Raw genomic sequence first — 72,089 nt, 5'->3', positions numbered from 1 at the left:
CCACTATTTTAAAAATATCTCAAACTATGTATCATCTGGGGAACTGGTTAAGGTAACACACTAAATATAAAGTCTTGCTGGTACCACCAAGGGTTCTATTAAACACGACCCAGTTAACCTTCCCTGCATGCACTACAGAAACTAAAATTAAACCATAAAATTCCACATAGAATATAATATGATGAATAGTCTAAATAATTAAGGGACGTTAAAGGGGTAAAGAAAAAAGAATAACATGCTAAAAATAATCACGGACGTTAATTTGATTGCATTTAAAATATTTTTTGCTGTTGTATATTTTGTACCTTAGGATATTGCCTTGAGATGTTAGAAAATAATTGGGAATAAATAAAAAAAAAAAATTGAGAACAAAGGAAGCGATAGAAGAAATGAACACAGCTGGACAACCTAATTGAATCAAGGGCATTTATGGTTTAATATAGTGTGTGGGGTAAAAAGAGGTTTTAGACATTAGTATATCCAAACTGTATTTGTTATTTTTCAAAAAAGAAATGCTGTACAAGGTACTTGATTTACTGAACACGTGACTTGGTGGAGTTAGCCTGTTTCCAATCATAAAGTATCACTCAACAAAGCTGCACAGCTAAAGTCTCATCGAATTAAGCACGAAGCAAGAGGAATCTTTCAGAGCAATTATTTCAGAGAATTGGGAGAAAGAATCAATTTAGTATAAATTATTTTCAGCTGTAAGAAAACACACACCACTAACATGTAAAGGTAGTAAAATGGTATAGTTTATTGTAGTAATAGAACAGAAACACAACAGCTAACTCCATTCTCAGTAGGATTTTATTGTGCCTGAAAAACACAAGCCAAATTAGTACAAACAACTGGGGCAACCTTGACCCCCACCGCTTTTACAGTTGGGCCTATTTGCTTGGTGTTGGCCAAGGTTGCCCCAGTTGTTTCTTTTAAGTTAGACTGTGTTTTTTATACAAGTTAGAAGAAACAATTGGCCCCCATTGGTTTTACAGTTGTGCCTATTTGTTTTGTGCTGGGCAGGGTTGACCCAATGGTTTCATGAAACTGTGCTTGTGTTTTTGATATCTCCACTTTAAATGGCTGGGATTTTTTGATAACTTGCCGTTTTATTACATTTCCAGTGTGTTTTGGTTTCAGATATCACTTCTTTTTTCACTCAATGAATATGTATATAGTGAGGGGGGTGGGGGTGGTGGGGGGCAGTTATTACTATCAATGTGTGGACAAAATCTGAGAAATTGTCCCCACAAAGACAGTAACTCCTGAAAAAAAACATGTTTTGGAGATGTCCCCACATTGTAAAACACAGTTTTAAGAACTAAATACGCCTTTAAAAAAAATAAAAGTGGAAAATATTTGGTTTGTTGTCGACTTTCACCCTATGTGGAGTTTTGTCTGACTGGAGTTAGAAATAATAAAAACAAATACAATGAGAGTCAATGAGAAGTCCCCAAAAATATAGGAATGCAAACAAATGTGTGTGTGTGTGTGTGTGTGCAAATGGGTAGTAAAAAAGCACTGACATGTACTGAAGTCTTTATTGCTAGTTACTGATTTTTACTTTGGTACTAAAGTATAAAAGCACAGCAATAGTACATTTCCAAATGTTTTCAACATTCTACTAATTTGTACTTGGTTACAAACTTACATATGCATATGAACACTAAAGTGAATTACACGAACATATTAATCATAGAAATTATTATTTTGCCTCCTAATCTTGTGATTTGATCAACTTAATCCAATGTAGTCCAATTTTAAAGCATTACATCTGTTCATAAAAGGCCATGTACATGTTCTTTGATTTTCTTGACTTCAGTAAGTGTGTTATTTGCATGCACCCACTTTGTAGTGCCAGGAACTGAGAGGAAGTGTCCTGAAGCAACATCTCCTTTGTGTGTAATAGTGGAAGATAATTTGTAATTGCAGTTGTCCACATTAATTGTACTCTTGTGCACACCAGTAAACTTCACATCTTATCGCTTTGTATTCCAATTTTGGTTTGGTTTGCCGAAGAAGAAAAAGAAGAAATAATAATATATAATTGAAAAACCTCTAGGAGCTTTGGTTTGTTTCAACAGAATAATGATTAATCATTTCCCAGACCCTTTTACCAAAGCGACTTATACTGTACAGGTTAGGGTGGGTGAACGATGCATCAACAACTGCTGCTGCAGAGTCACTTACAATAGGACCTGGGTTTTACATTTCATCTGAAGGACGGAGCACAAGGAGGTTAAGAGACTTGCTCATCAGGAACACACACTGTGAGTTAGTGGCTGAGTGTGGATTTGAACAGGGCTCCTGTCCCTCAGTGATACAGTATGTTTAATGACATGTTGTATAACATGACATTGCAATACCAGATTGGAATGCAGCAAAGTAAAGATGTATAATTATTTGTTCTTACTGTATGACTGGCCCAATTGGTTCAGAGGGCCATTTCTTCTTTACAGTATAATCGTAAATCTCGAAAAACTACTCACTTCTAAATCTTTTGTAGTCATTTTTGTATTACTTTAGTATAAATACATGTTAATTTGGATTCATATGTTGTTTTTTTCTGACTTTATGTGAACGAAAAGACACACATTTGCCCATTTTCCCATTGGAAATAGTGATATTTTGAAATATCACTGTCCTGGTCACAAAAGCAAAGTTTGTGGGGAATAATAACCATTTTCTATACTTTTGAGGCATAAGCAATTAGGAAATAATACTTACTACCCAGGAACAAATTATTATAATTTTTTTTTTTGTTACACAGTGTAATACCTGGCTCTGCACAACAATGTGCATCATGCAGGTAAACCACAAGGTTAAGTTCCGACAAATCTTTAATAGAGAAACAAAACAACACACAAAAATGTTATAACTGTACTCCTTCACTAGTCCTTTCATAACCATAACAAAGGAACAGATTGCTTTGCCACATTTCCCGATATACCCTCAGTCACAGTCTTTTGGTAGCAAGTGCAATCACGTATCCTCCAATTCATGTTTGTGAATCCCTTAGGATTTCACATATTTCAAACCTAAAATGTTATTATATCTTAATCTAAGTCTTAATAATAGACAAAGATAACCTGATTGAACAAATGACACATAAACATGATACTTACATTTATTTATCCACATGATTCAACATTCAATATCCATGTGTGAAAAAGTATATGAACCTTTAGATTCAGTAACTGGTGGAACCCCCTTGAGCAGCAATGACCTCAACTAAACATCTCCTGTAACTGTTGGTCAGTCTCTCACATCGGTTTTAAGGAATTTTGGCCCATTCCTCCTTACAGAACTGCTTCAACTCGATGACATTTGAAGGCTTCCTTGCATGGACAGCTTGTCACAACATTTCGATGGGGTTTAGGTCTGGACTTTGATGAGGTAATTCTAAAATGTGGAATTTCTTCTTCTGCAGCCATTCTTTTGTAGATCTGCTTGTATGCTTAGATTAATTGTCTTGCTGCATGATCCACTTTTGGTTCAGCTTCAGCTCACGGACGGGTGGCCTGACATTCTCCTCTAGAATCTTCTGATACAATCCAGAGTCCATGATACAATCCAGGTCCTGAGGCAGCAAAGCAGCCCCAAACCATCACACTCCCACCACAATGCTTGACAGTTGGGATGAGGTTCTTCTGTTCAAAAACAGTGTTTGGTTTTCGCCAAACATGACGTTTCTCATTGAGGCCAAAAAGTTCTACCTTTGACTCGTTTGTCCAGAGAACATTGTTCCAGAATTCTTATGGATCATCTATATGCTACTTAAAAAACTTCAGATGGGCAGCAATGTTCTTTTTAGAGAACAGTGGTTTCCTCCTGGCTATCCTTCCATGAACACCATTCTTGTTCAGTCTTTTTCTGATAGTTGAGTCATGAACACTCATATTAGCCAAGGCGAGAGTGACTGTGGTCTTGAACTTTCTCCATTAGACTATCTGTCTGACAGTGGATTGGTGCAGCCCCAAACCCATAGAAATGGTTTTGTAACCCTTTCTAGATTGATGAATAGCTGTTATTCTGAGCTCCTCAGAGATTTCTTTTGATTGTGGCATGACATGTTTCCACACACCTGTATGGTGAAGCCCAAACTCACAAAGTTTCTGATCTTTATATAGGGTGGGGCCTTCTAAACTGACCCCTGATGATCTACCTAATTATTTAAACACCTGATTCTAATTATCCCCTTAATTGAACAGATAAAACCAGGGCTTCACTTGCTTTTTCACATACCCGGAGTCTTAATTACTCATTGTTTGTCTAATTCATGTTTTAAAAGACATGGCATTGGTTAATATAAACCCTATTGGATATTTAAAAAAAAGATTCAAGAAGGCTATGGAACTAATGAATTTCCATAATTATCACTGGGGCTCTGTGGCAAAGTGCACCGCCCCTGTGTGTATTTTGTGTTGTATGTTGTGTGTTAATGTTGATGTATAGTCATTGGTACACGGGATATAAACGGGTCTGTGTAACACGAGTGCTGAAAATGTATATTTGTATTTAGGCACGAGGATTGCACAGCACTTCACGTGCAAGTAAAATGTAATAATATGTGAGCACGGGGAATTGCACTTTATTAATTCACGTGCAGTTGTACCACAATTCCAATTGAATGATTGAAATTGAGTCTCGGTACAGCTGCATAAAAGCAGCATGTTTTCACTCACTCGTGGTTGTGTGTTCGGTGAGTGGAGAACGGGTGTGAAGAAGGAGAAAGAAAAACGATAACTAAACGTTTAGTTAGTGCACTGTGCACTGTTGGTTTAAGTGTTAGTCAGTTTTGTTTGTCTATTTATTTTGGCGTCAAGTGCGCGTGTCCTGGTTTTTGTACTGTTTTATTTTATAATAATAAACCGCGCAGCAGTGCGTCCATTTATCATTTCATCTCGCAGTACTGTGTGTTTTTTCTGATCTGATTCCCCCACTACAGCCGTCTTTGTCACAGGCTCACAAACTTTTTCTCGGCACTGTATATATATATATATATATATATATATATATATATATATATATATATATATATATATATATATATATATATATATGTCTTTTACTTTATGAGGCTACACACTGCCACTGTCCTCCCGCTCTACAGTGAAAAAAGTTTTAAGAAAGTGTCACGCACAGCCATGCCACATCAAAAAACAAACCTCCTGATTTTCAAAAGTTAGAATAAGTGGCTCTCAAAAAGATAATATACCGTGAGAATGAAAAACAAGACAACATGGCTCCAGTTGTTTTCGTAACTTAAGTTTTCGCTGGTGTTATGTCAGATTTTGTGAAATTCTATCTCTGCTTATCTCATGCCCTTGACAGTAAACCCAGAATCGACACTGTCAAAACTTCACTAACTCCTGACACACAAGAATAAGGTAAGACAGAAATTGATACAAAAATCCTACACGGTTATGGATTTTTTATAAACCCTTTATTGTGCAGTATATGATAACCACCCCAGAAGTGGTATATATCATCGGAACTGCACAGCCCAAAGTGATTTATACCTCTTATAACATGGCTACCTGTCATTTCTGGGAAGAAAAATAATTAAAATAATTAAGACACATTTAAATTAAGACAAAACCAGAAACTTTTATTGTGTATACATCCACAGTGTAATATATAATTTTATTTAATTGTTTGCTTATTAAAAATAAATTGCACGCGTTAGTTTATTGTGAATTTATGCATTAAAAGTGCCATTCACTAGAAACTAGAGGACTGAATACAAGCCATGATGATGGGCGGAGTTTCAAATGACACCAAGGAAGTAAGGGGAGCAACTGTGATGGAGATTGATGCCGCATCTTGTGAACTCGTTATATGCAAGTGTGGCAAAGTGGCTAGTGGAGGGGAACAGGTATAGCGGTGATGCGATGCAGGAGTGACAGGCAGAAAACAGTTTCCAGTGAAAAGGTGCTTTTATTTATAATCCAGGTCTGGTGACCGTTAAATAATAAATCCCCGGCTATACACAACAATGTGTAAAGCACGGGGATAGCAATAATAGGGCACAGTCCTGAACAAAACGAACACACGGTCACCAGTCCTGGGTGAGTGCAGACGTGCTTGTGGTGGGTGAAGACACTGTATTTTGTGACGGTTCCATGCAGTGGTGATCCGGATTGTGCTGACCCTGGTCGACAGCTCCGGATAGGTGAGTTAACTGTCTGGTGGTGCAAAACGCAGAAAATTACAAAACAAACACAACACGCAATTCCTCTTTACAACGAGAGCTCCTCTCTCGATCCTTCTCTCTCCAAGCGTTTAACCCAAACGAAGGGACCAGCGTTACCCTGGCCCCTATATGTAATCCCGCATGATATCGAGATAAACGGTTGCAGCTGCCTTATTACTTGCAGCTGCCTCTCGTTTACCTCTCAAATCAATACGGTCTTACAACAGAGTCGCGCTTCCCTCCAGGCTGACCCACTTCCCTGACCCGGAAACGAACTGTCAGGCCAGCCCTTCCAGATACTTCTCCTCTCGTTCTTTAGCGCCCTCACAGGTTGGGAGGAAGATTCATCACCAGAACTCATCTTTCCGTCACAGCAAGGCACACATATTCTAATAGATTTTCATCCTTTTGGATCTCAAAATATGTTGTCAGACACCCTCGCGTCCAAGTCTTGCCAGATTAAGTTGACGATCGAACCAGACATTATGCACCAATCCGACTACGGTGTCAGGGGACAGTACCTCAGTGTCCCACAGATGCTTAAAATCCAGGCCAGTAATTCAGGGGGTCATGTCTGGCCTTGTCGTTACCTGCTTTTCTAAGAGTTTTCATGACTGACAGGAATACATTATTGCTGGTTTTAAACTCGCTGTCAGCAGAGGTGTTAAAACTTCTACTGTTAAAATATGTATTTAGTCCACCTCAGCGTTATAAAACTAAAGACTGAATACTGGTCCTCTGTTGAACTTCTTGCACTGGTATAAATTCCCTTATGTTGTTGATATTTTTTGGACTTATTTCCATAAAATGAATTTTTTCTTTAACCTTTTGCAGTCCATTTATTCAGCGCTTGTCAGGCACGTAAGGTCCAATTTATTTTCACAAGCGCTGTTTATTTTACACATGCCGTTTTTTCAGAGTAAAACAGGTTTAAAAAGCATTGAATCACAAAAGGACACTCAGTACTGTATCTACAGCCAAGCCCCACCCCTTGTTTGCAGTATTTTTCACATACCTCTTTATAGAAGTGCATACTGATAAATCCTTTCCTGATCACTTGTTTTATCACCAAACTCCTCAATAATGCTTTGAGGGCTGGATGCAGAAGCAGCTACCTTCTTTGTTATGTCCATGTTAACTCCGTAGTGGATGAGTCTGACATACTCCCTTTTGTTTAGGTTTCATTCAGCTCCTATCGATCTCACTCGGCCATTGAAAGGTTTTCTGGGCTAGAGACCTGTGCTTTTTGATGATGTCAAACAGGGTCTGACATCGGACTTGAAAGGGAAAATTGTGATGTTGGACCGCAAAGGGTTACGTACATTAATCAGCCCATGATGTCTGTTTTTTTTTTTTAAATTTGTTTGTGTTTTTTTTCAATCTTTGTTTTCTTCTATTTCATTTAGCTGTTCCTCATCTACTGCTATGTGTCTACTCTTGCTGGTGCACTTATTTTATTTATTTATTTTTTTCAGATGGACTGTTGTCTTCACTCTGAAAGTTGGTATTGTACCAGTTATGTGGAGTTTCATCCCCCAAATATATTAAAGGAAATAGATGAAATGCTACTCATTTTTGGCAGTGGTTTTGTAACTAATAACAAATAAAATGGCAGTTTGTCATGGAATTTAGAATGTAGTGGTGTGTAGTGATTTATTCGGTGTGAAGCAGCTCATTAGTATGCAAGCCGTGCTATACGCTATATACGCATGGTCATGTGATGCTGTTTAACCAGTCCGTGTTATAGCTTAAGCTTATAGTTTTACCAAACTATTTACTAAATACTAACAGAGTGTTAATAAATTGTTGTTTATACAAACTCCAAATGAGCGGTTTATTCAAAAACACCACACCACAAGTTATCTTAATTTCATCTCACTACTCCTATAACAATGCAGTATATTGATTTATGAAGCAGCCCTTGAAATATTGCTTCATAATTGGGATGTCAGTGCAATAGGTTTTAATTGATTATATGCCAGTGTTATTTAGTTAAAGTTATTTGACTGTGTATTACATTCATTCTAGTGACATGTCATGTAACATTTATTGTAATCAATTAACTGTCCCAAGCAAAAGGGTTAAGGTTAGGGTTAGGGTTAGTAGTAATAAGGATGGTATAGGGCTTGTAGGATATTTTCTGTGTATTCTACTATTATAGCAGAACTCCTGGCGAGGACACAAGCCAAAAGATCTGCTTCTGTATGTAAGCAAACACACAGAAAATAACTCAATACAACTGTAATATTGTGCTGCCTAAGTCAGAAAAGATAATTGAATTTTCACCTTCACCTGGTGTGAGATGTAGCAGCACAATCTCAAGCAAATATTTAATGAAATATTTATCTCAGAAAAAGCTATTAAGCAGGAATTACTCATTTAATTGATTTGAACAGGCTAATGCATTGCAGTTCTTAAATAGATAACAGATTGTACAAAAATAAATAAATAAGAAGTGTTGTATTTGAAAAAGTTGCTTAAACTTTGCACACCAGGAAACCACAAAGTTGGCACCTATTAGAAACATACATTTAATCAGACTACCGTGACTCTTAATCTTGAAATTAAAATATTTTACAATATAATGCATGTCATAATTCAGAGGTGGCCAACCCTGGTCCTGGAAAGCCACAGTCCAGCAGGTTTTATAGGTAGCCCTCAATCATCGATTTCTGAAGAATGCAAGTTACTGATCAATTTAGCAAGTTAATTTGTTCAGTTAAGTCAGGAGGGGTGTGGCAGGCTGGCGAGTGGATAGAGGCCCAGAGACAGACTGCAGTTCAAAAAAATAACTATTTTATTATAAATAAACAAAAATAAAGTGCACAAGGGCAAAATAACAGATACTCAAACATAAATAAAGCAAAAACAAAACTCACAAAAATAAAGTTTCCAGGCTGGGCAATGCCTTCACTGGATTTAGAAAATTCAAAAACCACAAAACAAACACCAACCTGCTTCCTCAGCTCCCTCTCCCCAAATGAGAAGCAGAGGCCTCCTTTTATATCAGGTGGCTGGGCGCTGATTGATCGTTAATCAACCTAATCAACTAATCAACCCCAGCCACCTGAACATAATAAACCCAGGCAGGTAGGGGAAGTTAACCCCATCCCTGCCAATTTCTAAAGAGCAGAGCTTTGCTCTGCCACAAGGGGTCAACTCTGGTCCATGAAAGTTGCAAGGTGTTCAGGTTTGTGTTCCAATTTATCTCTAAATTACTTAATTGAACAAATTACCTTCTTAACTAGTCAAAATTAAATTGTTTCAAGTCTTTAGAAATTGTTGATTAAGGGTTACCTATAAAACCTGTTCGATTGCTGCTCTCCAGGACTAGGGTTGGCCACCCATGTCATTGTTCAAACCAAAGATGTGACTGGGGCCATCTTGTGTGTAAGTAAAGAATGAGATCAGACTGCAGGAAATATATAAGCAAAAGATAATATCATTAAATAGAAGTACTTTTAAGTATTTATCGCAGGACCCCAAAGCAAAACACAAAACAAACAAAAAAGGTTTAACTATATAATGGCAAGTATTGTCCTATTATTTTCAATAGGCTATGTGATGTCATTTTGTTAGTTGTTTTTAGTTTCAAATGACCTCATAGCCATTATATAATCTCATTCACTGGACAGGAGCACTGTCTGTTTGGGAACAGGTTTATGCTTGTGCACTGATTCTTACTTATTTGATCAAAGCTCCCTGTCTGGTTTGCTGAGAACTGCAGTCGAGGAGGTGAGGCCAATGCTGCAGGGCCTCCAAGACTGGGAAGCAATCTTTGATTGCCCCCAAAGAACACTCTCCCATCTATGCCACAAATGCAAATATTTTTTATTTGATAATTATTGTAATTATCAGTGAAGTGGAATGACCCCTCTTGGGATCAGAGAGATATTGCCCACTCCAGAAATACTAGCACTCCTGCCCTAGAAACAAGATACATTTTTTTTGTGATGACTGAGTGGCTGGAGCTGATGGACAGTGAGTCTGAGGATTGCACCAGAAGAGGCAGGGAGTCAGTTGACTGCATCAGCACAAACTGGATGAATTGATTTGTTTCAGGTATGTTCCCACAGGGAGTGTGCTGCTTTTTCTTAATTTACATTTCGCTGCAGATCATTTACAATCTGAACATAAAAAACGAACCTGCAAACCCATCTAGCAGATACAACACAGAGCAAATTCAAGCACACGGAAAGATGACTGGTTGTTGAAAGATGGTGAAAGATGGTGTTAACACTAGAACAACCGGATTTTTGAACTACCTAGAATCGCCAGGTGGGTCATTTGACCCATACATTTTTAAAACTTTGTTATGAAAATGAAAGACATACTATTGGCTACAACTCAAAAGTTTTAGTCATGAACATAATATCTAACATTCACAATGCAAAAACACTGTATTTAAATGGAAAATTAAACTTAAAAGGCTTTATATTCAAAATGAGCGCACATACAGCATGATTACAAACAGTGAAAAAATATACATTTCAAAAGAAACGGGTATGTACATATACCTGTGTACAGGTGTAAACGGGTATATGTACACACAAAACTATAAAAACAAAATCATTGTTTCTAATACTCTATCAAAATAAAATATAAAACTACTTCCGATATGATGGCTGCACTGTACTCTATGGAGGAGCGTACGCATCTGCCAGCTGACTGCCTACATCCAGGAGCTGTGCTGTAAACACAGACGCAGTTCCATTCAACACTATTGTGTAAACACATGTAAACTGGTACATACAAACCTGTAAAACTGATTTTTTTTTCTACAAGTAATATTAAAAAAGAATATATAAAATACGTTTCATATTAGGCACATAAGTTGTTATCCTACTTGTCCTTTCAGTTTGCTGTATGCATCTGAGTGCAACTTGCCGTATTCCAATCAAAATGACTACTTTCAAGATTAAATATTTCCTTCTGATATACTCCCAGTTGTATTTCTGGAACAAAATAAAGGATTGATGTCTCCCAGGTACACAGAGATATAAAGCAATGCTGTTCCCCAGGCTTTCACTGAGTTGGCATCTTGGTGCATTTGAGAAATCCACAGTCATAGCAATCTCTGTCTCGTAGTCAGTCTACAAACAAAGAAAGGCTTGAAATAAAAAGTGTGCTAGGAGAAGGCGTGTCTTGTTTGCTGCATTTAGAAAAATAATAGAATAGCTTACATTATATTAAAAAAGACATGTGTTGTACACATGTCACATTGACCCATGTGGCGGTTTTCGGTAGAGCTGTTTATTAACTTTATTGCAGCACTGATCTGGCTATCAAACGCCGTCAGGATATTTAATTCATATATTTAGGAAAAGTCAAAAATGGACTCACACATACGATTTACAACGGAAGGGTAATTAACATTTTAAATCCAAAACGGGCCAAATTGACCTCCACGGCGGTTCTAGTGTTAAGGGGTTAAGGGGCAAGTAGCATGTTGACCTGTATAAATATTAATACTATTGTTTTGTATTTTTGGAGAAGCCCTGCAGTACCTGTATGTGAATTTTGATGAAGTAATTTATTTGCTGTAGTAACTGAGTTTTACATTGTACAGTATGTGGCTGTTAATTTAAAAGATTTGAGTAGGAGGAAAAATAAAGTGAACCTGATTCACAAGGATAGAACAAAGTAAATAGTATGGTCAGTGTTTTTAAAATTGGTGCTAAACTGTTTTGAAAATTTAGCACCAGAGAGCCTACTGGTACTAAATTATCAAACCCACCCTATTCAAGTTCCCAACCCCTGCAATCATTTTTTAGTGTTTGTGTTACTGTAAATATTTAACAAAATGCACTCCATATCTAACCACATCCATATTTGTAATCTTGTAATGAAGAAATTAAGCTGACCAATGGTTTTAGATTCAAAAACACTTTATATACATGAAAGGTATACCTCCAATACAATCATCTTGAATACTGTGTTCAGTTCTGGTCACCTTGCTATAAAAAAGATATTGCTGCTCTAGAAAGAGTGCAAAGAAGAGCGAACAGAATTATTCCAGGTTTAAAGGGCATGTCATATGCAGACAGGCTAAAACAATTGAATCTGTTCAGTCTTGAACAAAAAAGACTACGTGGCGACCTAATTCAAGCATTCAAAATTCTAAAAGGTATTAACAATGTCGACCCACGGGACTTTTTCAACCTGAAAAAAGAAACAAGGACCAGGGGTCACAAATGGAGATTAGACAAAGGGGCATTCAGAACAAAAATAGGAGGCACTATTTTACAAGGAGAATCGTGAGGGTCTGGAATCAACTCCTCAGTAATGTTGTCGAAGCTGACACCCTGGGATCCTTTAAGTAGCTGCTTGATGAGATTCTGGGATCAATAAGCTACTAACAACCAAACGAGCAAGATGGGCCGAATGGCCTCCTCTCATTTGTAAACTTTCTTATGTTCTTATATCAGCACAAGATTTAAACTAACTTTGGACAAGGCCTCAGTACAGCTCAGTGCATACGTTTGTATCAGAAAGCATGGATACCCATGGAGTCAATTGGAAAGAGAAGAAAAGACTGACAAAACTTTATAAGATTTGAAATCTACACCTTTGTAAACAATTGTTGACTCCCCTTCAAGCTGACTGGTTTTTGTCCAGTAATCGAGGTTGTTGTTATCTCATCACACCCAGAGAGCCGCCCACATACTTCATCTGTGGGAAAGGGGGTGATGCTCTCTGACCTTATGATCTGCCACGTGCTACTTTGAGCAGGGAGCATCCATTTTTTGTCCTTTAATGCACCCCCCGTCCCATCCCATCTCAGGGTCAGCCACGTGTAATGTGAGAATTTTAAGTTTGGACAATACTGCATTAAAATGTAATAAAAAAGCATATTAAAGCAACTGAATTAGTAACACATTAAAATTACTATAAACAACACATTCATACACAATTTAAACATAATGATTAAAAACAACTTAACTATAAAAGGTACACACATACACATAATGCAAAACTTATAATTAATAACATAATTAACACCTCATGCAGAAAGCCATCACTACAGTAATGTTTACCTGCTTAATATTTTGTAAAAAGGAAATTCTGCCACATACCTTTCATCCATGGCAAGACTTCTTATTCACCCATAGCAGCTTCTAGATTTATGTTATTTGAAAACCGTAAAATGCATTTATCGTTTCCTTCTCTCCTGTGCATGTGGATGACTGTGGGTGGGTCATGAGGGTAGGCCAGAAACAATGATAAATTATCATCATCTATGGTTGCTAAGGAATAAACATTTTTACTGGTGTCAGAATTGAATGTTGCTGGCACTGAATGAGGTACCCTGGTGCTAGAATCTAGAATTTGCACCACTACCATTCCTGGGATATCCAATTTTAAAATATATAAAAGAATATAGATCAAAAATAAATATATATATATATATATATATATATATATATATATATATATATAATACTGGTTACTTAGAATCAACAAGGAAAATGTTGTATTTCAAATGAATACAATAAAATAGTATATTGTGTTAATTAAACTATGAATAGAAAAAAAAAATGTAAATAAATAAAACTGCTTGTTTTAACACATGAATGAAAATTGTTCCACAGCAGGGGTTCTCAAACTTTGTCATATACCGCTAACGTTGGAAGCCATTTAGCAAATCATTTAAACTAGGTACTGGGGAGGAGATTTAAAGAGGACAGCCCTGTGCTGAATGGTAAAAAAATGTAATTAAAATATCTGCACTGGCAGTATTTATTGTCTTTTAACAGACCCTGTGGTGTCTACAAGAAGTCTATCCCTTCAGATGATAAGCACGACCAATGTGTGTGGTGTCTTGGGGTTGAGCATGCTCAGCAGGCGTTCCAGGGTCACTCCTTTTGTGAGGCCAGTGCATTGCTCACCAGGCGTTTGGTCAAGCGCAGGCACAAGCATTTTGCAGAACCAGTCCCGTCCCATCCCCTGTCCCTTCCCCAAGGTGTAGGAAGTCTACCAGTGAATGAACTTTTGCTGACCTCCCAGAAGTTGCACAAATCAACAAAAGAGCTGGTTCGCTTGCTGCCCAAAAAGGCACCTCAAGCCAAGAAGCAAACAGTGCCATACACAGAGGGGGCACTGCCGTCAATATCGCCGACCGCTTTACATACAAAAAACAACTACAAAACCACCAATTGCTCAGCAGCAGCCATAGGGCTTTGCTGCCACAGGTCCAGGGCCCTTGTTCAAGGAGCCAACTAGATTAATGGCGATCAAGCACCACAGACATCTGCGTGCTCACCACAGTACAGCTGAGGTAATCGATCCAGTTCAAACAGGGCCTTTCTCTAGCCCCTCACACCTTTTTAAAGTGCATGGAGGCTATCCTGGCCCCTCTAAGGCTGCAAGGCATCAGAGTGCTCAACTACCTGGATGACTGGCTCATATGTGCCGAGTCTCCAGTGAAGGCAGTAGAGCACTTGAAATTGGTGACCGCTCACCTAGACAGAATTGGCCTGATGGTGAACTTGTCAAAAAGCCAGCTGGTACCATCCCAGAAAAACATCTACCTGGGATCCTGCTTGAACTCAAGCAGCTACTCACAAAACCACCCTTTGAACCTCTGAAGGCAGAGTTTTTACTTGCCATCACCTCTGCTAGACGCACGAGTGAGATGCAGGTATTTTCAGTGGCAAAAGCTTGTTTGTTTTTTTATGGAGTCCAAAACAAAAGTCATACTCACAGGAATCCAACCTTTGTGCCCAAATGCCTATCGACCTTCCATCTCAATCAGTCGGTGGAATTGGAAGTCTTTCATCCTCCACCATTCCTGTCAGACAAGGCGCGTCAGCTCTGTATGCTTTGTCCGGTTAAGGCATTAGCACATTACGTTGACAGGACAAGAATTTGCCGGCAATCCGAGCAAATGTTTATATTTCAATTTTAGTAATGAGAGTAAGAGTAACTGCCCAGCAAACACAACACCGCAGGGGGATCTGCCTCGGCTGGCCGTGCAGGAGTTGTACCAGGGTCGAAAACCAGGTCCTTTGGGGCCACCGAGGAGCTACTAGAAGCACCGTAGCTTTCTCTACCCTGACCTTCCCTAGGAAGGCGGGGAGCAGCGGTATCGGTGGGAAGGCATATAGGAGACAAGCCGACCACTCATGGGCCAGTGCTTCGACTCCTAAGGGACTGTCAAGGTCTCCCATCGAGAACCATAGAGGGCAGTGCATAGACTCCCGTGAGGCGAAGATATCTACACCTGCTCTGCCAAACCACTCCCAGATGCGCTCCACCGCCCTGGGGTGGAGACGTCAGTCCGAGGCCAGGGGATCTCCTCTGGAGAGGAAATCCGCGGCGTGGTTGAGTCGGCTCAGTAAGTGATCTGCTCGAAGAGAAGCCAGGCGGGGCTGCAACCACAGTAAGAGCCGAACCTCCATGCGGTGAAGGCTTGGAGATCTCCGGCCTCCCTGGCAGTTGATATATGCCACGACAGTGGTGTTGTCTGACCACACCAGCACATTTGTTCCGGCCCACTAGAAGAAAGTGCTGTAGGGCGAGATCTACTGCCCTGAGCTCCAGGGCATTGATGTGGGCTGAGGCCCAAGGCCCCGTCCAAGCTCCCTGAGTCCCCACACCGTTCTAGACTGCGTCCCAGCTGTGGTTGGAGGCGTCTGTGGTGATTACTTCCCTTTGGAAGATGGGACCCATGGTTGTCCCTTGACAAAGGTTGGAGGGGATCCTCCACCAGCGCTGGGTTCTCCAGCAGGACTGGGATATCACCAGCCTGCGATGTCTGTCTCGTTGCGGGTGACGTGCAAACGAGTTGAACCAGGCCTGGAAAGGCCTTTGGTGGAGAAGGCCCAAAGGAAGGGCCTGCGAGGCAGCAGCCATCAACCCCAGCATGCGCTGACACAGCACCATTCTTACTGTCTCTCTCAACCTGAATAGGGAAAGGCAAGACTCTATTGCGGTAACTCTCTGAGTTGTTAATGTGGCCTTCATAGACATCAAGTCTAGGTGGAGGCCCAGAAAATATGATTGCTGGCTTGGCCTGAGGCAACACTTCTGCAGGTTCATCCTGAGACCGAGCCGCTGGAGGTGGTCTGTGACCAACGTTGTATGTGCTAGGGCTTGCTCTTCTGACTGAGCATGGACGAGCCAATCGTCTAGATAATTCATCAGTCGAATGCCCTGAACCCGCAGTGGGGTCAATGCACTTTGAGAAGGTGCGAGTAGCAAGGGACAGGCCGAAGGAGAGAGCCCAGTACTCGTAGAACCTGCCCTGAAATGCGAAGTGAAGGTATTTCCAGTGCGTGGGCCTGATGGGTATGTGAAAGTACGCATTCTTCAGGTGGTAAACCAATCACCCGGCCAAATGGCCTAGACGACATGGCGGTGCATGAGTATCTTGAAACGTAACAGCCGAAGGTGTTTGTTCAGAAGACTCAGATCCAAGATGGGGCAGAACACGTTGTCCTTCTTGGGCACTAGGAAGTACTTTGAACAGAACCCCTCCCTGCAAGAGGAGGGGTCTACTTCGCGATTGGCACGCTTCAAGAGAAGCACCAGGATTTCTGTGTTGAGAGCCGCATGTTGGAGCGGGTCCTTCACTGCAGTTATGATCACCCCCCGAAAGGGGGATGGTTTTAACTGGAACTGAAGGCTGTAACCAGCCTGCATAGTCTTGAGCGCCCAACTGTTGTTGATGCTGGTTTGCCAGTATACTAACTGGGAGACAGGGGTTGAAGGCTGCTGCGGCCCTTCAAGGATGCTGAGCTTTAGGCCAATGCTAGGGGCACAATCGCGGGACCCTTGGGTCGCTGGCGATTGCCGCCCCCCTAGGGCGCCAGTTGCCCCTCTTTTCAGGCCAACCGCATTGCAGGGCAAGTGCTGCCTGGCGTGCCATAGGAGCAGTAGCGAGCAGGCTGTCGCCCCCACAGGGGGAAGCCCTAGCTGGCAAGGCGGGCTTCCGTGGACGCAGCTGGGCATACTGCCTTAATGCCTCAGTGGTCTTCAGAGTTGCCATCTGGTGACCACCAGCGATGCAAGGCATCGGCCCTCTGCTCTGGCCGTGAGTTGGGCCAGTCTGGTGACTGCCTCAGAGACCTGGTTCAGCTCTTGTCTCTGAGCCGCCATGACTATATCAGACTATATATAAGGAAGGCCTGATAGACAGAGAGCATGCTCGACACATTGGAAAGCCGGGTAGCTTGGGAGCAAGCGGCATAGGCCTTCTTGAGGTGCGCCTCTGTTGTCCGACACTGTCTGTTCGGACATTGTAGGTCCTTGGCCGGTCCAATGCCCGGTGCCTGTACGAGGGCTGCAATGGCAGTCCACCGGGAGAAAGGCTGCCAAGCTGACACCCTCTGCTCCCTGCATGGAAGAAAAAACCCGAGCTGCAGCCACTGTGCTAGGTGCTGATGCTGGGTTGGACCAGGAAGACTGGACCTCCCTGACAAAGTCGTAGAAAGTGGGCAGTGTCCTGTAATGTACTTGTTTAACCGAGGGGAACCAAGAGCCCTGGGGCTCCTTGTCTCTGGGCCATTCCACCCGTAGACTTTGAGCCGCTCGCTCAACCAAAGCCTCAAACGCTGGCGCTTGAGATACCTTCGGTTCCTGCTGCAGCTCATCCACCGAGTTGCAAGAAAGCCCCTCCTGCACAGGGTGCACGGGTATGGGTGTGCGCGGGCACGGGTGTGCGTGGGCACGGGTGTGCACGGCTGTGCATGGGCACGGATGTGCATGGCATGGGTGTGCATGGAGCACGAGCACGGGTGTGCAGGAGGTGCACGGGTACGGAAGTGCATAGGTATGAATGGGGTGCACGAGCACGGATATGCACAGGCATGGATATGCACAGGCACGGGTGTGCACGGGGTGCACGGAGCACAGGTGTGCACGGGGTGCACGGATGTGCCTTGTATGAATGGGGTGCATGGGCATGGATGTGTACGGGTATGGGTTTGCACGGGGAACCGTTGGAACTCCTCAGACTTCTCCACCACCTCTGCAGTGAATAAGTGTCTATAGAATTTCTGATGTCTCCCACAGTTCTAGTCCCTCTGGGGTTTTTAAACAGTGCATTCCTTTACTTTGGGCAGCCTTCTTCTCCAGGCTAAAAAAACACTGTCAGTGTCGGTGCATCCATCTCATTTATACTTTGGTAACGTGACCTTATTAGAGTGTCCTGTACTTTTGTGTCCAACAGATCTGACAACTTCCTCTTTCTAAATTTAAACTTTTCAATGACCTCATCACGTTTGGTTGATTCAATAGCTTGCTGCAATTCTACAATTTCTGCTTCCAGCCCCCTCATTGACTCAACCATTCTCCTGATAGCATCCCTAGTGTACTGCTGACACAGAGACCTGTAACTTACCCATATCCCACCACTGCCTTAGAGAGGAGTACACATCTTTCTGTGCTCTCCACCTTTTCCAGAAAAAAAACCTTCATTACTGATTAAGCGAGTATTAAAATGCCAGTGGGAATTCTGTGCTTTATTTAATGGATACATTTCACGGCAGGATACTAAACTGTGGTCTGAGAATCTAATAGGGGTGTGTGATGAGTCTAAGGGGTTTCGGTCTGCAATTCAGCCTCCCAACAGTAGAAGGCATCAAACCAACTCGGGACTTCCCTTACCAAGGTCTTGTGACCATGACAAAAGTCATCTTTTTGAGGGGCGGCACCTTGGTGAGGGGCGGAAGTACGAGTATGTAAATTCCAGCCACTGGAGTCAAGTGAAATTAAGGATACCTGTCAGTTTGGGATTGGTGATCCACTGACTACCGGGGCGGGGTTTGCATACTAAAGGGAACGTGCTACTGTGTTCGGGGTTGGTCCTAAGGAATAGAGGCGGGGGAAAAAAGGCTGGAGGGAAGTACGTGGGAGTTTTGGACTGTGTCACGAACGGAGGCCTTACTAACTTGGCTCTTTTCTGTTTTTATTCCTTTTTGTTTTATTTTTGGATTTAAGCAGAGCGCGAAGAGGACTAAGAGGCTTCCGTTCCTTTATTTTTGATTACTCCAGCACTCCCTCCCTCACATCCTTCTTGATTATTTTTCTTTTTTTTTAATTTTAATTTTTTTAAATTTTTTAATTTTTTAAATTTTAATTTTTACACGTAAATCACTGTCTGGAAAATCCATTTTTACTCACACGCCTCACAGTGCAGTTAAAATCTCCAGCTAAAAACAACACCTCTTCATATTTACTTTCCTTGTTCCTTTGGTCTGATGAAGAAAACTCTTTACACTTTCTATACTGTATCCACCCCTTATTACAGACGAGTCGATTATCCACAAAGAGCTGAGATTCAGGGAAATTTATTGGAAGTCTGTCTTGTTGATAGTATCTGATCCGATACAGATCCTAATGGAAAGGGGGCTAAGATGGCGAGACAGTACTATACTGTGGTAAAATGATTTGTGCATTCTGCAATTCTTTTTGTATTCCTTTCAATGTAAAATGACTGATCAAAAATAAACCCAGCAATCTTTTATTGCCTATGGTTAAATACTGTTTTCAAACAATGCTGGGAGATGTGTGCAGACAATGAAACACAGGCCATGTTACCAGATGTAAAACAAAATAACAAAAACGTTAACCTATTTTTAAAAGTGTGAAAAATCATTTTTTTTGGACACTGGTGTACACATGTACCACGTAACATATTAAATTATTATCAACTTGCTTTTTTTGTTTAAGCAATACAATCTATTGTGGAACAACACAACATTGAAAAGGCAATCAAATATGTAATGAGTAGATCTGCATCTTTAAATTTAGTGCTGTGGAATGATAGGAACATTTTATATCGATATTGTGCATGTAATTTGATACAATAATATTGTGGTGCTTTGCTTCATAAATCTCCATGGAGAAAAAACAAGGTCTTGTTATATTTTTTTTTACAATTCCATCAACATCCACCTCAAAACCATAATATTTCTATAGTACAGTTTGAGGTTGTTCATTTTCCAGCCATTCTGGAAGTAATAAAATCTTCAGCTGCTCTGCGTATAAATGCTGACTCACGACACCTCTAAAAGTATTACATACGATGTCATGCAGAATTTTGCATTATTTTGAGATGTGTTTTGAAGTTTTTATACTATTTTTATGTCTTAAAAGTACATCTTGTTTATAATACCGAACGTCTACATTTAAACCACGTTGTCACATGGCCAAAATTCATGAGCATATCTTGAAATAATGTACTATTTGGCACGACACCAGCATCACTTTACAGACAACCAATAGTGCCAAACTTAATGCAGCATTGAAATAGCGTTTGGTACCTAAACGCCAGTCAATGGAATAAAATGGTTAAATAATACTTGTGTATGGTGTTTATTTGCCTACTTGTGACAATGATTGATATGTACAGGGTTTAGTGTATCTTAATATAAAATAAACTTGATTATTCAGTGTTTGTATTTTTAGCAGTATTAGCGAGCATATGATAATTTTATTATTTTTAATCCTTCGTTATTGTGATATGGAAATTATTATTGATAGCGAACAATATCGATATTGGTGCCTATTGCTAGTTTAAATATAAAAATACCTTGTTGTCCGGTTTCAACATAAAATTAGAGGACATTAACTTGGTAGTACCTTCCCATAGCAGTCGGATGATAATTCCATCAAATCAATTAACTTTTACTACAGTATATCAAATATAGTTTACACTTACTTTTATTATTTCTTGGTAACGGAACCCAGTCATGAATTATCTTCTAGATTCTTCTTTTTCTTCTGAAATATAAAGTGAAGCTAAAAACATATCCATCTCAGAAGGCAGTGTGGTCCAGTGGTTGAAGCATACTTGCCAATATTTGGAAACTGTTGATCAAGACACCTGTCTCTGGGGGGTTGGGGGGTCATACGCAAAAAAATAATAATAGATGTATCCCCTCAACTCAACACCACACGACCAGCATGACAGTAAACCCAGATACAATGATGCGTCTATATATTCTGCAAGGTACAGTTAGTGATCAGCAGATGTCTCAGCCGCACGAAGAGCACAGCGCGTGGTTTTCACTAATTCTACCTTGCTGAATAGATAGAATTTTTTTCTATGTGTAAATATCAAGACTTTCATCTTATGCATCGGGACATTTGCTAAGAAATTGGGACTGTCTCGACCACATAAGGACTGTTGACATGTATGGTTAAAGTCCAGGGCTTGTAACCAGAAGGTCACCAGTTCAAATCCCACCTCTGCCATTGACTCACACACTGTGTGACCCTGAGCAAGTCACTTAACCTCCTTGTGCTCCATCCTGTGGATGAGACATTAAATCAGTGTCCTATTGTAAGTGACTCTGCAAATAATGCACAGTTCACAGCCTACCTCTGTAAAGCGATTTGTGATGGTGGTCCACTATGAAAGGCACTATATAAAAATAAAGATATTATTATTATTTGAATGACAAGCTGAAAATGTGTTGAAAGTTTATTCTTCAGTGCGTTTGTACTTCCTTGTGTACTCATGTCTAACATATGCATTTATAAAAATGTGTAAAGCAGTCAGACATATTATAAGGAAATGTAGCTACAGTAATCACATTCGGGTATTACAATTATTATGGGACAATGTAAAAGGGACAATGTTTGTAACCCTACACACTCATCATCACTGTCACATGTCTAAAATAGTCACAGAGGTGGGTACCAAAGAAATCGCAGGGCTTTTGTTTTGAGCTTCAGTTTATTTATTTTTTTAAAACAAACTTGTATACGCTCTCACACATATCATGTTATTTGCTTTCTTATGATACATACACGATACAATGATGATACACCCAAAATCCAAATTATAAAAAACAGGGTTTTAAACAGGTAGTATTCGTTTTGTTTCATTCTCTCTGTTCAGACATGTGTTACCACGAGAGGTACTCAATAATAACGGATTTCCGCCATCATATATAAAATACATAAATCATAATAATAATAATAATAATAATATAATAATAATAATAATAATAATAATAATAATAATAATAATAAACACATATAAAATAACACAAATACACATGGGCGGGGTGTACCCTGTCACATTGCTATGTACTGTATATAGAGATGTTTGATTTGTTTTATGGTTTCACTGAAGAAAATGTGTGCTTAGCATTTGCGTTGAGTCTTGCCCCCACATCAAAATTTGTAGAAAACTGAAGGAGCAATAAATAAAAGAAGTAGTAACACTGTACTCCATTGTAGGTTAATATTCAGTGTAAATGCATTATTTTCAAAGTGTTAAATACTTTTTTTTTTTTTTTTTTTTTAAAGAGCAAATTATGAAACAGTTAATTAAAGGCTGGAGTAAAATGCTTGAAAGTAATGTTTTGTGTATCAAAGTAGGCTTAAAAAGACAGGTGATGGACCACTGCCATAGATACAGACTATATATAGATATTTGGAGCACACAGTTGTTGACAACTCTAAATTCATTCATTCTGTAAACTAAATGATGTTTGTGCTTGAAACTTTTCAGGAGACACATCCAAATTCAAGCTTTATAGATTTTTCTTGTTTGTATGCTGCTGTCCAAGGTCTCTCAACCGTGTTATTTGATCGCTGACCCTCAACACTGGAACTGAAGAAAAGGCCAGAGAGCAAATAAGAATTACATCATGTCAGTTCAGTCATAGAAAATTAATGTATCTGTCTTTCTTCTACTTTGTTCTGTTACTTAAGAAGACTTTACCTTTGAAATTAATTACCATGTGTATACCAGTTACACTTACCATGGTTCATCAATTAGCTCAGCTTCGGTTTTGTTATTTATGTTCAAGATTCTTAGAATCAAGGAGCGAGATGAGCAAGGACGGCACCCCAACAAGCAACTTCAGAATTAGCCCAGTACTCACAAAACGAGCCTTTATTTATACAGACGTCACATTTGCCGAAGTAATGCCATCAGATACCAGGGCAATGTTTTTGCGCCACACAATGAACTTGACCTCACCCTGTAACTGCAGACAAAAACAACTTATTATACATTTGTCTAAAAAATAAGAGGAATTTGTTTTGAGGCAAACGCTACTGTTAGCAGATATCAAACTGTCAGCTTGTTCCATGAGCCTGAGGGCAGGTGAACGATCACAGTATATTAACCCTGTATTGTCCCAATAAAGTTCCCATCAGAAGGAAGTTTGACTGAATCTGAAAAAAATTACTCCAGTCACAAACACTGAGGACACTTTTGTCTCATTAAAAAGATTCAGAATACTGGCCATCCCTATAAAAATGCTAACTGCCGAACTCTTGGAAAAGATGGGGGTTCTATGAGAGAAAAACCAGCTAAGCACTAGAATGCTAAAGGCTCTGGATTAGATAACAGTGTTGAAGGCAAAGAAATCAGCCAAAGAAGCATGTTTTTCATTCTGGGCACAAGGTTAAAAAATATTGCATCGCCATTTCTTCACATCTAATGTAATGCAGTTTTTACACAAACAGCATTTTGTCAAGCTGACCCCTTAAAATACAAAAAAGATGACATGCCATGTGTCTTGCATGAATAAAGGTCCTTGAATATTTGCAAAGTTCCTTTACATTTTGATAAATCTTATTCTAAAAAGCAATTACAATTTCTTACCTGTCTAATGACTTTGTTTTAATTCATCTGACAAGTTAGAATAAAGGGATCAAATGAAAAGGGGTATGTTTAAAGCTGCATTTTCATATAATGTATTTAGTGCTAACTAACTGAGCTGAATGCATAGATTTTTTTTAAGTATGAATTAGAAAACAAAAATGACAAATAAATCCTGAACAAGGCTAGGGAGAAACCTGTACTATGTATATGCGAATGTAAGCGACCCCTTTTGTCATTGTGATTAATCTGAATGGTTCTGAACATGTGCAAAAAAAATAGAGAAATAATCTTACAACAGTCTCTGTTGGTCAGTTTAACTGGCTGCCGTCTTGCTTGCAGGTCTGTGTAGTTTTGCCATTATATTTTCATCTTAGTTCTTGAATAGTCGAGTTATATTGTGACTCCACCTGCTTATGAAAGTATTGGAATGCAGTTTTTCTTTGAAAGAATATTGTGAATTCAGGGGAACTGTACATCCCTAAAAACAAAGGCTTTCTTTTACAACCAATTTTGGTGTCTATAGCATTGTTAAATACTTTTACGGTCAGACATGCCTGCTTTTAAAATAATTTTTAAAATAAGAGCTGAACTGTTTACCAGCGGGACAAGATGATAAGCAATGTTATGTACAGAGTCTTATTTGCAAATACACCCAATAAAAGATACCAAACTAGAAATAAAGAACTAAGGGGTAAATGTACTAAAGTATTGCACCTGTCGCAATAGTCTCAAACAAGTTGGAAGTCTAGGGTGAAATGTACGTAACATGCACAATGTTGTTAGTGCCTTTTTAGGGATTGCATTTTGACAGCAATTTTTCTTTGCAGTTCAGTCTTAGATGAATATGTAATTATGGGTGTTCCTGCATAAATTCCCAAAAAGGGAGCAGAGATAGTGCAAATGAGGGTTCACAAATATTATAATGAGATGTACTAAAGCTGCAGACAATTGCGACACTTACAATTGCATCAATTTGTTAAGAACTTTTGAAAGTATGTTTTAAACAGTCACAACTCTTGCTGGCATTTCCCATTTTTCTCGTGTGTTGACAATTGTGCTCAGTGCATTTTTGAGTACCTGATTTTCACTAAAGTCAGGGTGTACTTACAAGTCTTGAAAACAAATTTCAGTATTTTTCAAATACATATATCAGTATTAAAATAGGTAAAATGAAGACAGAACAGAATGCACTGTGTATACATTTAACAAAAACTATGTTATTTTGATTCTTGCACTCTTGCATGTATAGACTTTGTCCTTCGGGCACCCTCTGCTGCAGCAAACCACAACTCAACTCCTGCTATTTATTTGAACAATGTTGCATGACTTATTCAATGTATGCTCAAGATCACGCTAAGAACACCCAATAAATATTCAAATTAGTATATTGCGGCTCTTTTCAGTAACATATTTTCTCTTAGTACATACGACAAAATGTATACTTTGCGAATTGTCACAATGAAAGTGCGAGAGTTTGAATGAAATATTGTTTATTGTTTGTTTTAAACCTTTAATTGGTATTTTTCCCATAAAGAGAACTGTGTTAAGGACAATTTGGATAAATAGCTTTGATAATGTAGCCCAAATGAGTCTGAAGGAGCAGCTAGGGATACCCCACAGCTGAGGTGAGACTTTACAAAGAACTGTGTAACCTTGTGGTATCTGCTTTGTTCTAAACCGCTTGTAGGTAACCTATGTACTCCAAGACAGAGAAAGCATTGATAGCAGCCAGACAGTGAATAGGGCCCACAACAAATGCAAATTCATCCCTGTCCTTTGAATTATAAAGTGCTCTCTCAGTTCTTACTCGCAGCATGGCTAACCCAGTTCTACAATGATTACATCATGGTCTTACTATCAAAGCGTTTTGCTTTAAATTGTCATTATCACATTTTAAAGGAAAAAAATGTACTCAATAAAGTTATCAAACCAAAAATTAAACAACTTGCCACTATTTTTGTTTATATTTGTATTGTAAGGGTCTCGGTCAAAATGTCTGAAGTACACAGATAAATATCTGTAAATGTTTATTTTTTTCATATATAGTGTATGATGTTTCAGTTTAAGAAGTACTGTAAAAAAATGCCCTGATGCATATTTCATCCCAAAAGCTGCACTTAAATACTCAAATACAAAGCTCTAAAAAAAACCTTAGGCCCCAATTAAAATGGAAGTTACAGAACGAATGTTCATATTTCTAACTTATTTTGACTTAGCTAATTTGTTCTTCAAAGGGTCATATAGCATATTAGTAACATTTGTTTTTCATTTGCCATTAGTGTGATCCAGTGATTTTTCTGATCTTAACACACAATACTATATGGGGAAAAAGTTTTGAAAACGGGCAATACTGTGCTGTTTTAGTTGGTCAAGTAGGATTATAATGAGAATGTCCTGTCAATTCAATCAAGAAATCTCAACAGGAGTATCTTATCACACCTTTGTATAACAAACAAGAATACAAATGTAAAAGCGAAGATATTTTAATACTGTATATTTTAAAACTGTGTTTATTTGTTTTTTCCACATGTAACAAATTCCAAAAATATAACAAAATAAGTACTGTAGTAAATAATAATAAAACAATTATTGAAATATAAATGTGTTGATCAATATATAGGAAAACAAAGCAAATTGGAACAGACTGAGAACAAACAATCTAAAAAGTTAAAGGAGGCAGGAGGGTTGAATTGGTTGATGTGGTACATATATTTTTTGTTTTATTTTTTGTATATGTTTTTATTATGTAACTGTGTGGAAGTTAGAGTCTAGCAATTGAGAATCAGATTTAAGAAGCGAGGATCAGGAATTTTTTAAAAAAGAGATACAATATATTTTCAGTATCACAGATTGATTATTTTACCGCATTTGTGCTGATTATAAATGTACATGAAATAGAATAAGAGTTATTTATCAAGAGTTATTTGTTTTCTGCTTTCATTTTCCCCCCACTTGAAGACATAAGCTGACTCCAGAGTGCATTCAATTATACTGTAATGATTATAATAGGAGCGCCTTTCAAAATGTTAATGCTGTGAAGGCACTGATCACAATGTTGCATACGCCATTGTTTTACACTGTTACAACACTTTTACCTGAACATGTATGTTAGCAGCATGGTTCAAAGGCTGTGTGCTTCCTTCATAAATGTTTAGCTTGGTGATTATTATCATAGCCTCTGTGTCAATGTACAGGTGTTTGTATTGTGACACAGCTCCTGTGTCAACTACAGGTGATTATATATTGATAGAGCCGCTGTGTCAACGAGTACAGGTGATTCATTTGTGAGACGGCCTGTGTGACAACAAGTACAGGTGATTATATGGTAACACAGCGAACGCTGTGTCGCAATCACAGTACATAATCACCTGTACTTGTTGACACTGTTGCTGTGTCAGTATATAATCACCTGTACTTGTTGACCAATAGGCTCTATGAGAATATAATTACATGTACAGTAGATGCCGATTATTAGCAACCCTGATAAAGACAACTTTCGTTATTAACAACATTTTCACGGGAACCCATCCCACAGACTTTAATGTTAATAGATTTCGGATATTAACAACTGGTTTTTTACAATTTCTATGGCTACAGCGCGCACACGAATACATCATGTATATGCATCACAGCGTCTATTCATGTATCAGTTTTCATAACGCAGCTGTACATTTATTGAGTCTGATTGTCGACTGTCATCATGGTTTCAGAACGTGTAGACCTTTCTATAGCCGATAAAGTTCGGATTCTGAGCCTCTACGTGAACCCAGTGCTAAACAAGTACAGGTAGCAGAAACGTTTGGCATCTCAGAATCTGTTGTATCCCGCACTTTGAAATTGACTACGCTGCACACAAAATTGGAGGTGGCGAATCGTAAAAAAACAAACATTGGACAACTACTTCTTTTAAATGATGCTTCTGTATTAAATGTAAGTCCTGTATACCAAGTTTGTTTACTGTTTTTAAGGATATTGATAGTACGTTGATGTAGTGGCATGTGTACAGTACAGTACTGTGTATACTTGTTTTACACATTCGTGTAGTATTAGTAAACAGTTGTTTGTTCTGATATTTGGTGTTTTTCGTGTTTATTTTTTAACACTGTAATGAACGAAGTTGTGTATTTCAGTGTGCTGTTTCTACAACTATAGTATACGTAACTATAGTATCGTTTTTTCCATATACATACACTTGAAAATGTGTTTTTTTCGCTTAATAACAGTATCCGGTTAATAGTAGCTTTTTGCTGTGAAGCGAGAGGTTGCCGATAAGTGGCATCTACTGTATCTGTTTATAACCAGTTGTCACAGAGACGGCCGAAGTAGGCGGCGTCAGAAGCAGGAAATGAATACACAAAACAGAACGGATGAAATGAAATGATGGGGATGCCTGCTGGCGTCGGTTTATTGAAAAATAAAAAGGTTTAACAAACAAACAGAAAACAACAGGACACGGCACTCTATGCCAAAATAAAAAGACAAACAAAAACGGACTAATACTAAACAAAACGATGCACGGACAGACATACTGACAAACATGGTGAGTTTTGAACACACAAGTATTGTGCTGGTCCAACCAGCACGTAATAGCAATTGTAAATTATTTCTCCTCCTCTCTCTCCCATTCTCCACTCACGGAACACCCCAACCGCGAGTATGTGAAAACATGCATCTATATATACTGTTGTGCTGGGATTCAATTACTAATTAATTATTCACTTGAATCCCAGCACGTGAATTAATTATGTGCAACCTCGTGCTCACATTTTAACTATTTTAAATGTACGTGAAGTGATGTACAATCCCGTGCCTAAATACAAATATACATTTTAAACACTCGTGTTACAGACCCGTTTATATCCCGTGTCCCAATGACTATACACCAACATTTAACAAACCATACGCAACATAACAGATAAAATACACAGGGGCGGGCACTTTGTCACACCAGTATATAATTAGTTATCACCTTTACGTGTTGACACAGAAGCTGTGTCACAATATAAACACCTGTACTATTAGTTTCCTTAGAAATGCACCATCTCTGCAGTCAGTTGTGGCTGTAGTCCTGGGCAAGATGTAAAACAAAAATACAAATCCCAGTTTCCACAATGGTAGTTTGTTAGGTAAGGAAAAATCTCAAATCAGTTGTATTTTCTAGTTTTGTAACATTTTCATTGCCAGTCAGCTTTTAAAACACTAAATGCAGAGGTTAATTGCCATGGATTGGAATTCAGTTATGAAGCGGGGAAGCATACTAAGGGGCTGATGTAAGGATACATGCAAAGTGATTTGCGGCTGCAAAACGCCCATATTGCGGCCCAAATTTGTGTTTGCATGCTCAAACCATGTTTAGCAGCTGTGAAGTGGGACTTTAGCGGCCACAAAGTGGTACTTCAGATACCACTAAAAATGCGGCATATGTAAAGAATGATTTTCACATGCCGCTCTGCACCGACTATGAAATTAGCACAATGCCATCATGTGACAGGATGACAACACAGTCCAGGCTGGTGAATATCAGGAAGAGACTCAGAAAAGCAAGTTTAAATGCGCTATTGCGCTTTTTAATCAAATAAATTAACTAAACAAAATAGTACAAACACTAACTAAAACATACTGGTCAAAATAAAAGGCACAAGGGCCAAAACAAAAGGACTATACAAAACACTCACAAAACGTAAACAAACAGGACATGGACACATCAACACGAAACATTTCCACCAACACTAAATCCAACTCTAACCAAACTAAACCCAGTGATCACCTTATTTATACACCTGTGGCTGCAGCCTTAATTAATTAAACATTTATTCAATTGATGGCTCCAGCCACATTCCCACGATGTTTTTTGCTCGGGGGACATTAACTCCCTCCCTGCCACCTCTATATTCCCCATACATACACACACCCTGTGCACCAATACATGTGTACCCCGCCACACATCATTAATCCATTTAAATGATATTGAAATACATTCAAATGAAGAAAAGAGCTAGGAATTGGGCAGGGATCTGGAACCCTAAGTGGGTGCAAACATTATAATGAGATGTAAGGGATGAGATTTTGTTTTGCACTTGGGCAATTGCTGACCCTCTATAAACTATTGTAGAAGCTAGTAAGTAAGAGCTGTATAAAAGCACACACCTGTAGAGACCTGTCATTGGCTTCAGGATGGCCGCTGTGGTACACTTCCTTATGCAGCGACACTTAGCTCTTGCTGAAGATGGGCAGGAAAACCTTTGGCGGAGAAAGGCAAGACAGAGAAGACCCTACATAGTCAAACCCAGGGTCTCAGGTGTTTGGGATGCAGGAGGTTGAGGTGGTAAGGCGTCATTGTTTCACTCCGCAGGTCATCCTAGACATAATAGTTGAATTTCACCTTTTCATCACCTGGTTGACTGCCCTCCTGGTAACACAGACGTTCTCCACTGTAGAGGACCATATGGCCTCTTGGTAGCATTATGTTGGCTGAGGCTTCAGTGGCTTCAGTGACTTCAGCCATAAGGACTCTCAGCTTCTCCTCAGAAAACATTTATTTTCTTTTCCATGTGCCAAGACGACTTTGCTGCCTTCCTCTGACATATTTTTTTGGTCTGATTTTCATGCTGCCCAAATCTCATACAGCACCTACTGCTCTCTGTACTCCTAAGTCACCTCACCTCTGGGCTGCATGTTTGGCCGCTAAACAAACACCCAGATGCACAGAGGCGCTCCTTGCACTCTCATTATCATGATTGCATCTCATTATTTGTGGGTGTTGAGTAATTTGCATTGTCGTAAGCTTACATAGGGTGCAGTGAAAAATTGTCTGACCGCTAGGCAATTTGGATTTTGCAGTCGTAATTGTTTGCACTGTGCCTATCCTTACATCAGCCTCTAAAATAGCAAACTAGAGAATTCCCCCAAAAACAGGTAAGAAAGATGAATGTGGGGGTATAGGTCCTGTTTGCATCAAGGTGTGATTAAAGTTAGGTAAATATTGGTCAATCTGACTGATATGTGGGTGCAGTGCCAAACTTTGTATTGAGTTTGCCTATGTCACACACAGGCACGGGTATATTGAGTTTGAGACAGAATGGCTTCCCATTTATCCTAAGTAAGATCCAAGCATATGTCTTGTTCCCACACTATTTTCCATGCAAACACCGAAAGACAGTGCAAAGACAAACTGTTATATTTAGATTTTAGAAGCCCCCTACAGCTGGCTTTAGATTTGAATATAAAATCAATATGAAACTCAATCACTGGTATAGTTGTGAATATTTAACATCTATCAGACTTATTTAATAAGTGAGATATATGGTATTATGAAATATTATGATGTATGCTGATACCTAAAATAGAATACTTTATGTCTTCTCCCCTATTTAAAATAATACAGGTATGCAAATCAGCAAGTGTGGATATATGGAGCATGTGATGGGCTGTCATTTGTTATAAGCATTACCAGAGAGTGTAGACATTTTAATGGAATCAAGTATTCATAAAGTTAGCATTCCTAAGTATTCCCAATAGTCCTACATAGTTTATTTTTGTTTGTTTTTAATTATCATCATTGTTGACAGTAATTAAACATGTGGAAAACTGATTGAGATCCAGCTATATTAAACTATATGACAGAACCTTTATACTGTCCATGATGGTGGTTGTCATCACTTCTACTGTATCTCACTTGCATTTGGGACATTTACTACAATACAAGAGCTAGTACTGGATTTTCAGATTTGAGGTACACTTCTATACAATTCAGGGTACAGCTGTGACGTAACATTCATGTATTCAGACCCTGAACACTCTGTTAAAACAGGGTACAATGGTTTAGGTCTGAAAGTTTTGTATTACAAAAAAAAACAACTGTGTTTTATACATATTTTACAATAATGATATCACTGCAAAAATACTGACAAACATGGTCATGATAATGTACTGTACTTGCACAATAATACTAATGTAAAAAAAGCATTGTCTTTTCAACTTTACAGATGGAAAAACATGATTGAAAACAGTTGTTAGACGTTTCTTGTACTGAAAGCTTTTATGCATTTTTGGCATTTTCTTCACGATTCACTATTGGTCAGACTGAATCCACCTTCACTTGATTGTTGTTGGTCATTAAAGGAGATGGCTTGCTTTTAATTCTTTCAGCTGCATCACTGAAACTGGCAGGAAAGAAAATCCTTGCTGTGCACACTGAGACAATTATTCTTTTGTACTCTCTTCTGAAATTCTGGTTCAACAGTCCATAGACAATAGCATTAAGGCAGCTGTTGAAATAAGCCATGAAATAACTGGCAACAAAAAGCCACTCTGGAATTCTGGGTATCACAGTCTCTGGATTTAGTGCAACTGCAAGGCCTATGAAATTTAGCGGCGCCCAGCAAACTGCAAAAAGGACAAACACCACAAACATGGTGACAAAATTCCTAACGTCATGGGGAGTCAGCTTGGGTCTGGCATCAGGCTTCACCCGTCTTCGCACTTGGATAACCAAAATCCATATTCTCAAATAGCAGTAGGTGACAATCATTATGGGAAGTAAGAAGTGGAAGAAAACCACAGCAATAGTATAGGCTGAGTTGACTGACTGCACAAATGTGCAAGAGTACACTCTGGGGTCATACTGCAGCGATCCCACAAACAAGTTGGGCACAATGGCTATGAAGGTCAGAATCCAAATCATAATAACACAGCAGAGCGAGTTTTTGTCACTATATAACTTATCATATTTTAGACTGTGACAGATGTAGCAGTAACGGTTTATTGCAATGCCTGTTATGTTAAAGATAGATCCAATTACGCTGAGTCCCATTAGAAATCCACTGATTTGGCAGTTCATATATCCGAGATTCCACCCATTGTGAAAAATTGACGTAAGGACTAAAGGATAAGGATAGATTGCCACCACAAGGTCTGCTACAGCCAGACTAACAACAAATAGGTTTCCTGTAAAGAAAAAAGAAAATAAACTCATTTAATCAGAGACAACTGTAGTGATATTCAATTTACCTTTTTATTTTATTTTGGGTTTTGTTTTGCAACAAATAAAAAACAAACAGGAAATAACTTGTACTACCCTGGTCCTAGTGTGGTAATTTCAGGACTGTCCTGACAGTACTTTTTAGAGAAATCTGAAAGGATGAACTAATAGTAACCCTGTAAAGCCAGGGGTTGCTATCAGGCAGTGTCTCTATTTCAGATTTGCCAGATTAAGAAAAAAACACACTCTAAGCATCTGCCAGTAACAGCCATCTTTCCATAAACTTTGGATGCTTCCAATCTGTTGTTGTCCTTACACCAAAGAATGCCCCAAAGGTCAACTCCATTCCTACCATATGTTCTGGTGAATTTTCTTTGTTTTAACTTTTAGACAACATTAGATTGATGGGCTGAAATGGGACTAATAGTTTGGTTTTCTAAATTAAAATGTAATTTCTTCTTTTTTTAAAATAATTGAATAATTACAACATCCAGGTAACATGTCACATATAAATCTCCTATATACTGTACAGTAACCCAAGAGATTAAACATGACCACCAGGTGTCACTAAATAGAAATCATGTAACAATTATAGGTTAATAAAAACATAAATAGGGCATATGAATCTAATTTCCATTTGAAGTAAGGGAGATGTAACATTCTCCAAATTATTTGATATTTCCTTGGTCACTGGCTGATATATGCTTTGAATTGAAAACCTGATTGATATGACAAAACTATGTTTTTTGTTAGTCACACCACTCTTGCTGTCAGTGTGCTACAGTGTTATATCACACTTTACTTATGTTTATTAAGTACATTTTTGTTATATCATGGATTTTAGCTTTACTTTTTTTCACCAATGCAGTTGTAACATCGGTGTGGGTAGAGGTTGGCGTTGACACACCACTTACCAGTAAAACACCCACGTGACAATGCCAGCGATGGTAGAGCATGGGCAGACACAAATCAAGTGTAACAGAAAACACAACAAGAAAAAACAAAACACAGTGGGTAAAAACTTCTAAAAATAAAAGGTTGCCAAAAAGGGAGGTCCTGCTGCAGGAACCTTCTCCCTGACACAAACTCAAGTCAGTGGGTGGGATTTAAAATACCCCAAACTAATTATGTTTCTAAAGGGTTTCTAAGGAAAACAAAACATTTATTTTCCTCAGTCCTGCCCTTGAGTTCATATCTGTAACCACGGGTCACTTATTCATCAGTGTCAGCTTTTGCCACACATAAGAAGATTATATATAATGTATACAGTAATGTCAACAGACTGCAAGAAGATTATTCTATTATAGTTTCACGAAGGATTTCAAATTTAATTGAAGGGGTTTTTAAGTGATGTTAAACTAAATTGAAAATGTGCATGTAAATAATTCTACACGCACGCACACACACACACAAACACACACACACACACACACACACACACACACACACACACACACACCGTAATGTCATGAAAATGTCTATATAAGTTGTATGCAGGCCAATATACTCAATATACTACTTTATACAAAACACATTAACCAGAAGCATATTTCCTAGAACACTGACAAAAAACTCAATGTCACAAATTTAATGTACCTATTTATGACTTCTGTCAGGACACTTGATGCCAATGCTCATAACGTGTTCTAATTCTGCAACTTTTCCACATAATGCCTATTGATGCAGAATCCAGTGTAAGAAAACAGTTACTTAAGCATTTCTTTCTTTCATTTTTTCCAGCACTCTGCTGCAGTGCTAGTCAATCTGCTCTTTGCTCAATCACAGTGCACCCTCTGCAATCCCACCAGTAGTTTCTTCCAAAGTAATTCTGCACTTTCCATGGCTTCTTAAAGTTAAAAAGAGTCCTTTCCTTTCGTTGAGACTCCATAGCTTCTTTAATTTCCAGTAAACTCAAAATATGTTGCTTTGTGCAGCGTATCAAGGTGACGTTGTATGGTATAATCTTTCATACCTGCAGCTGTTGCAGTGCAAATCTGACATATTGTCTTGCCATCAAAATTATTCAGTGAAAAAATAATCATCTAGCTAACGATTTTTGACTCTTCTGTGTTCCGCCTCCACCTTTTGCTTCTGTGGCATCTCCAATTATTTTTTTCGCTACTGAATTTATATTTTACACAAAGTACAATAAATGGTTTAAACAAGCCTTCGCTTCGCTATCTTAATCACAATTATGTAAGTGTGAGGAAACGGATCTTGTGTGCTGTTTCTTTGTCTATTTTACTACCTCTGTGAGCTGTGATTGGCTTAATGGCAATGTCACTCATACAATGTAGACTGCACATTTTTAATACACATATTCTATTAAAGAGGCAAGTTATTTTAAAGAAGAATTCTAAAACCATCCAGTAGTCAGTAAATCAATGCAATTTTATAAACTAACGGAGGGGCCGCCAAATATTGCCCAGCGGGCCGTGTGTTTTACACCTCTGCTTTAGAGTATTAACTATTTATATTAAAATATATAATTCAGCTTTAACTGCCACCTATTTAATAAACTGTGATTTACACAAATTAAAAGCCATGCTAAAACTCACGTTGAATTATATTAAATTTCCCACACAGGGGGCAGGTTTGCTCTGCAGGGTGACAATGCCGACAAGGAAGAGAATTGAGGTTATGTCTCATAAATCAATATTTCTCAAGTAAGCAGAACAAAAAGAAAAATAGGCCATAGCACAGGAGGAGAAAGGAGAATGGTTTTTTTTGTTTTGTTTTACATCAGACAAGGAATACATGTTAAAATTAAAAGGTAAGCAGTGCTGTTTCACTTTACTCTGCCTGTCCCCTGCTGAGTGCTGTGTCTGCTGAGCACTCATTTTCAGTCAATGTAAGCCACCTCCCCAATAAGCTACTGACCAAAAGATATGCCTGGACTGTGGGGCTTTTAATACATGACAAAGACCCATTGAATATGAAAAATATACAGAGATACAAGCTTGAGAAGGTTATAGATTCTTCTGTACTATGTTGTGTATTTTCTGTATTCTATGGGGATTCATAGTTTGTTCTATTTCTGGACTAACATTTAATAATAACAACAGAGTATATTTAATTATATTATATTTTCGTACAATTTAGAATATTTAAACAAAAACATATATATGATTCTTATGCAAGGCCCCAAACAGTTTTCAGGTAAACTGTTTATGTTCTCTGTGTTGCCTCATCACAGAAGATCAACTTTCAACTTTCAACATCTGGCAACTTTCTACTAAAAAGTTGTTGTGCAAGACCAAATTGGAACACTGACAGAAACATTTAAATATACCCTCCCATACTGTAATATTCATTTTTTGAGATTTTTTTCATTTTAAAAGGGATTTGTAATGAATATCTCATGAGTTGAAAAAATGTAATACATTTTCAATATTTAGCAGAAAAGGGCAAAGAGATCATAAATAATCTGGTTGTCCTGAAAAGACCACTTCTAAAAATATAATTACTCAGAGCACCAGATTAATGATCACAATTCCTCAAACATCCTCCTCAAATAATGTACTCAGTATAGGGATCTGAAATCACCATAGCAGCATACTATTTGCACAATATTTCATATAACATGCATCATAAGGTACCGATAATTAAACGTGCAAAGCATTAAAAGGGGTATTTACAACTCTGGAAGATTTTAAAATGATATTATAGAAACATTCCAGTTTTACTAACCTAACCATGGTCACCCGGGTTTACAGCAGATGTAACTGGAGCGCTCTACTGGTCATTTGTTGTTTTATATCTTCAAGTATTGTTAAATGGTATATTTTTGTCAAATGATTCTATTAAGATTCCCTCATAGTACAAAGGAACTTCTTAATATGCAGTGCTAAAGTTGTATTTTTACTAATTAAATAAAGTTTTTTTTTTTTAACTATGTAAGTTAACATGTGCTTTGTTATATGGTTAGTCAGCATTGTGACGATCTGAATTGATACACTGTAACATGAACTTTATGAAAAATGTGTATTGTAAAAGATGTATGACTCTTAAATTTCATCAGGACAATTTGATGCTTTAATTTTAAGGACAGTGGGTTTAATATTTGATCTAAATGGAGAGTTCAGTTCATTGCTGAGAAGTCAGTGATTTATAAGCCACAGTCTGGATAAATGTATTGTATATCAACTTGTATATTGTATTTATAAGTTATATTTATAAAAAGAAAAAAAAAAAGTACAGTATGAACAGATTGACCTGTCTCAGTAAGATGGTGTTTCTTCAATTTGGCCCTTTAATTTCACACTTACTTTCATAATTTATGTCTTGCACAAGAGACGAGAAGAATTTTTTACTGTTTTTTTTTATTTCGAAATGAAATCAGATCACAATATGAATACATTTAACATTTATTCATAATGTGATCTGATTTCATTTGAAATGAGTCAATGTTTATTTTTATTCCTAAACAAAATTAATCTATTTTTTTTATTTCTAAATGAAAAAGAATGAAATCACATCTTATTACAAGGCAAGACACCTGTGATGTTGACATGCCAAATTTCTTTGCCCAGCAGCCTGAGAAACCACAGGAGACTCCAGCTCCGTTCAACCTTCTGAGCTACAGGCAAATCGACTCGTCTTTCTCTTCCCAGCCATACTGACAACTCACAAATGACAGGTGATTTACTGATTTATGCAATCTATGTGGCCCTAAATTGCAAAACACAAATACAAAAACACAAATGCAAATAAAAAAAACACAAATGCAAATCAAAAATCACAAATACAAATCGAAAAACACCAATACAAATTGAAAAACACATTTACATACAGTATACTGCAGACATAAGCCAGTCGGCTGTGCAGTGCGAGATGTACCTGCAGCATTAGTAAAGCAGGCAGGAGAATTCATTCATTTCCGTCTCTCATGAGCTGCAAGTTTTCTTGGGAGATATGGGTTTCCTGGTGTCCTAGGAGCCATTAACTGTGCACCAACTCAGAATAGACACCTCTACATAAATGGTAAGGGGACCTATACTGTCAACATGCAAGTAGTGTGTGATGCCAAAAACATGAGAAATGTGTATGCAGACCATCCTGGCTCCGCTCATGACTCGTTCATCCTCACTAATTTGCAGGTGGCAGCTGCGTTTCAGCAGGATGACAGTCTGAGAGGCTGGTTGATAGGGGACAGTGTGTGTCCACCGAAGCGGTGGCTACTGACACTGCTGTTCAACCCCATGACCACTGTCGAACAAAGGTATAACCGTACCTTTAAATGAGCTTGTACTGTAATTGAGCAAACATTTGGAATCCTCAAAATGCAAATCCATTGTTTTGGATGTCTCTGCAATATATACAAAAATACATAGGGCCCTATTACAAACTCACAAACCCCGAAGGCAATCACAAAACACTTTTGCGGCATTTGCAATATAATCCTGGCTGGCTGTTTTACATAACATCTGATGTTGAACTTACAGAGGAAAGATTACAGGGTTTGAGGGAAGATGCTGAACCTGAAGCCCCAGTGGTGGAGGTTGTAGATGCTGCAAGTGCCAGGCAAGTCAGACAAGCTCATATATGACTTTTGTATTTCATATTCATTCTCCACCACCAGGCTGCTAAAAATAAAAAAAATATAGCCTTGTTTGAGATGCTTGGTCATCCTGCTCACTTGGGCTGCTGGACACTTTAAATTTGTTGGCACTTTTGTCTACTTTCTTGTTTTTTTGTGGGGTTTCACAATGCCCTCCGTTTACTATCGCAGATGCACATGTGCTCTTAAAGGGATTGTTGAATCTTTATTGGTTGTAACCTTGGTCCCCTGTGACAGGCTGGCGAGTGGATAGAGGCCCAGAGACAGACTGTAGTTCAATAAAATTATACTTTTATTACAAATAAACACAAAATAAAAGGGCACAAGGGCCAAAACAAAGGGATTTAAACACAATAAACCCAGGCAGGTAGGGGAATTTAACCCCATCTCTGCCAATCTATATAGGGCAGAGCTCTGCTCTGCCACACACCTCCCCCCACATACAAAGTACGCAGGCCGCAATCGGCCAACTCCCCCCAAGACTCCAATTATGTCCCTTGGGTGGGCTGTTTCGATGGGCGGTGGTGGGCGGGGTTGATGTCAGAGCCCCCGAGCCTTCTTTGGTTAAGGGGGCCTCGGATCTGCAAGGAAGTATGGCAATGCTGTCATGGGACCTGGACCCTCCAGCAGATGCAGTGCTGGTGGGCAGGCAGCACCCCTGGACAGCGTGGTTGCGGCCTCCTCGGATGGCGTGGATCCCCCTAGCAGCGCCAGACCCTCCGATGGCGTTGGACCCTTTAGTGGCGTTGGACCCTTTAGTGGCACTGGACCCTCCGAAGACAGTGGCCCAGCTCCTTCTCGTGATGGAAGCAGGGACGGCGGCAGCGGACCCTCGGGAGGCGACGGCAGCAGCGGACCCTCGGCAACCCTAGGAGACAAAAAGGAGACACCAGCAGCCCCAGGCGACATGGAGCAGCAGGCAACCCCAGGCGATGCGGCGCAGCAGGCAACCCCAGGCGATCCAAATGTGGCATCCCTGTGCGGTGCAAGGCAGGCATCCTTGGGCGGTGCAAGGCAGGCATCCTTGGGCGGTGCAAGGCAGGCATCCTTGGGCGGTGCAGGCGTGGCCAACAGTGCAGGAACCTCTGGCCAGGGTGGCAGAGGCCAGACTTCCTCCTCACTGTCGGCTGGTGAAGGCAGTTCCGTCTCCTCCAACGGCAACTGTGGCCATTCTAGTGGCCTCTGAGGCAGGACTGGTACCTGCGGTAACGATCGGGTGCGCCTCCGCTGGGCTTCTCTCAGCAGCACATGTAGAGGCTGTTGTAGAGCATCAGCCTTCTCCCCTTCTGGCTCCTTGGTCCATGGCTCCTCCCCTCTGGACTCTGGGAGTGGCAGCTCCTTCTCTCTGGGCTCTCGGGACGGCGGCTCCTCCCTCGCTGGCACTCGGGACGGCGGCTCCTCCTTCTCATGCTGCATGGGGCAGATAGCCACCGTGTGTCCATACGCCCCACAGCCAGGGCACAACTCCGCCGCAAGGCTCTTCAAAAAAACCTCAAAGCTGTCATCCTCAACCTCCTACTGCTGTTGCGGTTTCTGTCACCACTTTCTGCTCCTTCCCATTTCTTTTTCTAATTTATCTTAAAAAAAAAAATTGTCCCAAAAAAACCAAAACGTTGCAGTACTGCTCTGGGCCTCCTGGAGGCACTATAGCCCACTTCTAAAACCAAATGTAACAGGCTGGCGAGTGGATGGAGGCCCAGAGACAGACTGCAGTTCAAAGAAAATAATAGTTTTATTACAAATAAACACAAAATAAAAGGGCACAAGAGCCAAAACAAAGGGATTTAAACACAAATAGATAGACACAAAGCAAAACTTACAAAAATAAAGATTTCCAGGCTGGGCAATGCCTTCACTGGATCAGAAAACACAAAACAGCAAACCAAAAACCCCAGCAATCACAAACACCAGCTTGCTTCCTCAGCTCCCTCCTCCCCCTAATGAGAAGCTGAGGCCTCCTTTTATGTCAGGTGGATGAGTGCTGATTGATCGTTAATTACTCCAATCAACCCCAGTCACCTGAACACAATAAACCCAGGCAGGTAGGGGAATTTAACCCCATCCCTGCCAATTTATAAAGGGCAGAGCTCTGCTCTGCCACATCCCCCCACTGTGCTATGATTGGCTGGGTGCCCGATTTGCTATTTGGTATGCGTTAGCCCATGCAATAATCCGACTTCTAAATCACATCTGCACCACGACTGCAGAAGAGGGATTCGTCACCCAGTTCAGTGGCAGATACAGATAGCCTTTCAGTGTGCAGAGTCTTTACTTTTGCTGTGAGAAGGGTTTTTTTTCAGTGCATGAAATATATTCATTTTAAAACAGGATAACATTGTGGATGAGGCAGCGTAAATCTTAATTTCACCTCCACCAAAAAATAAAATAAAACAAGGCAACATACTGAATTATTCCTGCAGGAGCCACTCTGCACAGCGAAGCAAAAACACTGACAACTTTAAACGCAGTGGCTTTGATAAGCATACACAAAGACAGATTTAACACCATGAATGCTGGAAACATAGCAAAGAATGAGCGCAGAGAAGCCGTCTTTGGGTGTGATAGCGAATGTTTCTATATTCATCATCTTGTACCACTATAGCAGTAGTCTCAGTTTCATTTGTGTCTGAAGCAGTAAGTAACTATAGGGCTTTAAAAAAACTGCCTTTAGATAGGCTATTAAAGATAAACAAATACTTTGCAGACAGCTATTTAATATTCTTTATCATTAAATTCTTTATCAATGTAAATGTTATATATGGTCATTTTCTTTTTTGTTGTTTTACAAAACAAACATTTAATTTGTTTTGAAGTAAATTAAACCATGTTTATGTCATACGACTCGCTACCCAACATTCAGATAACAAGCTCATTATTATTATTATATTATTATTATTATTATTATTATTATTATTATTATTATTAAGTAAACTATAAATATATAACCTGCTTAAATATTTGACATTTATATTAGCTTTTATATTGCATTCATTTATATGTAGAAATACTGCATACATTTATTTATTTTTTAAACATGATAGTTATGTCATCTTTTGTACTATAGTGAAAACAAAGGTTTGGCAACAAAATAAAGGTATGGGTATTTTTTTCTGTTGTAAAAGCTGCCATTAACTGAACCTTATGAAGTGCAAGCTCAGTATCTTACATTTTGTGATAATTCTGTGTTATAAAATGCATCAAGTAGACTTTTATATCTTACTTTGATATATATACTTTCTGTTCCAGGCCTTTTTGACGTTTTAAACACAAATATACAAAGTATTTTTTTTATTTTTCAATTGGCATGCTTTAAATTTAATTAGTCCTGCAACGCTATAATTGCATTTAAATGTATGAAAATTAGCGGTGCTTAATATGTACAGAGAGGGGAGCCGAAGCACAAACAATGTCAATACCGTTCTTAAGAAACTCACATTCAAAACCATAACAAGTTTATTTGACAGAGTAGTGTTCTACTAGTCTTATAAGTTGGTTGGCCATGGTATATTTCTGTTAGTGCTACAATTAGTATTGCAACGGTAAGTATCATGTTTATCATAAATTAGTTTGTGTACAGTAATAAGGGTTAAAAACTATTTTAGTTAGACAAACATTTTTAAGTTTGCCTTGTTTTTTCATACCTCAAAAAGAACTGGCTTCTATCAGAAATCACACGTACTCTTTATATTTATATATATGCTCCGAGCACACTTTTAAACTCAGTGGAGATGTTTAAGGAGGACAGAGATGTTTTAAACTGGTTTTGTTCATGCACTGGGTGGGCTGTCCAGACAACCTTTAATATTCAAGATAATCACGCAGACTCATTTAATTTGAAGTTTTACGAATCAGAGCAGTGTTAGTACTCTTTCGGTTTATTAGATGCTTTAAAAAGTGGATTGGTTGGTTGTGCAGACCACTGTAAATCCCAAGTAATAAGCAATCTGGGCGATCCAATGCCTTTACAGGTTTAACAGCATTAGTACTTCAATACAGTTATGGTTATAACATGTTTTTAGCTCTTATGCTATAAAATGCAAAAAGCTAGTGCCCATTGCTACAGTCTATAACATTCAATATATCACTCTCTACAGCTAAAATATAAATCCTATACCTTATAGCAATGCATCCAATATGAACGACATATTAAATTCAAATATATGCTTACCTTCCAGTATATGGAAGAATAGTGTAGGATATATTGAAAAATAAGAACTGTCTCAAAAGATAGACTAACTTTGACCAAACCCTAAACCCAAGACCAAAAATAAATACCAATTTATTACTGCAGTACAACCTTTATGTAAACTAAACAATTATATTCTTTAGTTTAATTGATATTGTAATGTCTTAAATACTTTTTGTTAGGTTGGAGAAATTGAACTAATTCTTAAATGAATTAAATGAACATTATCACAGATGTGTCTTAACAACATGTTTGCAATACTGTCAATGCCATGCTTCTGTTATTATAACTTTTACAATGTGCTTTCAACAGTTTAACCTTAAATGGCATTATAAGATGAATTTATAATTAAGTTACTTCAGTACAACAGTTGCTCCTAGAAATGGTAATATTATTTTACTCAATTGATAAATCTTTTAAGCTTTCAATGGAAGGTCCAGTTATTTATATCTAAATACAAGCTATCATTAATATATTATAATGCCATAGTGTCATAGTGACTGAACTAAGTCTGATCTTCTTCACTGTTCATACAAAATCCAGTTAAAGCAGGTTTTAAGACAGCCTCTGTTTTTTCCAATTTTAGGGTTCATTAATATGAATCGCTACCATTTTCCAATACTATTTCAAACCAAGATCCAACTTAACATATTAACACATCCTACGCTTTCCATTCCCATCTCTTCCTGCCAGGGTCCAATTAATTTCTGTTATATATAGAAAATGATTACTGCAATATAAACTCCTATCTTCTGTTATCCGAAAGGCATTTTGTTTGTTAATATTAACGAGATTGCTCATTATAGAGAGGATCTTTGCTGTTAAATTGCTGACCATCAAAAAAATCCCAGTTACACTGGCCAACACCAACGAGTCATTTCCAACACTGCTTTTACTACAGACAGGTAAGGACGAGGTTGCAGATCGGTTCACTGTATAAGTAAAGTTACAGTTTATTCTTTAAACGATTTTATAACATGTAGTTCTAATTCAGATACTTCAATATATCAATCTCTTATAAACAGCAATTCTATTTTACTTCACTGATATACACAGAAGGCAATAAGCACATTTTTAATTATTAATCTTTATTTAATATTTAAAGGACTGCTCATACATTTACTTAAAGTTATTATATTAGGTTTCATATTTATTTAAATACTTTTCCTTTTTGTTATTACAATCAAACCTAGTTCGATTGCTTCTGGGATATTAACAGTGCGCCATAGATTCTGCTCTGAGTCTAATTAAAAAACATGCTTTTGCCTGTTGGGAACTTTCAACAGGTCTGACCGTCAATGCAGTGAACTTCTCCACACAGGCCTTACACCGGTCTGATAGTAATATTTTCCAATGGTTGTATATTCTTTAACACACATTACAGTCATTACAATGTTTGTTGCAGTTTCACAAATGTTCAATTTGTTTCCCAAAGATCAGCCTGCTTCCAGTAGCTGTGACAGTCTTGGGTCAGTTTCTGCTCACAGGTGTGGGTGGCAGTCTTTAAAAACCTGATACCTGCAAAAACTTAAATCTTAAGGCTCCCATCTCTACTTTCTCATTCCCATTATCAGTGGACAAACACATTTTAACTGAATCTGGGTCCATCAAAGAACCGCACACCCTTGCAACCAAGGCCTTCCATGCAAAATGAACTAATGACTTATAGCACAAAAGGAACATGCCAGAACCATCTGTGACACTTCGGTGTCTGTGAATTTCTAGCTTACCTTTTTCTTTTGTATATGTGGCAAAGTGGCTGGTGAAGGGGGAACAGGTGTAGCGGTGATGCAGTGCAGGAGTGACAGGCAGACAATTGTAATCCGGTGAAAAGTGCTTTTATTGTGTTCCAGGTCTGGTGACCGTAAAATAATAAATCCCCGGCAATACACAACAATGTGTAAGGCACGGGGATAACAAAACAGGGCACAAAACAGCAGTAGTGCAGTGGTGATCTGGATCGTGCTGACCCTCGGCGACAGCTCCGAATGTGTGCTTTAACTGTCCGGTGATGCAAAAACACAGACAATTACAACACAGACAAAACACAACACAAAACACGTAACATGTCTTCCTTTTTTATGAGTTCCACCGAACTTTACCCAAACGAAGGAAAAGATCAGCGTTACCCTGGCCCCTATGTGTAATCCCGCATGACATCTTGGTAAACGGTTGCAGCTGCTTTATTGCTTGCAGCTGACCCTCGTTTACCTTTCAGGTCAATACACTCTTACAACAGAGTCTCGCTTCTTTCCAGGCTTACCAACTTCCCGGCCCCGGAAACGAACTGTCAAGCCAGCCCTTCCAGATACTTCTCCTCCCGTTCTTTAGCGCCCTCACAGGTCGGGAGGGAGATTTACCACCAGAACCCATTACCTTTCTGTCACAGTATATTATAAAGCTATTTAAAGCATAGCCTACTTAAATATAACACGTACATGGAAACTATATATTCCAGCTGAAATTGTTACATTGGACAAGAGGCTGTGTGGTCCAGTGGTTAAAGAAACAGGCTTGTAACCAGGAGGTCCCTGGTTCAAATCCCAGCTCAGCTCAGCAAGTCCCTTAACCTCCTTGTGCTCTGTCCTTCAAGTGAGATGTTGTTGCACGTGACTCTGCAACTGATGCATAGTTCACACACCCTAGTCTTGTATCTTATAAAGCTCTTTGTGATGGTGGTCTGCTGTGAAAGGTGCTATATAAAAATAAGAAGCCAACCAGCTCCATACACACCTGTCTCATAATCTTCATATATCCTGGACTGTCTGAGGATGTATGAGTTGTGTGCTGTGCCAGGATAGCTGGTGACCACACCCTTTCTCTAGGGTATAATAGTGGGCTAGACCTGGCATTGCAGGACTCCTATCTGTAATAGTAGTGCTGTCTAGTTTATATTTTCCTTCTAGTATTCTGCCTGGCTGATCCCACCCTGATCAGAAAGAACGAGTGCCCCTTCCATGTGCTACATATGTTCAGCAGCAATCTGCCACACAAATTAAAGTGAATTTTGTTTTAAACAAATATAATAATTGAGTCAGCATAATACAGTTGATCCAAATTCGATCATGATTTCATATTATTTCATCAACAGTATACCACAAAAACATTCAATAGAAACTATCACCAATATATATGCATGTAAAAGTTATGTGTGCAAAAGTATGCATATTCAATGAACGTGTCATTCATATCAACTACATTTTTTTCACATAGTGTATTTGTTACACATAAATAAAATACATTTCATTTTGCAATAAAAACCCTGTTTGGGAATCGAACCCAAGACATGCTTCTAATGCAGTAACGAGATGAATAAGACTTTGTAAATAATGATTATGTATTATCCCGATTATATTGAATGTTTTCAACTAATTTTGCAAACTATCATAATAAGCCTGACCTGTTCATTTAGTATATATTGTAACGTGTTCATGTTTAGGAAGTAGTACTAAGGGTAGGGCTGCCATTTTTTCCACAGACCAAAGCCGGACATATTTCTCAGTCAGCCTTGGTCTATCAAAACTGCAGTATACTGCAATACAGTTTAACACAATTAAGCAGGTTGGGGATTCCTACATAAAGTGTCTTTACCGTTAACAGGATGCATTATGCTACATTTTCTTTTTTTATTATTTTACAGAATTAATATGAAATCACGGAAACATCATCATTTATAACATATTTAAAAGTACAATAATTGCAAACAGCATCCATCTACCTGTAATTTTAGGCAACTTGAAAACTGAACAGAAATCTCCCTGGTTTAGCTTAACTGTTAAGCTGTCACGCACTGAAGCTGATTTCACAGGAAATATACAGATTCTAGTTACTGACACTTCGTATAACAAAAGGTTTTTTTTTTTTTTTCATCTCTGTAAAGTCATGATAGGCCTACTCTTATACCAAAAATTGTCTATTTAACAAATATGTTACACATTTATATACGAACATAGGAATACTGTATATAATTCATATTAGTACTGTATTTTGTAACAAACTATTGAAAAGGTATTTTTTCTTAATAACATGTACCGGTAAGTATGTTTTCTTAAAAGGAAAAAATAATCTTGGTCAAATCACGTCAAAATGTGCTCGCTCACTGTTGGTGCACAGTAGGGGTCACAAATTCCAAGTATCTGGCACATCATAAATGATATCTTTCTAATTCCTGTGACTGAAGGTATAAGAATACTCTGTGGTTGCAAAATACTAACAGTATGTAGTGCAACCCCTCACTTGGATTGTTTACAACACGTGGATAAGTTCGGTGTCCTCAGCATTATTCAAATGCTGGGGGCAAAGTAGAATGTACAGATCAGTACTAAACAGTACATTTTTCTACGTAAGAGAAAATCATTTAAGCAACTAATGTCAAATAAAATATTATAGAAACACTGGTGTTTCTTAGGCGTTTCACATAAAAACCGGACATTAGGGCGTCTGAGCTTGTTAATTCCTGCCACATGGACATAGATGCCAATTCCCAGACTGTCCAGGTAAACCCAGACAGGTGGCAACCCTAACTCAGGGAGACAGTGTTGAATTCTCAAGTGCTCTGCAATCACCGTAAACAGCAACACACATTCTCCCTATTCACCAACGTCGTGACCCATCCCGCTTCCCTTACAATACATGTAACATACCGTATTCGTTTGAATTTAAGATGCCCTCAAATTTAAGACGCAGCCCAAATTTACCACTCTCAATTTGAGGAAAAAAAAAAACATAAAATAAATATGCATTTACAAAGATACAACCTCATATTACGCTGTTTTATCGTACAAAACCGACACGAAACAGTGTTGTTGTAGATTAACCACGGAGCCCATTTATTATTATTATTATTATTATTATTATTATTATTATTATTATTATTATTATTTTATCAGCATTTCCGATCTGTCCAAGCTGGTACTGTTTATTAGAAATGCTGAAATAATTCTGGGGACTCCTCGGGAAGCTTGGTTTGTCTGTTTGTGTACTTGGGTAGTCACGTCTTTTGCTGCCGATTTTAATACACACATCAATATACTGTACTCGAATTTAAGACGCAGGTTAGTTTTGAGAAGCAAAAAACTGGTTTAATAAGTTTCTTAAATTCGAAGGAATACAGTATATAAATGACAGACGAGACAAACTGAACAGACATATAAAATATAACAAAGTCCGGAGAATTCTCAGCTGGCTGACTTCATCTTCCAAATTGTGCTTTATAATAATGTAGCACTAACAGTTAACACAGCATGCTCGCAAACTGAAGGTTGTAGGTTCAAATCACACGTATACCAGACTTTTGTTTCATTTTAAGACATCACAACAAATGAACATGGCAGTGCTTAATTATTTGTTTATTTAGCAGATGCCTTTATCCAAGGCGACTTAAAGACTAGGGTGTGTGAACTATGCATCAGCAGCAGAGTCACTTACAACAAAGTCTCACCCGAAAGATGGAGCACAAGGAGGTTAAGTGACCTGCTCAAGGCCCCACAATGAGTCAGTGGCTGAGCTGGGATTTAAACTGGGGACTTCGTGGTTACAAGCCTTTTTCTTTAACCACTGGATCACACAGCCTCCTCGATAACAACATTCTTTACTCTGCTAACTGCAATTTTAGGTCCACGTAAAACAATAAAAGGAATTATGCAACCTTGTTGATGTCAACCACTTACTGTCATTTTACTTGTAACTTAACTGCCTTAAGCCCTTAAAAATGGACTGCTGCCCAGACACTACTTTTCATCATCACTATTTTTTAAAAGAAATAGCTAACCCAGATGTAGACCCCCTCCACTGACAAGCTGGCAGTATTTGGGTTACTGGTTACTTTTCTTGAGATCAGCTGATAAATGTAGATATCTGCTTCTTTAAAAGCTGCATGAAGTTGCTTGAGCTGATTTGGGATGTCACGCAGATTGCCATAAAAAACACACAACTGCACAGAACTATACCAATGGCATGGATCTGTGCTACTATAACATCACCATCTTCTCAGGAAACGTATTGTTCTAGTTTCCAGACATACTTCATTACTAACAGGTCTCCAGTATGGAAAAACAAGAGGAAACAAAAACACTGTTCAGAATGAAAAAAATAATAGATTTATTTTGAATATGACCTACAATATTCTATTTTATTTTTATATACAAGCCTGTTGTTATCATTTCTGGACCAGGCAACCATCAATTTCTTTGTTTTGTTCACAGAATTCACTATGTAAAATATCAGTAGGAGAGATTTCATCTTGAAGCTAGCCAGCGCTTCGGCAGAAACATTTTGATTAAAAAACTGCAAAGCAGCAGACGGATGACAACCGCAAGAGAAAACATGTTATTTTTGTTTCAAATTAAAAATCTTTAGTTTTTAAAGTTTTGTATGTACATTAGGGGTGCTAGATTCCGTTTAATTTAAATGTTAGCCTGCGTAGTTCAGGAGGCGTGCAGCAGGGGGCTTCTAATCTCCTTCAATTGGTACCTATTCTCTATTTAAGCCCTGATCACTTGCACCTTCGCTTTCTAGTGTTTCGTTTTCAATCCTGCCTGGTAGTGGTACACGTTACTCTGCTAAAAGAAAAAAATATATATTCTTAAATATTCGCAAGCTTTCCTGCTTCCAAATGGAAAAGCTTTCTGCCCACGCTGTTTCTCCTGACTCGGACGACTTCCTGCCTCCGACTCCTCCACCAGTCAGTTTCTGTTCTACCTCCCGTCCCTCCTACTCCCGACTTCTGACTGCGCCAACCTCGCCAGCCAACCTTGCTTCCACCCAGCATTCAGCCAGGCAAGCGCGTCGCTCCAAGCGCAGTTCTGCCAGCCAGCCTCAGCTTCATTATAAAGATTGGACGACACCTAAGCTGCTGAAAGTTTTCTTTGAGAAGGCTATCCCCATCCCTGTTGATGGATCATGGCCTGTTTCAGGGACAAATTGCGAATAACGCTTCTTATAGTGCCGAGCCAATTCCCCCGCCCCCCCCCCCCCCCCCCCCCCCCCCCCCCCCCCCCCCCCGGCCCCGTCTGCAATCTTCTGCCATCAGGCCCTCCCCTTCTGCTACTCTCGCAGCTCCCGTCCCGGCTGCACATATGCAAGACCCTGCTCATGCAGTCCAGCTCCCCCTGCCAGTGCAGCCACAGCTTCTGCAGGAGGGTTACACACTTTGCCCATCTCCTCCACCAGTGGTTCCCCTCATGTCATCAGCTGCAAACTTGGCTCTAGCCTCTCATAGACTCTCAGCTATCCCTCAGCGCTTGTCTCGACAAACTGGAGAACCCTTCTGCTCCTCCTGCCTTCAGTTCCAGTACTTCTGCTCCTTTTTCCGGTACGTCCTCCTTAGTACCCCTCCATTGCTCTCCCAGAGTTCAACCTTGCCTCAGCCACTGCATCAAGCTCCTCTTCACCTCGTGCTATTGCCAACCATTCCATTTCTCCAAAAATTCAGAAGCAAATAATTGAAGGCAAGGATGTCAATCTTGTCATTATTCTCATCGCCACCTCCGAGTTCTTAGATCACAGAGTGGTCGACTGCGGAGACGTTTCAGTCACCCTGAAGTCCTGCGACCCGCGACTTCAAAAAAAGCCTTTCCATGGCAGAATTCGTCCTCACCTTCTCCACTTATCATGACATTCTCTGTTCCGTTTATCCACATAGATTGCAGGAGCTAAATCGGTATCTCTTTCTCGTAACTGAATTGTCTGTGCGCTATGAGGGCACTCTATCAATACCACCATGCATTCTCAGCCCAAGCTGCTGCCACCCTTTCAGCTGACAACCGTATCACAGACTGGTCCCGTTCCGACCCAGATCTCTTCACCCGTATCTTCAGCGGCATTCAGGCCAATGCCTACAGCGTGTGCACCTTCACAGCGCACTCCACCTATTTATGCCCTAAGACAGCAGCTAGCTCTCTTCAACCCAGTCCTTGTCCCTTGCCCTCTCTTCTCAGTTCAAGAGAACTAACCCCTTCCTCCACCCATGCTTCAGCACCACCCACCAGATCTCAAGCTCAAGACATCTATGGCCGCCTGTGACAAAGTGCCTGCCCCTGTGTGTATTTTCTGATCTGTTGCGTGTGGTGTGTTAAATGTTGGTGTATAGTCAATGGTACACGGGATATAAACGGGTCTGTGTAACACAAGTTTTGAAAATGTATATTTGTATTTAAGCATGAGGATTGCACAGCACTTCACGTGCAGGTAAAAAGTAATAATATGTGAGCACGGGGAATTGCACTTTATTAATTCACGTGCCGTTGTACCAAGACTCCAATTGAATGATTGATTAGCAATCGAGTCTTGGTACAGCTGCATAAAAGCAGCATGTTTTCACCCACTCTGGGTTGTGTGTTCAGTGAGAACGGGATAGGAGACGGAGGTAAGCATTTTGATCATAAATAATATAAGTAAAATATCTCCTCACCGTGTTTTCATCCTGACAAGCCCTTCGTCTCCTATCTAATCAATGGCCATTCAAACGGCTTCTCCACTAGCATCTATCAAGTTACTTCTGAGTCTCACATCTGTCAAAACCTCCGCTCTGCCATTTCACAGCCACAAGTCGTCAGTTCCCTTATCCAAGCCGAAGTCGACAAAGGCTTCATGGTCGGTCCCTTTGCAGCACCTGCCTTCACTACCTACCCGCATATATTCTGGTAAGAAACACCTTATCATTGATCTATCTGTTCCTTGGGGCAGTTACACTCTCAGCATTAACTCCCTCATTTCAAGCGAGGAGTTCTCTCTTCGCTACATTAAGCTATCTGACGCCATCAATTCCATCAAGGTCGCAGGTCACAGAGCCTGGCTTGCCAAAGCCGATATTTCCGATGCATTCAAGGTTATGCCTATTCACCCTTCCCTCCGTTATCTTTTCGGAGTCTGCTGGGCAGACAAGTTCTATTTTTCCACCCAGCTCACTTTTGGTTGCCGCAGCAGCCCAAAAATATTCAATTCCTTGTCAGAAGCCCTCTGCTGGATTTTGCTCAACATCTACCGTGTTCCTTTCCTCCTCCATCTCATGGATGACTTTCTGCTCATTTCCCCCCCCCTTCAGATCCTCCAGTCCAAGCAATTAATCAGCTTAAGACCCTCTTCTAATTTCTCGGTGTCTCTCTCTCCAAAGAGAAAACCATCGGCCCCGTCAGCTCTCTGGAATTCCTCGGCATTACCCTCGATACAGTGAAATTCGAAGCCAGCCTATTTTCAATTTTGCCATCCACATCATTCCTCAGGGCAGAACATTTATTTCACGTCTTCTAGCCCTCTCATCAACTGCTAAGAACCTGAATTCCCACATCAAAATCCCAGCCGAGGCCAGAAAAGATATAGAGATGTGGATTAATCTCCTTTCTAACTGGAACGGCCTCTCTCTATTTTATAATGACTTTATTTCAGCTCCTCATGATCTAGCCCTCTTCACCGACGCCTCATCCATTGGATTCGGCGGCTTCCTCGCATCATAATGGTTCTACAGCACTTGGCCCCCCTGAAATTCAGATCCTTCTCCCTCAAGAGAAATCCACAGCTCTCCTAGAAATATACCCAATCATAGCTGCCGCCCTCCTCTGGGGTCACCAGTTGTCAAGGAAATCAATTATTTTCTTCAGCGATAACAAACCCACAGTGCACATCATAAATAAAGGGCGTTCTCATCATGCGATTGCTCCGCCGTCTCATATGGTCTTCTGTATCTCTTAACTTTTAAATACAAGCCAGCCACCATCCTGGTACCCATAATAACAATGCCGACACTCTCTCGTCTGCAGGTATCCAAGTTCCGTCGGTTGGTCCCAACTGCTTCCCCAGCCCCCCTCCAATCCCCTCAGTTTCAACAGCTGCTATTAGACTGAACACTACCCTCAGCAACCTCCTTCAATCCGCCCAACACTACACGTCTGCCTCCTCGCCCCTTTTTCAAGAGCTTCTTATTCTACAGCCTGGTCAGCATTCCTAACCTTCCTTACTCATAATCACATCTACCCTATTCCTTTTAATCAAGACTAGATCTTGGCCTTCATCGTCCATGCTAAGGAATCTCTCCATCTCTCCCCAGCTTCCATTAAATTTTACATTTCAGGAATACAATATCACTACCGCATCATGTCCGTGCCCTCTCCCACCATCCTCTCCATTCCAGCAGTTCGTCTGACCCTCCGTGGAATCCTCAAAAGCTCCCCTCCTGCCGTACCTTCTTGCCTATATCAACAGACATTCTCCATTCACTCATCTCTACTCTTTGGAAAGACTGCTTCTACCCCTACAAGGATCTACTCATGGAGACCATGTGCCTCACAGCTTTCTTTGACTTTCTCAGAAGCTTCGAATTCACAGTTCCCTCAGCTTCTAGTTTCCCCTCTGCGGGTATTCATTTATGGCTGCGCACTTCAAAGACAGACCAACTCTGGCGCGGTCAGTTCATTCAGCTCTCAAGGATCAAGTCTGCTATCTGCCCTTTTTCAGCAATGTCAAAATCTCTCTCATGCAGGAAACCCTCTATTCATCGATTCTTCCTGATCTATCATCACTTGTCTCTGGTTCTCAACCCACCTCTCCACCCTCCTCTCCAGGGCATCCTCCCTCCTCAGCTTTATTCACCCCATTCATTCCGTATCGGCGCAGCCACTTACGCTGCAAGGGCCAGCATCAATCACAGCCTGATCAAGACCATGGGGCGCAGGTCCTCTTCTGCAGTGGATTCTTATGTTCATTCATCTCCCTCCTACATAGTTGCAGCCCATTTCAAAATCGCTAGTATGCCCGGAGTGGGGGGGGGCTTCCTGTCCGCCGGGGCCACCTGAGGTTTTCCCCTAATTAGTCTCAGGGGTTTTTTCCTCTCCACTGTGCGGCAGGTATTCACATAGTCACACCATACAATCACTATCTATCCCTCAGTTTGTCTTGTTTGTCCTTCTGGTCTTTTGTTTGCTATGCGCTGGCATGTGCTGTCTTTTGTTCGTCTCACGGTGTGGGAGATTTCGTGAGGAGCCTGGGGTCCATCCTTTGGGGGGAAAGTGAGTCTCACTTCCCCGACCTCAGGGCTAGGCATCAGCCTCCCTTTACCTTCAGGGGGGTTCTCACCATGTGAGTCAGAGCAGACCCCCGGCCACACTGTTCTTTCGCAGCTCCTGCGCTTATCTCGCCTCACTCAAGGCTCTGTTCCATACTCTGCCTCATTCGGGAAAAGGAAAGAAGGTACAACTTAACTGTGCAAGTACTGTTGAGTTACTACTATACATATTTTGACAGAAAAAAACTCTCAAGCATTTTGAAAAATAACCGAAAACACTAATTTCATACAGTATATCAAAAACGAATGCCCCCCAAAAAAACGATCTACATAAAACTCAAAAATAGCTAAAAATAAGCACCGAAAAATACAATTAATAATACCTGAAAAATAGAAGCCCTAACAATAATACTGTAACTAACAATCATGGGCTTTCCATGCAGGTCAATTAACACATGAAATTGGCGATGTGCGTGCACGTTTGGGAGAATTATTTGGGTAAATCAGGTTTGTGGCCGAAAAAAACGGCCAAAGAGCGGGTTACGGTAAATCTCATTTACTTGTGTAAATGACGGAAGTGAAGCAGGCGTTTATTCAAAGCCGGATACCACCTCAAGTTATACATCCCCTGAAAGCTAAAATTCTGCTCTTTCAACACAATGCAATCTGCAGGTCAGATTTCACATTACCCGCCGACCAGATGACATTTTTAACAGCTCATTGCGAAGGCAACTTGAAGCGTGTTGCTACCATGTGACCGAATAGCGGCCTCTGATTGGTTACGCACACCTGATTGGTTTTTATACTTTCTATTTTGATAGTTATTTTGTATTATTATTAATAATCATATACCTAGATTAGGCTACGTTATATGAGAATATTCTTGCAATCGCGGTCACTAGTTTTTATACTTTCAATGTATTTTTATTATACCATTAGCTAGCTAAGTGTTTACAATTATTTTTTATTTCTTAACTGACGCCCTTACACAGGGCGAGTAACACAGTTGTTATTTAAGGTGAAGTATTAATTTATAGTTAAAATAACCACATTACTTCACATTTAATGTGAAGAATGTCAAATCAGGAGAGTGAAGTTGCTAGCAATGGGCTTAAATCTTAGAAAGTTACATTAAGTTACATTATTCATCTGGTGTTAGACGAGTCTGATTCAACAGAGGAAGAAAACTTAATGAAGAAACCGATGGAGAGGTTGTAAACACAGATGAAGTGAGGGAAGCGCTCCGGTCTGTCTTAATTTAGAAAAATTCGAAAAGTAGGCTTCTGGAATACATTATGTAGTTATTATAGTAATCATTTCAATTTTTTTAAAGTAACTTCTTGTTTTATTTAATAACATTTTTTTTTGTTTTAGTAAACTGTTTACACAATTGCAATAGGCAATATATATATATATATATATATATATATATATATATATATATATATATATATATATATATATATATAGTGCCTTGCAAAAGTATTCAGATCCCTGACCAATTCTCTCATATTACTGAATTACAAATGGTACATTGAAATTTCGTTCTGTTCGATATTTTATTTTAAAACACTTAAACTCAAAATCAATTATTGTAAGGAGACATTGGTTTTATGTTGGGAAATATTTTTAAGAAAAATAAAAAACTGAAATATCTTGCTTGCATAAGTATTCAACCCCCACACATTAATATTTGGTAGAGCCACCTTTCGTTACAATAACAGCTTTAAGTTCTTTTGGGGTATGTACCAGCTTTGCACACAGTGTCAGAGTGATTTTGGCCCATTCTTCTTGGCAGATTTGCTCCAGGTTGTTCAGGTTGGTTGGACGACGCTTGTGGACCGCAATTTTCAAATAGTGCCACAGATTCTCAATGGGATTGAGATCAGGACTTTGACTGGGCCACTCTAGAACATTCACCTTTTTTTCCACTCCATTGTTGCTTTGGCCTTGTGCTTGGGATCATTGTCCTGCTGAAAGGTGAATTTCCTCCCAAGCTTCAGTTTTTTAGCGGAATGAAGCAGATTCTCTTGCAGCATTTTCCTGTATTTTGTTCCATCCATTCTTCCTTCAGTTGTAACAAGATGTCCAGTCCTTGCTGATGAGAAGCATCCCCACAGCATGATGCTGCCACCACCATACTTCACTGTAGGGATGGTGTGTCTTGAGGCATGGGCAGTGTTAGGTTTGCGCCACACATAGCGATTTGAGTTTTGGCCGAAAATCTCTATCTTGGTCTCATCTGACCACAAAACCTTTTCCCACATCGCAGCTGGGTCACTCTCATGCTTTCTGGCAAACTCCAGACGTGCTTTCAGATGGTACTTTTTGAGTAACTGCTTCTTTCTTGCCACCCTCCCATACAGGCCAGTGTTATGCAGAGCTCTTGATATTGGTTGACTGGTGCGCCTTTACTCCACTCCCAGCCACTAAACTCTGTAGCTCCTTCAAAGTGATTGTTGGCCTCTCTGTGGCTTCTCTCACAAGTCTCCTTGTTTGAGCGCTGAGTTTTGAGGGACGGCCTTTTCTTGGCAGTGCCTGGGTGATGTGATGCAGCTTCCACTTCCTGATTATTGATCCAACTGTGCTCACTGGGATATCCAAACACTTGGATACTATTTTGTACCCTTTCCCTAATCTATGCATTTGTATTACTTTATCTCTAACTTCTGTAGAATGCTCTTTGGTCTTCATTTTCCTTCAGATTCACAGCCTTACCAATGATCCTTCTACAGTGGGGTTTTTATCCAGAAAATGTGACAGAAACTTTAATGGTTCACAGGTGGAGGACAATGGTAATGTAATTGTGTCCTCGTTAGGGCAATTTCTTTCATCGGTGCAAACTGGGAGCTTCCACAGCACAGGCAAGCAAGCAAGATATTTCATTTTTTTATTTTTCTTAAATATATTTCCCAACATAAAACCAATGTCACCTTACAATAATTGATTCTGAGTTTCAGTGTTTAAAAATAAAATATCAAACAGAACGAAATTTCAATGTAATTTGTAATTCAGTAATATGAGAGAATTGGTCGGGGGTCTGAATACTTTTGCAAGGCACTGTTATATATACATATATAATATATATATATATATATATTATATAATCATATATAGATATTCATATAGATATATATAATATATTAATCTTGCCCTTATATTTCAGAAACACAATTTCTTTGTCAATAAGACCCATGTAAAAAAAATAAAAACACATAAGTGTCTCACTCTCCAAATTAAAATATCAGACTAGACCAATCTCTTAAAGCCTGCCAATTAAGTGTCTAGCAAAAACCGAAATATGCATTGCTAAAGACAAAGCAAATGTACATAGCTGTAAATTGATCCTTTACTTTATTCATCAATGTCTCCGAATTAGGATTTCTCTTATGTGAGATTTTAAAAATGTAACTTTGTCATTTTTAAAGATATTTTAATAAATTTGGTGTTATTTGAAAGAGCTGAATCTGTACGGTTTGTGGACTATTAAAAGTCATTTTTTGTCATGGGATCATATGCGACTGATTATATGGGAGCAGGTGTATCAAATATATATATATATATATATATATATATATATATATATATATATATATATATATATATATATATATATATATATATTTGTAAAGAAATACTCTCTCTCTCTCTCTCTCTCTGTGTGTGTAGACCTGCATATTGAAACTATGGGAAGTTGGCTCTTTTCAGCAGAAGCTATATATAAACTATACTGTATACACACATCCCATATCCATGTCACATTGTTTTATACTAAAAAATCTAAGCCCTTTTATCTCAGTTGGTTAGCCGATCTGTTCAGTTTTAGACAGTTCGTTTTTCTTTGCCAGTAACTTTTCATGTGACTATGAAGACTCATCGTGTGTGTCTCACGGCTACTGTTATTCATAGAATGTAAACATATGAAAGGTATGCATTACATTTTTGGGTTCCATATGGAAGTTGGCGGAGGGTTACAGCAATAAATGTAAGAAATTAACAAATCTAAAAATGTTCAGTACATATTTAATAATTATCATGCATATTAACAAATAACGTTTCAATCATCACACGCTCCTTTTTATTTACATTCCTCAATGTGAAAGTGTGGCGGAGTCCATATGTAAAAAGGAACTATTAACGCACATCCATTACAACACACTTGCATCAGACAATATCTGACACCACTGAACCTCAATGAGCTTGAGAAGGATTTCAGAAAGATACGTCTTACGTTGGTACATCAGTACCTGTTAAACCGTCGTGTTGTACACCCCACCGCTGACCTTGGCCCCCTCACATTTAATAAAGGCTCCGAAAAAAAGATTGTATGGTGTACAAGATTTAGAGAAAAAACAAACAAACAAACAAAAAAAAAAAAAAAACAAGTAGATCTAGATATCAATCTATATATGTGCTATTTTAATTTTTCCTTTAATTTGCTTTCAAAACGGAAGTCTGAAGTAGCCGATTTTGTATTTAAATTTGTAGGTATTCATCATTTTCATACACAAAATGTAGGTATTCATCATTTCATTGTAAAGACAACAATAAAAAAAATATCAATATAAAAAAGCTTAATACAATTAATTAAACAGTTTAAATACTGCCCGCAAAGTGCATTAATTGTACTGACAAGGTTAAAATCAAGTTATTTCCAGTAACAGCCTTTAACTCCAGGAAGCGCTCGTTTTATTTGTCCAAATCTAGTAAATGTAGAACACTGTATGGTTGTCATGTAGTATTTACGCAAAGCTCTGATGCATGCACAACACCAGTGACATTTGTTTGAATGAGACATTTATTTTTTTATATGCGTACCAGAAATAACTTTCAATGTGGTCTTACCTGCATTCCTTAATTTCTTGTTCTTGTAAACTGAAAAAATGACCAAAAGATTGCCCAGAATATCTACCACAATTGTAAAGATCAAAAAGCTGCCCAAAGAGGTGGCTACCCAGGGAGGTCGATCCAAAGTTAGCTCCTGAGGGATCGGTAATATGCTACTGTTCAGATGACTCCCATTAATTCTCATTTTACCTTTTCCTGTTACTTTTTTTTCTTACTCAACAGAATAAATCACAATGTTACGGTCTGTATGTAGTCCTGTAAAAATTTTAAATAAAGACAGCAAGTTGCTATTCTGTTATGTTTCTGAAGCCATGATGCAAATAAATCCCTACGTTTGTCTGTAACTTTTTTTGTCAAAGTGGACAAGTGTAAGGCTACACTTTTACAGCGTCTTGTCTGCCCATCACTTTGTTGGTATGTGACATCCAGCACTAACTCCAGCCTTTTCCAAACATGTGATAAACTACATCATTTGAGTGAAGATGAAACGCTGCCCCTCTGTGGAAAATAACGAGAAGTGATGAACCAGAAAATCTCAATCTGTTTCTGAATCCTCACTCACGTGCATTCAGTTAGACCGCTAAAGGTTTTTTTTTTTTTCATTCATGTGATTTATTTGCCAATTCGCGTATTTTTTTTGTTTTCAATTTTCATTAATTAAACGATCCATTTATTAGTCATTTAATAGTCAGCACAGAAATTTGGTCGTGGCATTGCAAATAATGACGATGTATGATTTATCATGGTTTCTGATTGAACCAATTATGTAGTTACAGAAGTATTGAAAAAAAAAAAAAAAGTTACTGTTTTGTGATATAATTCGAGATACAAACGTGTTGTTGCTGCACCTCTGTGCATAGTCCAGAAGTCCCGATCCATTCATGTCTATGAAAATGTGTTATTGTAAGTAGTGTACACTAATTAATAGTCACATTATTTTGTTTATAATAATACATTTTAGACATACACACAATAAATTATGTAATATACATACAGGAAAAAAAAAAAAACAACATTTTAATCTAAATTTACAATTGTATCACATTGTCTGTCCATAAATTAGCTAAAACCTTTTTGAAAAACATCAGTTTCCAATTAAATGGTAAGTAACAAATTCACAATTTGCTAGTAGCATTTTATTTCTAAAAATAACTACTTGGTTTATCTTAACTGCAACAGTATTACTGGTTGCTTGTCCTTTAAAACTGTCACATTTTCTTACTTTTTTCTTTTGTGGATTCTAATTTTAGAAATGTCAGCAGTGGCCATGATTTAATAGGCAAGCAGAGTATCTAGCAAGAAAGCGGTGAATCCATTAACTGTTGATGGTCATAGTTACCAGTTGTTGTATTATCAAGTAAAATAACAATGCTGCTTTATTTTCCCTTTTGTTTTTAGCAAGAGAGTTTATCAACAAGATGCTAGAATTGCTAACGTGAAATTTGAAGGATTGCACCAATTATAAGAAAACTGATGCAGTTGTATTCAATTATATTCACTGGAGGGTCAGAAATGGCATTGTCCAAATCTTGGGGTGGGCTACAGTGTGCGCTTGATGTGTGAATCGTGTATAAATGATACAATTTCTGATTGCCATTTAATAATAGAAATACAAAGCAAATCTATTTGATGAATAATATTCTAATGCTATTAAAACTGCATGCTTTTAATCTTAATTTTTATTAAAACTATGAAATTAAAATAGACGTCTACTTTCCTTTCTTTTTGTGTAAAATGTTGACACTCGCTTGCACCGTCTTTGTTTCTAAAAAATGACAGTGAGCATGCAAGTTCAGTAATGAAAGCGTGTCAATCAGTGGTGGCACCACTTTCCCTGATGAAGGGGTGAACAAAAAATCGAGGGGGCTACACTCCACTTTGTGCAGGCACACATAAAATGCATACAAATAATTTTCCGTGTCAGAAGCTTGGGCAAAGGCATTCTGAACCATTTTGGACTACTTTCAGAAGCAAATTTGAACTTGACATTGTGGATAAAGAAATTTGGAAATTACTTCACTTATGACTTGTCATTTTACCAGATGGACCAACCTGATCAATCACACATTAGCTAGTTAACAAACAGTTTTTGAAATGCAGTGTTTGCTCCAGGACTTACTGATTGAGGGTGAATTTGGGCCCCCTACCAACATTTTAGGGGGATATTTTCTTTAGTGAGGGGGGTCAATATGTTTTATGATTTAGAAATCAACACAACCACAGTATTTTGTACAAAATCGTGTAAGCCCCTCTGCGCCATCTCATCTCTTCTGAAAATGGGGCCCTCAATCTCTTACTATCTTGTTCTCTTTCTCTCCAGTCCAAAATTAATAGATCGCCACTTGACAATTCAGGCATAACTAATCAGGAAGGCACGACTGTGTTTTGGTCCAGCAAACAGATATGTCTGTGCTTTAATAGAACATGAGTAATTTACACTAAGATGCCACATGGTCTTCCACTATAGATTTTATCCATTGTAAAAAACAGCCATGTCATTGTGCACAAGCAGTTATAGACCAGGTATAGTTCCTTTTGCGTGTATTAACTCATATACACCGTAGGTATCAATTTTATACCAACTATTGCCACATAAGGCTGTAATTCCGTAAGAGTCAAGCTTGAGTGGTTTAACAATATCACCAGAACCCTGTCATTGAATTATTGCCTTAAATGCACAGTGGTGTATTTATTTAAATATCTGGTCACAGAATAAAAGATTTCTGAAATTTGAGGAACCTTATGTTAAACAGTTTTGTTTCCTTTTTTGTGAAAAGCAGACAATGTAGAATTGAACTGTCTGAAAGTCATATTATCAGGTAGACATGAAATCTTATTATCAGTGAGCGTTGAGAAAACTACTGAATGGTAATAAGAATATTAAATTCTGTTTGCTGGGTTTGCTTTGTCTTTTAGTGAAGGAGATATGGATCAGAGCCTACTATAATGCCTAACTGGGTCTCCAAGGAGGTGTACTACAACTATTTGGGTAGCAAGAGATTTAGGGAATATGCAGACTGCATGTAGACAACCAGGAGGAATTCAGTGAAGTCTGGCAAAGTAGACCTATTCAGGGTTTAACTAGCACGTGGTATTAGATAGCATAGTTGAAATGCATACACCATATGAAGAGTGCAAGTTGTGAGCACAGTGAATGCTATGATTACATTATGCCAGTACAGGTTTTGAAACACACTGTAAAGATCTTAAGGGCTTACCCCTCAGCTGTGTCACGCTAGCTGAAATAAGTCCCTCATTTTAAAATTAGATGGTTTACAATATTTCCAAGAGGCAACACTACAAACATCAAAACTGCTTCAGAGTTGTGTCAATCTATTGCATACATGTTCACTAACTCACTTCTCTATGGAGCTCCTTTTAAGTTTCAGAGCACGTAAAAGGACAAAAACATTCAGTCCCAAACTTTGAAGAAGACATTAAACAACGTCTTTCTACTTGACTATCATTTATGTAGTTATTTTTAGGGTGTACATCTTGGGTATTGAGCACTGTTGTAATTTTTTTCACATTTTCATATATAAGTGCAGTTTGATTTATATGAATGGAAGCAGCTGGTTAAAATCCTAGTCAAACCGAATTGCTGATCTTGGCTGGGGACCCATAGGGGGTTGTGAGGATGAGACCATCACTGTAATATTGAACTAGCCTGTTATTGTGATTTATTATTGTGATTGTTATTCTACTGGTGATAGAGCAATGGTTTATTATGTATTGTGCATGGTGTTAGAATGCCTATAGAAAGTCTACACCCCTTTGAACTTTCTTTCACATTTTGTTGTGTCAGTGCCTCAGAGTTTCATACATTTAAATGAGGATTTTTTTCCCATTTAGCTACACACCATACTCCACACTGTTACGGGGAAAAAGGTTTTTATTGAAAAAAAAAATTATATATTAAAAATACAAAACTGAAAGATAATTGGATAAGTTTCCACCCCCCTTGGAGGAAGCACCTTTGGCAGCAATTACAGCTGTGAGTCTGTTGGGATAGGTCTCTACCAACTTTGCACACCTAGATTTGGCAATATTTGACCATTCTTCTTTACAAAACTGTTCAAGCTCTGTCAAGTTCCTTGGGGAGCGTTGATGGACAGCAATCTTCAAGTCATGCCACAAATTTTTGATTGGATTTAGGTTGGGGCTCTGATTGGGCCACTGTATGACTGGGCCACTGCCAGTGTAGCTTTGGCTGTGTGCTTTGGGATGTTGTCCTGATAAAAGGTGAACTTCTGTCCTAGTTTCAGCTTTCTTGCAGAGGGCAGCAGGTTTTCCTCAAGGACTTCTCTGTACTTTGCTCCATTCATTTTCTCTTCTATCCTGACAAGTGTCCCAGTCCCTGCCGATGAGAAACATCCCCATAACACGATGCTGCCACCACCATGCTTCACAGTAGAGATGGTGTTCTATGGGTGATGTGTTGTGTTGGGTTTGCACCAAACATAACACTTTGCATTTAGGCCAAAAAGTTCAATTTTAGTTTCGTCAGACTTTTTGCCACATGGCTACAGAATCTCCTGAGTTTTTTTTTTTTTGCATACTTCAAACGGGATTCAAAGTGGGCTTTCTTGAGTACTGGCTTCCTTCTTGCCACCCTACCATAAAGGCCAGATTTCTGGAGTGCTTGGGATATTGTAGTCACATGCACACTTTGACCAGTCTTGGCCATAAAAGCCACCTTCCACTTTTTAATAATTGTTATGAACATACTCTAAGGAATATTCAAGGCCTTTGATATTTTATCCTGAAATCATGTGAATGATTTGCCATAGTTATACTTTGGGAACAAGGGTTTTGCTTTAGCCTTTTGTTTGGTAATGCTATATTTTTGGGTAATGCTAATTCTCGGTCTACTGGTAATAGTTATGGACTAAAGAATAATAATCACAATGATAATGACAACAACATAATATAACGATCATGTTTGGAAACAAAGACAGTATTCATGCATATAAATGAGGAGAAACATGTTTAATGTAAAATATATGAATGTTTTATTGTAAAAGTATGAATGTTAAATAAGAGTTTGCTTTTGTATAAAATCATTCCAGGTGCAAATGTTTATTGAATAATTAACCCTGTTAAGAGTAGGTCGGGCTGGGGATTATAAAATGTCTTCCCTTATTAGGTCAGTCGTGATGTTGTCTGGGGAATGTCAGTCATTGAAGGTGCAACCTGCTAGTCTGTGTTAATCAGTTGTAATTTGTGTGCAGTATCCAGTGCCAAAATAAATATTTATACCTGTGAACACTACCACATTGCTGTTTTCCTACATTCTAAAGATCTCCGTGTTCCTGAGAATATAATGTGATGGCGGGTGGGGGCAAGCTGGGCCCATCACCCCGTTACAGGGGTATTGCATCATCTGGCACCTCACCAGCAGGGTGCCATGCAAACCAGTCAGGAGCTTGACAACATTCATTGCTTAGGTTACAGGCTGAAAAGAGACAGTTGGCTGGACAGTGGGAACAGAGGTTGAACATGGATCTCCAGTATTCCTGAATCAGTATGTGAGTTACATATAGTAATTCTAATTGGGGAGAACATCAGTTTGTGAGTGTATCTGCAGAGACACAAGTGTTTCCAGCCATTGACAAAAATCATCATTGAAATAGATAAGTGAAATACAGTCCATTTAATAGTTTAAATCATTAAAAGGTAAACCAGAGTGCACTTAAAAATAGTAATTTAGATTTCCTTTGTGTTCTGCGCTGTGTCGAATTGGGAGGCTGATTAAAAACGTGTGTTCTGTATACAGCTCCAGACCTGCAGGATAGTTAAATTGTCAATCAATGTCATAGAACGCCAGCCATTCTAAGAGCCAGCCGTCTAAGGGCCACACAACCAAGGGCAGTCTGAGCTGTGGCAGTCTGAGCAAGGACCTTTTTCAAATCCCTCACAATTGCTACTAGAGGCCTCATTCCTACTATGACACCTAACTTCTGGATCCCCTGGACAAAGCAGGCTCACTCATTCTCCATTCCCAGAATAAACACTGGTAAGTACCTCCTCCACATACCCTTACTAACTCCTTCTCCCCCTATGCTGCCTGCTACAAACTTGAAAATCTTATTTTTAAATTGTCTCTCTCTGACTAACAAATCTCTACTTCTCAGCAAACTTATTACCAATACCAATCTTGATCTTCTCTGTCTAGTTGAAACCTGGCACTCTGTAAACGACATGCACTCGCTACATCTAGCCACCCCAAAGGGCTATTCCCTGTTTGATAAACCTCGCCTCACTGGCCGACGCGGGGGCACTGCTATTGTTGCAAATTCTGTGCTCACTTCCTCAGTTCTTTCTTTCTCGCCTTTTCTTCATTTGAGCATCTTGCTATCAAGCTCCCCTCTCCCATGTCCCTCACCCTTGTTGTTATCTAATGTCCACATAAGAGGAACTCTGCTTTTATTGCAGAGTTTTCAGAATTTCTCTCCCTCGTCTCCACTTATACTGACAAAATTCTACTCCTAGGTGACTTCAACCTTCATGGTGACTTGCTTTCCTCCCCCCTAGTGACTGACTTCAACTTCTGTCTTGGACTCTCTCAATCTGCCAACTTCTCCACTCACACCCAAGGACACACCCAGGATCTGCTTATCACCAGGGAACTTGACATTTCCAATCTCTCCATCTCAGATATCTCTCTCTGACCATTTCTTAATCACTGCTAATATTAATTTCCCTGTTCCTTCCTCTACTGATACTGTAGTCTCCTCCCATCCCAAGAATCTGCTGAATCCTCTGAAACTCTCAGAATGTGTCTCTGCATCCCCTCTAACTGGTACTCTCCTATCCTCAATTGACGACGCGGTGACCCTCTACAACGCCACCCTTATTCATATCATCAACACTGTTGCCCCGCTTACAACCAAAATCATCAAAAAAGATCAAACTGAGTGCTTAACTCTGCCTTCCACAAGCTTGCGCGCTACAGGCATGCGTTCACCATGGCCAGTGTGAAGTACTTTCCTGAAATCATAATTACACCGTACCAATATTTTCTTTAAGATCATTGACCAAATCCTACATCCAGCTACCGACAGATCCATCTCCTGTTCATCCTCCTCTCTTACCTGTCATAATTGCTCTTCTTTCTTTCAGAACAAAATTGACAACATCTATTCTATGCTCTTCCACCACAAACCCAGTTTACTACTTGACCACCTTGACTCTTCTCCTGTTGCCCCTCCTAATATTTCTACTATATGATCTAATATACTATACAAGTTGGTTTAAGGCAGTTATAAAGATGATATACTATATTACTATACAGTTGGTTTATGAAATGTTCAACCAATTCCGTTTACAACTAAAAAAAGGGGAAAACGTATCATTAGTTATTTTTTATTAATATTACCCCAAAATAACTAAATATTATATATATATATATATATATATATATATATATATATATATATATATATATATATATATGTTTATAACAGTAATCCATATTTTTATGTGTCGCTTTAAAACGTTTATTAAATGCATATGAAATCCATTAGACATACGTTTTTCATATTGTGTGATTGTGTGATTTTCCTGTAGAGTTCCTGTTTCCTAAGAAGTGATTAGAGTGTAATTACTTGCAGAAAGCACACCACTTTGTAAAACAGATCATCATGCTGACAACATTGTTCTTAACAGGTTTAGGGCAAAGCTGGGTACTGAGAATCAGAGAGCTGACATGGTTCAGTTTAAGTCATCGAGGTAACGGAGAACACCAGAGGAGGAATAACATGACAAAAAAGCAAAGCCATTGTTAGTTGCAGCTAACACAAAAATGATATGTAGCCTTAAGTAACTGTAAAACATGTCAGAATATTCTGTCATTGTCAAATCTTGTACAGATTACTACTGCACTAACAATCAAAACAAATCCAAAGGAGATATGTTTCATGCCACAGGTACAGCAGTATTCATTCCTGAATTAAACTATAAATGTTGTAAAGGTTATATTAAAAATGTGTCTTTTATGAATATGTTTTTTAATTGTGAATATGAATTAAAACACAGGAAGTGTTGGATACATGTATTGGAAGGAAACATTTCTCTATAGTATATTATATTTCTATTTTATTTTTGTTGTTGTTCTTGCCAGATCTCAAAGACATAATACATGCACAGTGAGTATTTCTACCAGTCACCAATACAGCCTCCATATCTTTAAAGAATAGACAACCAAGCAAAGAAACAGTAAAATCTGTCTAGAAGAGGGAGACAGAACAGTAAACATTTACAGGATGGGTCTTAAGAATGCATTCCAAATCAAGGGTTCTCAAACACTGCCAAAAGAACTAGACAGCAGTAATTATAGCAAAAATATAGCAATAAATACATTTTCTTTAATATAATATAATAATGGATGAATACAATATCCAGGTGTTTGTAAGCATATCAGCATGTTGTCGCTGAAAGATCTCTGCTATCAAATCAAATGAAGTACTATGTATCTTTTCCACAAACTCTACACACACGCGCACACGCACTTCGGGCCTCTAATGTGCAAATAAGTGATGTGTGATTGGTCAGATGCTAAGAGTGTGCCTGTTGTTGTTGTAAATGGCTACATGTGTGAATTCACTAAACAGTATGGTTACTTGCTAAGTTTCTTTAGCTTTGCAAAGATATTTGGCTTGCGTACATGGAGTCATGGATGGAACTATTCAATGTGAATATAAACTGTTGGGATTTATTAAATATTTGAAGCAGTAGCGCTGCTATCCCAGTATTTAAAGAACATTGTACTATTCACTAGTTTACACACGAAACACATCCTAATGTAAAACTTAAAATGTAGGTAAATATAGTTCATTTTCCAACTAACTACACATTTTGTTTAATTTTTTTAATTGTTTCACAGGTCATGTATTATATCGTGTTATATACATCTATCTTATTTTATCACTTTTATTTCCCTTTTGAACAACTTTATTCTGCAGCAGGTTGAGTGTTTTCTGGTAAAATATTTCTTTAAGGAAGGTTGCTGAGGTTGCCTCCTTTAATAATGATATATGTTGCTTGGAGGTATTATGGTTCTGCAAATAAAAGAAACGTTTTTTTAAGTGCAATAATTTAAGTTTTTGTCAAGAGGCCGGTGTAGAGCATTTTTTGTACAGGGCAATGGGCTACCGAATGTGGATTTGTAATCCTTCATGTTTTTTTCTGAATGCAGATATAGGTATTAATTTATGCGTAGTATATTATGATATGTTTTGCTTTATATTAATGCAGCAGTTAAATGTTCTACGGGCCCCAGGGCCCCAAGAAGTCTTAATCTGCATCTGATTGTAATGGATGACCCCCTTGCAGCTGGTGAGCTACAAATACTGACATCAGCATATGCCACATACTTACCTCTCAATGACAGAGCTTCCTATTTTGTTGACTGGAAAACGTTCATCTTTGAACCGCATGGTTTGCAGTTCGCATACAGATCTTGCCTCGCCATTCTATTCTATGGGCTGAGATGCCAATTCATAACAGTATATACAAATGTTCTCGTGTCATACAATACACACAACCACTTTATAACCACCTTGCAAGGACTTACAAACAACCCATTGATCAAGACACCAACCTTTCCAACCTAAAATGTTATCTCGGCCTGTCTACAGCTGTGGCTTTTGCATCACCCTACAGAATTAAATCATTTTGCTTCATAAAGTCGAATGAAGCCTGCTGAATAATATTATGTTAACATATTGAATCTCATACCACTTTATAGTTTTTCATGTATTTAACGACAAAATGACAATTTTAAATCTAACATAAAATAATCTACTACTATTATGGTTTATGGTACCTTTTTCAATAACTTTTAGTAGTTTTTTTGATTACATGATGTTAAATAAAATATGTAAATTATGTTTATATAGTTTTTTTTTTTTTTAATATAGTCGCAATCCTAAAATTCAAGGTGATGCAAAAGGGCTACTCTACATCCACTCGCCAGATACTCTCATCTGATCTGATGATGCCCAGATCTTCCTCTCCTTTACCTCCTTTGATTCCCACATCTCAAAATGCCTCTCTAAATCTGACCTTCTCTCTTTTCCTTTTGCTTCCGCTCCCTTCTCTGATCTCTCCATTAGTATCCCTTGCCACTATCACTCTCCATCTCCTGCTAAAAACCTAGGTGTTATTTTTGAATCCTCCTGTCTCTTCCCTGACACGCACTTGTTGTTTCTTCATTAGCAACATCTATCGAATCCGTCCTTTTTTTCATTACCTATTATACCCAACTTCTGGACCAAGCTCTTGTACTCTCTAGATTATATTACTGTAACTCTCTCCTTGCTGGTCTCCGCCCCTTTCAGCTCAATCAAAATTCTGCTGCTCGTCTTGTTTTCTCCCTACCTCGCTACTCTCATGCTACCCCACTGCTTAGCACCCTCCACTGGCTACCTATCTCTGCTCACATTCAATTCACTCTTGTTCTTGTCTACCACTCTCTTCACCACACTGCCTCCTCCTACTTCCAATCCCTCATGTCTCTCTACACCGCTTCGTCCTTTCTGCTCCTCCTCTACTGGCCGACTAGTCATGCCCTCCACTCTCAATCCTCCCTTGCCTGGTCCTTCTCTTCCCTTGCCCCTCTGTGGTGGAACCAGCTCCCGGAGAACTTTGGGACTGCTCCATGTGTCACTGCCTTCTGCTACCTCCACAACACCCACCTGTGTAGACTGCATTTGTAGATCTCTTGATCTACCCCTCCTACTATGCATTGGACTTGCCTGACCGACGCACCATTACTGGATCCTCAGCAATTCAAGATCATTGCACTATTGCACTAGTAATATGTTACTGTAAATACAACTGTTTGCAATCCTTACTTGTTGCATCATAGTTCATATTGCATTTTAGTAGTATTATTTAGTAGTATTATTTGCACTGTGAACTATAAGGTTTTTAAATATTATACTTGCATTTCAACACTGTACTGCCCTGCAACACCTGTAAGCATGCTTGGATAAAGGCGTCTATGAAATAAATAAATAAATAAATAAATAAATAAATGATCTTATTTATTTTTCAGATGATGAAACAGTGCCATCTTGTGATATTATGTTTGCATAAGAATTACAACCAGCCATTTCTCAATCCAGTACAGTAGTTTATTTTAAAATGTTATTGTGGACAATTCCAAGGGTAAAACATTGACAACTTAAGCTTATGAAATTACTGAAGTCTTTTACAGGAAACACATTGTCTTCATAATTCATTTTCTGACATCTTTCTTGTCCCTCTTTAACAAAACATGCTTCATGCTAGTTAACTTTTAATTGTAATGCATTTTGCATGAAGTGGAAACATTGTATCTGAATGCCAGCATCATGCTATACAGAAAATGCGACTTAAAAAAAACCCACAAAAAAACGTTACATTTACTAATTACTGTATTGTGGAGCACAGGGTAATCTATTGGAGAGTTTAAAGGTTGGATTTGGTTTTCACAGCTGTTACTTAATTTTTTCCTTTGGTCTTTTGTGCATCCTCTAGTGTTATTTGAAATACCATCATGTGTGCACCACCCGCAAACTATAGTTGGGTGTAACTCTAATAAAAGATAATTTTATGTTATCTTTGATGTTCTGTACCGTACTCACCTCTACTGTCTTTTGTTTCATGCAACCTCTACCTCCCCACCACCCACCTCCAACAGTGAATAGTCAGTCAAGCTGTATCTCAGGCAGCATCTCAGCAATGGCTAGACCAGGTGTGGCCTGCTTTTTGTTTTACCCCAGCCTCTTAATGATGTAATTGACTTAATGATTGGGCTTAATTGGTCAGAATTACTGTTTGTTCCAGGTATTTAGTGATTGATGATTTAGAGCTACCTACAAAACCTGTAGGATTGAGGATCTCCAGGAATATGGGTTGGCCACTCCTGGGCTAGACCAAGTCTTCCAAAAAAAAGAGGAGTGACTGTATTCTGTATTTCTTAAACCCATTTCTTGTCCCTGTGCCTCTTCAAACTGTTTATATTATGTACTTATGTACATTCTTTCTGTAGTTGTCTTCTTGTAAAGGTACCTGGTCCCTTAGTTTTTATTTCATTATTTTTTTTTACAAATTGCTGCCATGAAATAATTTTTAGCTTTGCAAAAAGATTTGTGCACATTTTTATCAAACTTGAAGAGAGGATTTATACAAATTAGAACATGCAATGAGGCCACTGGTTTAGTACAGTTTATTATTTGGAATAAACTGTTCACATTTGCTTTTTTGTTTTAGTTATTTCAAAGAAGCTGTTTCTTGTGTCCATTTCGCTGCATGAATAAGCAAGAAACTGGTCACTTCATAACTGAAAATACATTTTCACTAGAAGACAGATAAATACCCAGACCAAGGAAAGGAAAAGACAGGAACGTGCTTCCCTTTTAGGAATGCACGTATTAGAAATAGCAGGGACCTCGAACTCTGAAATGGCAATGGTGACCTTCCACGCAGGCAACATAGCAATCATTTCCATCTGGAGTAAACAGAAAGAATTAATATGAAACACAGCCTTTTTCCAGCTTCAAAAGGTTAAATTCAACTAATGAAAATTCTTGACTGACTGCCAAGCTACAGTAAGTTTTTTAGCTGCAAGCTCAAAGCTAGCTTTATAAGCAAACACAAAATCTCAAAAAGAATCAAGCAGAGTCTGGAGAAGTAAGCAGTGGGCCTCAGTAGATGGTTTGTATTTTAGGTCTATACAATGATAAGTGATAGGAAAAAGAAAGAACAAAGAAAAATCCTAAACTTGTAAAGTAATACCAACTGAAATATTGCTTCAACTAGAAACATTATCGTTGTGCTCAAAAATGTAATTTTTGGACTGCATATTTCCTATGGACTGGACCACTGGTATCTATCTCAACGTATTTGGTTGCCTCTATTTTTCAAGCTGCTTTGCTCTATGAACAATTGTGACCACAACAGCAGCACAAACTAGCTAAATGGCTACACAGTCCACTGCAGTAAATGGGAACAATCACTTACTATTGACATTATTGTAAATTTCACTGTATTCTTTTATCACTTTATGTGGTTAATTTGCTTAATATACACATTTTTGTAAACAAGTTATTTTTTATGTCCTATTGTGTGTCATGTGATGGCACTGTTATGTACAATTCTATGATATAGTTTTGACTACCCCATTGTTTGTTACTAAAAAGAATGCTGCTGTACTTCATAATTGAAGCAATGAGTTATTATTTTTCACTGAAGTCACTTCATGTGGACAAGAACCATCAGGATATTCAGACATTCTAAACTCCTATGAATCGTATACACTCCTTGTGTGCAAGGATTTAAAACCACAATCTAATCCTCTCCCCCCTCTATTGCAACATTTATATTCACAGACAAAAGTATTGACACCCTATGTTTATTCTGCCATAATTCAAGGTAACAGATTAAGGACATGCATTTACTAAACTAGCCAATTTTTATGTAACAAAAAGCAAAATGCACAATGTCTAGTGATCTAACAAATAATCTTCATAAAAAATGTGTTTCATTTAATTTAAAGTATTTGATCACGAAGCATTGGCACTCCTGATTTATTATTTTGTGAATGCTCCCTTTGCTTTCATAATGGCTTTCAGATGTTTATGATGATTCATACCATCTTGTTGGTGAAATCTGGGTCCATTATTTCTTAGATATTTCCTTCAGCTCAGACAGATTGACAGATGCACAATGCTTGGCTACATCCTTTTCACATTCCAGAATTGTAA

General features: G+C 38.7%; 1 protein-coding gene across 1 annotated transcript; it reads right to left on the bottom strand.

Moving 5' to 3' along the window:
* Positions 1-30,572: 30,572 nt before the first annotated feature.
* Positions 30,573-58,739, bottom strand: LOC121298515 (melatonin receptor type 1A-A-like). Its single transcript, XM_041225655.1, has 2 exons — positions 58,336-58,739; positions 30,573-32,714 (listed from the first exon to the last, which is right to left on the bottom strand). Exons 1-2 carry the CDS (start codon positions 58,520-58,522, stop codon positions 31,846-31,848), a joined length of 1,056 nt encoding a protein of 351 aa, XP_041081589.1. The 5' UTR covers positions 58,523-58,739; the 3' UTR covers positions 30,573-31,845.
* Positions 58,740-72,089: the final 13,350 nt, after the last annotated feature.

This window comes from Polyodon spathula, chromosome 2 (genome assembly GCF_017654505.1).
Source record: "Polyodon spathula isolate WHYD16114869_AA chromosome 2, ASM1765450v1, whole genome shotgun sequence".
Lineage (NCBI taxonomy): Eukaryota > Metazoa > Chordata > Actinopteri > Acipenseriformes > Polyodontidae > Polyodon > Polyodon spathula.
Note: the sequence above shows the minus strand (reverse complement) of the source record. Positions and strands in the feature narration are given on the sequence as shown.

Excerpts from the sequence above, each read along its gene's own strand:
- LOC121298515 (XM_041225655.1), bottom strand. The coding sequence starts at position 58,522 with ATGAGAATTAATGGGAGTCATCTGAACAGTAGCATATTACCGATCCCT. Across the intron at positions 32,715-58,335 it reads CAAGAAATTAAGGAATGCAG|GAAACCTATTTGTTGTTAGT; the intron begins GTAAGACCACAT and ends TTTTCTTTACAG.